The sequence below is a fragment of the Zosterops lateralis genome (genome assembly GCF_965231275.1).
Source record: "Zosterops lateralis genome assembly, chromosome: W".
Taxonomy (NCBI): Eukaryota; Metazoa; Chordata; class Aves; order Passeriformes; family Zosteropidae; genus Zosterops; species Zosterops lateralis.
The window spans coordinates 6599740-6671828 of NC_139801.1; positions in this window are offsets into that span (position 1 = coordinate 6599740).

Below are 72089 nucleotides of genomic sequence, written 5' to 3' on the forward strand. Positions count from 1 at the left end.
TTTTATATGTTTTATTTGACTAATATCATATTCTACATCTGCAGTTACATTTGTGATGTGGACGCAGCAGTGGTCAATTTGTCCTTTTAAATATCCACACACTCCATGCTCTTAAAAGCAGCATGTCCAGAGCCAATCGATTTTGTCAGGTCTTTTTGGTAGTGGCTTGTAATTGCATATTGAGTTCTCTGAATCCTTCTCTTGTAACTCTGGCTAGTCTATCTACCTGACCTGTGAGCCTATATAGCATTTCCCTATTTTGATAGTTTGCAATAGGACCAAACAAAGACTCCAGGGCCCACCCAAGCTTTACTCCACTAGAGGGTTCCTGCCAGGTATCCTCTTGATCCTCACTATCTGGGACATCCCACTTTGTTCTGATTTGCAGGAGCTCATGGCTCCCATTAAATGGGGACTTTTTCCAAATGGGACATAAAGTGGGGAGACCCATGGTAATTTCATTTACTTCCCCGTCTACCGGCAGGTGTGTCATCCATGTACAATCACTTGTTGCTCATACAATTTGCCCCAGACTCCAGATTGTACTCCTGCTACATCCCACTACAATCCTAGATTCTATCTTACCTTGCTTATGTCTGATCCCTCTGCAACCACAACCAATTCGTAAGGCTACTGCCAATAGTGATCATTGTTTTATCTCCAGGTCATCAGAAGTGCAGTCATAAATCTTATCACATGCCCACCAATCTACTTTATTTGCTTCCCTTCTACTGCTAGTTTCAGTATTCGTTACTGCTGGGTCTGTGTCATTCTCGGGGCCTTTCCATTTAATGCACCAGGGAGTGTCTGTCATATATTGGAATTTCTGGAGTATACTCACAGACCATGCACTGTCCCAGGGCTCTAGACCTTTCCATTCTTTTTCTTCACACCTCCACACCACAGTGCTCTCTGTAGCATTCTCTTTAACCTTTTGATAGTGTGGTAACCAGCATTCCCACTTTGCAAGGTCTTCATCCTTAACCCACCATTCTACAAGTTTTCCCACCTGTCCATGACTTAAATTACAGTCCTTTTTTCCCAAGGTTTTCATATAAGCTCTTTCTGTTATCTTCCAGTATTTTTTAACCACAATCCTTGACTCTGGCACTTGTTTACATCTAACTGTTTTGTTCCCTTTTATATCAGGTAATTTTGATGTTATGATTCCCCAACTTATTGGGTGCCCTGCTGCCATTGGTATTGGCAGACAGGCTGTTATTCTACTGGTATTTTGCATTTTGGCAAAGTCTTTGACCAATCCAATCATCACATTTTCAGCCCAAATTGTATTAGGAGCTTCTATTACTTGTATCTCTGTTTCCACTTCTCTCTTCATCCTAGAATGAAGAGCAGTTGACCGACCTTGTTGCATTCCATATCCCAAAGCAACAGCATTCCCTACTGGTGACATTAGAATCCATAGAATTAACATTAACCACAATATAAGCATGAGTATAGTTACTGATACCATTAAAAACAGTTACAGACATTTTATCCTCAGCTTTGTTGGTCCCACAGCTTGCACAGCCTATGATTGAACTCCTCAAAGGACCTTCTTCCCTTGAGTGTAGTGTATCCAGGGTTCCACTCCAGCCACTTTGACTGCTGTAAAGGTGGTTAGCAGTACCTGATGAGGGCCAGTCCACCTCTCTTTCAATGGTTCTTCCTTCCAGGCTCTGGTATACACCTCATCTCCTGGTTTCGATATCATGGACTGGATTCTCGAGAGTCAGTGGCCTATTCCACACAAGGACACTTCGGAGCCGAGCTAAAGCTCTCCCGAGAGACCGAACATAATTATACACATTATGATATGTACATTTGGATTAGGGTTAGGAGATTCATATGGTGTGTGGAAGTCTCAAAATATTCCCAATAATTCTCAGGTTTAATCTGGTTGTTTCTCACCCGAGATTCCAAGGCTGGTTGGTTCATGTGGGCACGAAGGGAGTGATTTTCCCTCTTGATCTCTGAAGGATTTAGGGTCTGCTGTCTGACTCTGTGTCTCTGTGTTCTGTGCTGAGCTCCGTGTTCGGCGTTCGGCGCGAGAATGATGAGGAGTCTCAAGGTCTTGGTTTTCTGGTTTCTCGCGTTGTTTATTAGTTCTTATCTTACAATTCTCTGTGTCCAGCCAAGATGTTCACGGCAGCTTGGACACGATGTGACTCCCCTGTGTCCGGCCAAGGTGTTCACAGCAGCTCGGACACGAGGTGACTCCCCTCCTGTGTCCGGCCAAGGTGTTCACAGCAGCCTGGACACGAGCTGACTCCCCCCCATGATGGGAGGTCGCTACCTCTTATTCAGATAACTACGTACCCATTGTTTACAATTCTATGCCAATGTCTATCACCTATACTAACAGGGTCATTTCTACTCTGATCCAATCCACTGAAACTACTTTGTGCCCACATCACTGCAGAAGATGGATGCCAAGGGAGAAGAAGAAGAACCCAGGGCACCGCCCTAAAATCTCCATCTTGTCCCTTTGCATCTATATTCTAAAAACCCAAAACTACAAAATCTTCTACACGGTGATAACTACACTACTCTCTGTCACACATTTGTGACTTGCAATTCTTCTCTCTGTTAGATGTTTTTCACATGGACCAAAATCAAAGACTGTGTCTTCCTGGGCTCTGTGCCAGGCAAACCCCCCTGCACAGACCCCAGACCCTCTTTTTCGGGTCCCAGGCCTCTCTACCGAGATCTGTGATTTCCCAGGGCGCCCAGAGGGATGCCCTGGACTCCAACAATAATCTACTTACTTCCTGTACCACTGTAGCTACAAAATGTGAACCTCTGTCTGATGATATCCCTAGGGGCACCCCAAATCTAGGAATGATCTCCTGCAGTAACCACTTAACTGTTTCCTTTGCTTGACTGGTGCGACAGGGAAGGGCTTCTGGCCATCCAGAAAATGTGTCAACACCTACTAACAGATACTTGTATCCCTGAGTTCCGGGTAGTTCTGCAAAATTTACCTGCCAATAATTTCCTGGTTCTATTCCTATCTGAATTTTCCCTAACTGTGCCTGTCGTCTAGCCACCGGATTGTTCTTTAAACAGGTCTTACATTTTGACATTATTGATTTTGCCCTTGTTTGCATCTGTGAAGAGATCAGGTGTCATTTTATCAATGTTACCAATGCCTCTGCACCCCAGTGACACTCATTATGTTTTATTTGTAAAATTTTTGTCATTACCAAGGGAGGGACCACTATTTGCCCTTGTGCAGTTACATACCACCCTTCTGGGTTCTTCCATGCTTCCAGCAGACATGCTAGCCTGTTGTCTTCTATTGTGTACCTTGGCTGTGGTTACTGCATATCTAGTGTGTCTGATTCCATTTTCCATAAAGCTGCTTCCATCTGTGAAGAGTTCTCATTCTGGTTGTTTTAGAGGGACGTCTTTCAGGTCTGCTCTTGCTGCATAGGTGTACTCGATTACTTCCACACCGTCATGTTCTAGTGGACCTTCCTCAGCTGTGGTACCTAGAAACGAGGCTGGATTCAAAAGGTTAGTGGTTTTCAGAGTCACATCATCCTGCTCAGTCAGGGTTACCTGGAATTTCATCATCCTGCTTGGAGAGAGCCAATGGCCCCCTCTTTGCTCCAGGACCATAGTCACCATATGCGGCACGAAGACATCTGTGTCTTCCCATCGTAAGCTCCCTGGCCTCTTGTATCAGCAGCACAGTAGCTGCCACTGCCCGCAGACATGAAGGCCATCCAGCACTTATATTGTCGAGTTGTTTGGAAAAGTAACCTACCAGCCTTTTCCAGCTTCCCAATCGTTGGGTCAGGACTCCCAGTGCCAGTCGCTGCCTTTCATGTACATACAGCTGAAAGTCTTTGGACAGATCAGGTAACCCTAGAGCAGGAGCAGTTGTCAGTGCTTCCTTCAATTTCTGGAAGGCTTCTCTCTGTGGTTTTCCCCAGGTGAACGGCTGCATCTTCTGGGCCTCATACAAGGGTTTCACAATCAGTCCATAGTCCATGATCCACAGGCAACACTGTCCAGTCATCCCAAGGAAAATCCGCAGCTCATGTAGATTCTGGGGTTCTGGAATAGCACAAATAGCTTGGATATGATTAGTACCTAGTTTTCTTTGCCCTTGAGATTTTGTATCCCAGATAGATCACAGTCTGTTGGGCAATTTGTGCTTTTTCTCTGGACACCTTATATCCTCCCATTCCCAATGAATTTAAAATCTCAATTGTTACCTTTATGCAAGTTGCTTCTTCCTCAGTTGCAATCAAAATATCATCTACATACTGAAGTATTAGAAATTGATCTCTTGGCACCTGTCCTTCTTTAGTCCAGATTTCCAGTTCCTTTTCCAATTGACTCCCAAATAGGGTGGGGGAGTTCTTGTACTTCGTCGGTAATTGAGTCCAGGTGAGCTGGGTCTTCCTTCCACTTTCTGGATGTTCCCACTCAAAGGCAAATAGTTTCCTACTCTTGGTCAAGGGGTATGCAGAAAAAGGCATCTTTTAAATCAATTACAGTAAACCATTTGTATATCTCTTTTACAGATGCTAGCAATGTATAAGGATTGGCAACTACTGGATGAATGTCTTTAGTTATCTCATTTATGCCCCTTAAATCTTGTACAAGTCTATACTCACCATTAGGTTTCTTTACCAGGAATATTGGAGTATTGCATTCTGATTCACACTCTTCTAGAATTTAGTACTCTAGGAATTTATCAATGGTCTTTGCTATTCCCTGTTGTGCTTCTGTCTTGATAGGATACTGTTTAATTCATATGGCACTTGCCCCTTCCTTCAATTCTACATGTACTGGCTGTGCCAACTTAGATTTCCCTGGTATATCCGTTTCCCATTCAGAGGGAATTACTTGCCTCCTCTATTTCCTTAGGAATATTAGGAGTTGGTTTCTCTTTTACTGTTAAAATCTTTCCTGCTTTAGACTCAGGTATCCTCATTACAAGTTCACCATTCTCAAAAGTAATCACTGCCTCTAGAGCTGCCAGAAAATCACACCCTAAGAGCAGAGCTGGACACCCAGGCATATATAAAAATTCATGTGTTAAAGTTTTATTTTCAAAGCTCAGATCTAGGGGTTGCAGGAATGGCTGGATCGCCTCCTTCCCTGTGGCTCCAATAATTACAGTCGATTTCTCCCCAGTTTGCCTTTCTATATAATTCAATACGGAATGTACAGTCTCTGTGCCTATAAGAAAGGTACCTTCCTTTCTAAGCGCAGAGTGATCATCTGTTCCTTTGATCCTGGCTTCCCCTCATAGAACTATGACTCTGGCTACGCTATCCAACTGAGGCTGAACATACTGACTAAACCAGTTTGGGCACTCTCGCTTTCAATGTCCTTCTAATTTTTTATTCTTAATACTCCACAGCCTCTGCCAAAACCACCTCTATTACTGTCCTGACCGGTTCTGCCACCACATCCTCGTCACCTCTAAAAGCTTGTCCAAACTTCTTAACTTGCCGCTTTCCAGTTTCTGTAACTTCCTAATGTCCTCCTGTGATTGGTCTAGAAAAATAAAGGCAAGCTGAATCCTTGCTTGCTCACTATCTATCTGAAGATCAATATGTTTCCTGGCTGCATCTGAGCTATCCTCTTCACTATCACTGCTTTCTGTTCTGTCCCTTCTGCATCTCCTTCCCCTTCATCCCTGCCCCACAGTCAAATCCTGATCGTTGTCAGGGATAGAAGCAGTAGGAGATCCTGGCGGAGGAGGATTGGGGAGGGGGGGGTAGAGGGAACAGGAGACAGGGACATAGGCGTAGGTGGGAGAGGAGGGTCAGTAGAGGGATAAATCTGAGCAAGCGTCAGCAGGGGAGGGGGATAGTCAGGAGAAGCATTTTGGATAGGCGTAAGCAGGGGAGAGGAAACAGAATCAGGTGGAGTGAGAGTAAGTGGAGGGGAACTTAATGCTGAGGGAGCGTTGGTAGGGGCAGTGGGTCCTACTAGTAAATCGGCTTCCAAATCATCTCACCCTCCTTTTCCCAAAACCAGCTGTTCTACACAACACTTATCTTGGATGCAAACCAGACACTGATTGTTTTCAGGTATTTTAACAATCATTAACACACACTCAGCCAGCCACTCTGGCTTTTCCCGTAAATAGAAAAGAAACAAACCAACATACAACATTTCTAAAACATTTATAACTGTGAGATTATGTCAGATTGCAAAGATCCATTTTCCGGTTACGTTTTCCCATTTTGCAAGGCATATTCTGGCCACCGAGTGTTACAATAACCAATCAACTTAGTTTTATGTAACTCTTGCCCAAAATTACCCTGTTTCCAATGTGCTAATAAGCTAATAAGCACCCCAAAGGAGAAGTATACGGAATGGGGGCTGTTCTGGGTTGACGGTGCCTCCTATCCCATAACTACATTGTTATGTCTAACAGCTGCCCCCCCCCCCCCCCCCCCCCCCCTTCGGTGGGGGCTGCCACTTTGCTGCTGTCTCTGCTGGCACTCTCTCGGCTGCCTGCCTGCCGCTTGGCTGCTGCTTTTCTATCTGCTGCCGCTGCTGCCGCTGCTTCCGGTTTTTTTTCTTTCTTTTTCCCCTCCCCCCCCACCCCCCAACCCCCCCCCGAAAATTTGGACCGGCTCCGGACCTGACCTGAGAATTCTGGGGTTCTCCAGGGCCCGCGAAAGAAGCTTTTCAGCCCTCCCTTCACAGTATCTCATTTTCCCTTGTGTTGGGGAGTGTTTTTTTCTCATTTGTCAATAAACCGTTTTTTTCCACTTTTCCTCCGAGAGAAATTCCTTCCCAAACCCAGGGCTGGGAGGAGGGGTGGTGGAGGTTCGTTTGCCTTTTTAGGATATTCCTTTTGGAGGCTCTCCCCTAATTTATCCTAAACCAGCACACGGGCATTGCCGCCCAAAATCCCTTTTAACCCTTTTATTTTCTCCGTATTACAACTACATAACACCACCGATGCTGAACCTGCAATGCTTTCACAATTGACTGATGGACGGCTGCCTAGGCAATACCAGGAATTCCTTAGCCCAACCTCGCGCAGCTTTCATCGTGTCTTACAGGCAGGCACCCATATCAAACCCAGTAATAAAGCACCTTACCTCTTTCCCAGGGGACATTGTGAGCAGCGGGAGGTCCCGGTGCGATGGGCTCCCCGAGAATCCCTCGGTGCCGGCTGGAGCGTGATCGAGTCGGGAGGTCCTCAGCAGCACTCACAGGGTCCCATCTGGGTCGCCAAAATGTTAGCAGAGGAAAGAACACACAGTCGCGAAATTGTGTGCGGTGCTTTATTTCAGAGCTCTGGAAGCCAGGGGGTCTGGACAGACAATCTAAATCTCGGCTTGTCCAACATGCTGAATGAATACAATTTTATATCTTTCTTGTTACATAAGGATTCACGTTAATCATTAAACCCCATTGTTCCATTGATTCCATCCCGAGGAACAATGGTCTGTGTGATTCTTGCTCAAGATTCTGGTTGGAGAAAATAATCATATTTAATTACCAAACTAATATCAGAATCGACAATTCTGCCATGCGTCATAGTAATGATTATATCGGTACAGATCCCCCTGACCTAACTTTACTCGTTAAAGCCTGTACGTTCTACTGGTGTTCCCCCTTTTCTCCCTCTACCACCTGAACAAAGTTATATTTCATTTAAAACAATAGCATGGAATAACATCCTGGTTATAGTGGAGCTGATCCCCTGTTCTCGGGTCCTTGCTACTTTAGAAATCAATTTAACCCTATGCTATCAACCCCAGCCTCGTGCCAAGAGTGGCTGCCCTCAGACTGCCTGCAGTCCAAGCGGCAGTGCAGAGCAAAGTTGCTCTCTACAGCTTCTGTATATCTTCAGTGTCTAGGTTTGAAGCAAGAGTCAGAGAAGGCTCTCTCAGAGATCTTTTATTCTCCGAAGGGGATGGGACAGGTAGGTGATTGGCCCCAGGTTAACATAGGGCAGGGTCAGGAGAGGTGGACAAAGGGACAGGGGAGGGGAAAACCTGGGGTAAAACCAAAATAACACAAACACCGGGAGGATCACAGGAACAAACCATAACTCATCAAAACTTATCAAAAACCCATCACCACAGGTATAGGTATACATTACATCCAGCTGCTTGCTTTCCTGTTTTGCCAGTTTTGCTTACTAAATTTCCTGTCCATTGTTAGCTATTCTGGTATACTGAATTTAAAGTCTTTGTTAGGTTATACTCATGTCAATACTTTCATTCACGTGTTAATTACTGATTCCTGGTTTCAGTACCATGGGCTTGTCATGTGGTCCTGAACCCCCAGTCCTGCTCACACTCTTCTTCCCCTGCAGCCACAAAAGAATTGTCCCCCTTCTGTTTCCCTCTGTGGATCTTAAAGAGACAGTCCACTAGGGTTGATGTAGAGGAATATGGAATATGTGATTTTTCGTCACCCCTAATACTAAACTCCACCTCCTTTCCCTGTAACTAGGACAATAGCACAGTAGGACCCAGGACAGAAATGGTCGTTGAAGGCAGGACCTGTCTTTGTCACCCCTGGAGCCCTCTGTCCTGAACCAAGGCAGAGACGTGCTCAGAGCCTGGGAAAGAAGGTTGGATGATGCCTGTTGACATAACCTGTGCAAAAGTTTCAGCCAGCAGACACTGTTCTGTTCCTGGCCCATCAAAAAGCTACAGTCGTGGTATCAAAGACTGGATAAGTTTAGTGTCTTGAGACATTTTTGGGGTGCTTGGAACGCCTGTGTTTATGTCTGGTGAGAGGGACAGGCTGGGCTTTCAGCAGGTGAGTCAGCATCCTGCCCTGTCTCCAGACCACCCAAGCCCCAGCTGAGCTGTCAATCAATCAATCAATCAATCACAAAGCAGGGAGAGGTGAGGGGGTGGGAGGAGCTGTGCTAACCCAGCCCCTGATTGGCTGAGCGACCAAAAGTCCCACCTAAGGGGAGGGCCCATGGAGGCCCTGGGGCTTATAAGAGACCATGTGCTTGCTTCATGTGTTGGACCCTGCCAGTTTTTTTTGAGTTTCTATCTTATCCACATTAGAACCCCAGGAGTTGGTAGCTATATGTGTGTTTTCCTATATGTTTTTTTTTTTCTTTTCTCTCTCTCTTTCTCTCTCCTCTTCTCCTTCTCTTAATCCTCTTTCATGGAACATTTTGGGTTGTCACCAAATTTCTGAAAACCTGAATAAGACTCCTTAACTCGAATATTTTTGTATTGAAGAGGGAATAATTTATTCAGGGGCCTGGAGTGGCACGGGGGATAGCTCCTCCTAACATGCCCCCTGATTTCTACAAGTGTGTTGCTAATATACAGTCACTACATGCATATTGTAATTTGCCCATTACCATAAAACCCCTCCCCATGTTCCCCAACTCAGTCATTGTTTTGGCTGTAGCTGCATTCCTGAGCCAGATTTCTCCTCTTTATCTTCCAATGTTCTTGCTTGGATAGCAATTTCTGCATGCCTTGTTTCTCTGCTAAATGTCTGCAGACACTGTCTTCTCTGCTCAAAGTTCACAGCTACAGTGTCTTTGTACTAAAAGCTCAGTTACAGTAGAAATTGAATTAACCTTTTTTGTATCAGGGTAACATGATATCTCAAGATTTTGAAGCTTTCTAGGTTGAATGGGCTACATTTATGCTTAGTACTAAATTAATGCTAAGTAGTGCTATAATACATGTTTTATGTTAAATTTACTCCTTTGCCAAATTTCCTTTATTTTTTATTTTTTTGTCAGTAAACTTTATGTATATGTGACCTCTTGAAACTATCTGGTTAGGATTTCTCTTTGTGCCAAACTAGAGTAAAGGGACCTGTGGTTTAACCCCTGGATTTAAGTGTCTGGGGTGTAACACCTGGAACATCTACTCTTCCAGAATTCATGTCTGTAGCAACCCTTCCACATCTTCATTCTGTTATAAGTACACATTATATTATTGGCTTTTTGAAAATATTAAAATGAATACTATATGCAAAATGTTGAAAAAAAACTTTACTGTATTAATATAGTTTCTTTTACTTCTGCTATTAATGACACTTAGAAATAAGTAGTCTGATAAATATATATATATTTCTTAGGCTATAGCATGATATTAAAGACTGCTTTTCATCATATAGCATCTAAACCGGAGGATGAAAAAAAATCTCCCGCATTCTTGAAATATCTTATCCAGATGAAGATTGCGTCACCAGTGTGGGGATTCTGGAATTGTTTTATAAGTTTTAGTTATGAGTTTAGTATAGTTTTAATTGTAACTTTAGTGAAGTTTTTCAGCCACTTTAGGTGGGCCCTCCTATCCTGGAATGTTCTTATCAGAAGTTGATAAGAGTTTCCAAGACAACCCAGGTCTCTGCCCAGAGACTGTCTCCCATTGGTCCCTCCCCGGGATGAATCCCTACCCATCCTTTCCAATGTATCTTCTCCCCCCTGTCCATCAATCTCCAAGGTCCAGGACCTTCAAGGAAAGTTCGGCCAGTGGTTGGTGGATCCCCCAGGGACCCCTCCCCAATTTACCTTGATTTGTTAGTGTTTATGTAATTCAGTTGGCATTTGCCACCTTGCTTTGTTTTATTGGTTTACAACTTGTATCCACCCCTCAAATTGTTTTGGACAAAAACTCCCTGCAGCCCAGGTTCGGGGTCTCTCTCCTGAGGCACCGGGCCTGGGGTCAGGGGCTTCCCCTGTGATCCCTGAATAAAACCTTTGTTCCCCGAGCCTCGAGAGTTTCCCCTCTTTCAAACCATGGCCGTGACAGCGAAGGTAAAGGTGCTGCAGAGCCAAGAACCCACACAACGGTTCTGTTGAGGCGTATCAGAGCTAACAGGTGGTCCAGCCGAACACCGGGCGGACCAGAGAAAGATAAGCAGCCCAACAACCAGAGCTCCAGGAGAGGAATTTTTTGAACCTATGCTATCAGACGGAGTGGAGCCACTCGCAGATGGATCTACAAGATAAAATGGTTGGGAGGGAGTTGAAACTGAACAGAGAAATTCAAACTCAAAGGAATATTTGAATAATGCATTAGGGTCTTTTGAATATGTAACAAACTGGTACATTTAAAGAAGTGTTTTCTGTGTTAGGGTGTGGTTTCTTGCTGCACACCAGGCACCCGGCTGTTAACTATTTTTGTTTGTCTGTGTCCTAATTCTCTTTTTTATTTTTATTAAACTTATAAATTTTACTAAGAAAGTGAACCTCATTTTTCACAATTCATAATCCCAATGTGTGGTTTCTGTGTTCATTACTTCCTGTTCATATTGTCAGAGACTTTCTCAAGTTTCTGTTTGTTGTAGTTTGTTTGAGTTTTATTGTTAATGGACTGTTCTGCATCCCCCTGTTTTCTCTGAGTTAATGGTTTCGTCCCAAAAGTTATTTTCACCCCCTGAGCTGTCAGTTGTACCTATCCCAACCCCTTTTTCCTGAATGTTCTAAGTCAATCTTTCCCTGGACTAATCCCAGTCAAAACCTGTTCTAGGGATTCCCCTAATCCACGAGGCCCCACTGGTCCATGTAACTTCTTTTCTTTCCACTGATTTCCCATTAGTTCCTAAAGTATGAAACTCTTCCTTGTTCTACTCCCACACCCCCTCCTTATTGGTTAAAATTTGTTACCTACCCCTTGAACCTTCCTCGTTTATAAGCTGCTGCGCACTGTGCTTGGCCGTCTGTCTGTCAGTGGTTGTTCAAGAGAATAAACCCTTCTGGATTGCAAACAGAAGACCTCCCTCTCATTCCTTGCCCCCAACCTGCACCAATCTAAAGACCTTCATGCAGCAGAGCAAGGCACTCTAAGCTGTGTCTCCCGTCACCCACTCGGGACAGGCATCCCACTCACAGCACTGTGCCGCGGTGCCTGAGATAGCTGAAAGACGCAGGCCAGCGTCATCTGTTCTCTCCTGGTTGGATGATTGTGGCATTTTCAGGTGGGCGAGGGGTGATCTCCAGCTCATTTGAAAGCGATTTAAAAAGGCTCTAGGGAGCAGGAGCTATCTGGAGTGAGGCGAACAGGAGGCGGGAAACAGGGGCATGGCATGGCAGTGGGGGCATGGCACGGCAGTTTGCATGGCAGTTCATGCAGGCAGGATAAGCTGGAAGGATGCAGCAACCCTCCTGGTGGTGGGTTGTGTGTTAGGTGTCTGTGGTCTTTTGCCTGGTTGTAGGGTGTTGGGTTTTTTCCAACAGTGGTTTACAAATGATCAAAAGCCATTGCTGCTACTGCCAGCAAGAGTGTGCTAACACAGAATCCCCCAAGAAGGATGCAGCTATCCAGGCCACAGGCTGCAGGGAGTGGTTGAGCCTGGTGTTAGTACCAGAAGACAGTGCAAAAGACACTTGCATGCGGTGTGAGCACGTGAATGATCTGCTCTGTCTAGTGGCAGAGCTTAAGAAAGAAGTGGATAGGTTTAGGAGCATTAGGGAGAGCAAAAGAGAAGTAGACTGGTGGAGCTACACCCTTCCAACCCTGAGAGAAGCTCATCAGGAGTCAGAGGAGCCCCATCCCTCTTACCATTAGCCACCTAGTAGACAGGGGGAATAGAAATGGATACCTACTCAGAGAGGAAATAACATTCTCTCCTGACCCCTGTCACCTTCTGAGGTGCCCTTAGAGAATAGGTATGAGGCCTTGGATCCAGTCAGGCAAATGGCAGTAAAGAAAAAAAATTGTCTGAAGGGTCTCTGAGTTGCACTGTCTGTCAGATGAACACAATCTCAAGTATTAAGAAGAAAAGAAGGGTTGTTTTAGGTGTTCCCCTTCTGAGGGGAACTGAGGGCCCTGTATGTTGACCAGACCCATCACACAGGGAAGTCTGCTGCCACCTGGGGGCCTGGGTATGGGATATCACCAGGATGTCACCAAATCTCCAAAATATTGGAATAAGACTCCTTAACACTAATGTAGCATTAAAGAGGACATCATTTATTCAGGCCTGAGGTCACACAGGGGATACCATACGTGCACATGTTTTTACAAGTGTATTGCTTATATACAGTCACTACATGCATATTACAACTTACCCATTTCTATAACAACCATCCCAAATTCTCAGATTCAGTCCTTGTTTTGTCTATTACTACATTCTTGATCCAGATGTCGTCTTCTTATCTTCCAACCGTCCTTGCTAGGAAAGCAGTGTGTGCATGCCTTGTTTCTCTGCTTAAAGTTCACAGGTAGAGTAAAAATTGAATTAACCTTTTGGTATCGATTCCCCTCTGTCTTGGGGTGATTTTATGATGATACTCTATTCCCTGATCATCTGCCTTCTGCCCACAAACGGTTGCTGTAGCTTTAAGGTGGGTCCAGGGGGATGAAGGGGAACCTTGAGGCTCTTGCGTGGGCTCTCTTAACAGCCTCACTGTCAGGCATCCATGGTGCCATGCAGACTGTGTTATTTTGTTGCTTAGCTAGCTTGAATTTTTGTTAGCTTAGGCAAGAAGTTTTGTTGTTTTTTTTTTTTTTTCCTTTCTCTGGCCTTGGAGACTGCAACAGCAATCCTCTGGTGGTTTTTGTTTTGGGGTTTTTTTTGGGGGTTTTTTTTTTGGGTTTTTTTGGGGGGTTTTTTTGTGTTTTTGTTTTTGTTTTTTTTTTTTTTTGCTTGGACTGTTTGGTTTGGTTTGGTCCGAGGCCAGAGAGAATTACTGACAGGAGAAAAATCAGCCAGGACTGGCAGGAAGCTGAGGGGCCACTCCATCTCGGCCTCTGTGAGAAATGAAGCCCACTCCTCAGTTAAAAATTTAATAAAGGACAATAGGGGACAAAATCAATAAAGCAAAAGTAACAGTGCTGGGTGCATAGCCATAGCCAGAGGCACACCAGCTAACCATAGCAACTCTTCTTATATATCCTTTCTATTGAATCAGTCAAATACATATTCATAAACTATTATACATATTCAAACATTTCTTTGAAATTGTTTACATGTTCCAGAAACTTTTTAGCTTGGCCTCTCCTGTGAACCACCTTTTTAGAGCATGTGCAGTAATCTTGGATGTGGTTTTGAGGGTCATGTGTCACCTCCTCACAATGGCCCCCTGTTCCGTGGTTTCAGCAGGTGACAGTTGATGATAGTTGAAGTGTCAGTAGCAGGGGTCCTCATCATGCCTGTTTCTCAAATGTTATCTGATGGTGCAGATGGTTTTAGCTATTTCAGTTATTGCAAATTAACCACAAGTACTCTAAATCAACATCAGATACTTCACAAATGTGTCTGAGTTATTTTAATTATTGTCAGTTAGTTTAAAAAATAAAAGCATTAGTTATTATTTCACAACTACAGCTACTTCTGCAAAAGTTAACATTATATTATAATGCACAGCACATAGCATCCACTTTAATATTTGTGAAAGCCAAAACCATGTGTTTATCACAGCCTCAGACCTCAGAAAAGCCAACCTAGCAAAAGAAAGGACACTAAACCCACCAGCTTCATCTGCTATGAAGAGGAGACCAACATCAGAGATTCACCAGGTTCCCATCTGTTTTTGCCCAAGCTGCTGCGTGAACCCTTTGAGTTTATTGATTCCCTGAGACAGAAGCCAGCACCATTTTGTTTCTCCCTGCTATGTGGCCAGCCATTATTATTTTTTTTTCTCTCCCTGGCATTTTGAGGTGTTTTTTTGTTCCAGTATGGGGGTATGTGTGTGAGGGGTAAGGTTCTGACAATGCAATATCTAGCATTCATTCATTTTTTTTCTGTGCTGTGTGGGCACTCTGTCAATAAAAAGTTGGTTCTTTTCACTTTCATCCATTAATATTCATTTTGTATGGGCAGGAAGGGATTACTGAAACCCTTTTAATTTAGAGGAAATACTCATTCTAGAGTGGTTTTGTCCTAAACTTTTCTCTAAACTGAGACACCCCCTTTGAAACTTATCAAATGACCTTAAGGAATTTAAGAAGTTTCAACTCAGTTTCTATTTATAGTCTCATACATTCTCACAAGATCATGATTGATTATTCTATGAACACAACTAAAAGCAGGACCGACAATTACTACAATTGCAATTGCAATTATGATTATGTTGGTTTCCAGCATTCCAGCCAACCATCCTCTCAGGGACCATCCCTCTATTCCTTGAAGAGTTTTATTAAGCCAATTAGTTCCAGAGGCATTTTGGATACATTGCTACCCTCGGCAACTTGCTGCATTTTGTTGTTTTTGGAGATCTTCTATTACATTTGGGATGTGTACGCAACAGTGATCTCTATCCAATTTTTAATACCCACAAAGTCCTTTTTCTTTGGCCAGGAATAGATCTCAGGCCAGTCTTATTAATTTAGTATTTGCCTGTATTTGCCTATTCATAATTTGAAATTCCCTTTGTGGCAGGACTTTCTCCCTTACCACAGAAGAGCTTATCTGTTCTGTCTATCAGCTGGTGTGATAGCTCCAGGCATCTTCCCCCTCGCATGAATTGGTGACATAACACAGGCCAGACATCTGTCCTGTTGGGAGTTATCTCTGGTGTCAGAGAGATGGGATCTCCAGCTGACAATAAACATCTTGCCTTGAGAGCAAGTTGCTGGAATTTCTAACTGATAGACACTTCACTTTACAAACTATTCAAGGTACACACAAACTTCCACAAAATCAGAAGTCTCCTACACACACCCTGGAAACATATAGGGCTTCTCCCTGAAGTTTGGATGCAAACTCCATGGTTACTTTTCCGAAAATTGAGTGAAAGGACTCTGTGTACTCCATCATCAATTTGATGGTAAGCTACATTGACTCCTAACCTATATTATTTCTTTGTTAGCTGTAATATAGGTACCCTTTATCGTGCACTGTAGTTTATTTGCTAGTAGTTATTTTGGTTTGTCCTGTGTAGTAAGTAGTCTGTTTAAAGTCTTCTGTCTGTTAATCTTGTGTCTATTCAATAAATGATTCATTTTATAATATACCTAATCAGTCATTCTTAAGACCTTGTGAGTGAGAACCATTTGGGGTGCAGACTGCCTCAAACAGAGCTACTGCCAGAATTCTGAGTCAAAGGCAGGACTTGTCTAAGCTCTCACTCCATTTGTAACACCCTTTCTGAGGCTTCACATAGTTTCCTTACTTGCAAAGTTAGATTACCTAACAAAATTCTGTTTTCTAGAGCATTGGCTCCTGGTAAGAGAAAACTCTGTAGGGCCCATTCAAACTGTGTGGAAACTGAAGACCCTGTCCATTAATTCTCAGTATCTTGTTTTACCTTATTCCAGTATTGGGCTTTTATGGGGCTTCTTTTCCAAGTTGGGCATAAGGTTAATAACCTTAAGGTAACTTGCCGGGTGGTTGGTTCAAGCAGGAGTCAGGTGGTCCAATATCCATCTGAAGTAGCCCAAACAGTGTAACCTGGGGAAGGAACTTCCAGAGATTTAACACAATTTAAAGGTATGTTATTACAATTTAGAACTAATTTGGCAATCTATCTTTGGTGCTGGAGCAACTTCCATGGTTTTCTTTTTCTTAACACCTCCATTGACTCTTATTTAGGTTATACATAGGTGTGATTCCCCAATCCACAGAATCGCAGAATCACTAGGTTGGAAGGGACCTTCAAGATCATTGAGTCCAACCCATGCCCTAACACCTCAACTAAACCATGGCACCGAGTATGGTCCTACTGAGCTTGTCTCTCTGTCTAGCTTGCTCTTCAGATACCATATAAACGAGTTATTCCTTTGGGTCCAGATTTTAGACAGAGACATGACTTTGCTTGGAAGAAAGGATCGGCTCACACTTGATGGTAATTAGGAAGGTGTTTATTCAGGGCGAAGGCCCAGGTTGTCCGAGCCTGAGAGTGTGAGTTTTTTCTCTTACCCCTTAAGTACAGGGGCATTACTGATGGAAATGAGGGGGAGTGATTTAGGTACAGGGGGGATTGACATGGCCATTTTGGGGTAAAAGGGGTGTGGAGATACCTGAAGCCTTGGCTGAGCCACCTGGCTCAGCCAGGGCCATCAAATACCAGGGAGTGTCCATAGATAAGATACAATAGGCGATACAATACACTGGGAAAGGGCTATTAAGGAGGTACAATGGAGAGGGGGAGACCTATTGAGAAGTTTAACGACAGAGATTAACAAAAGGGGGGTGGGGGTGGATGAACTATTACAGAGATTCAACAACAAAAATCATACAGAATTTTAGAAAACCCAAAATGCACATTGCAACAACCGAGTGCCACATCTAGTCTTTTTTTAAACACCTCCAGGGATGGTGACTCCACCACCTCCCCAGGCAGACCATTCCAGTATTTTATCATCCTTTCTGTAAAAGAACTTTTTCCTAATATCCAACCTATATTTTACTTGGCACAGCTTGAGTGTCGCTCTAATTAGGAACGGTGGTAGAAAACAACACAAGACTCAGGCTTGTTAGCAAATGACAGCGATCTTTACTCTTTGAAATCCTCTTTTATAGACAGTTCCAAGAGGATAAAGTTTAATTGGTCAGCAAACCAACACATCACCATCATTGAACAGTTAGGAACAACACCCCTCAATTGTTTCTTGCAAGTAAACAACAGGGAGACAAAAAACACCTGCAAGGGTTGTTTTACTTTCTCCAAGGACTTTTTGAATTCTTCTTCACAATTTCTCAGGCCACGATTTCTCAGGCCAGTGTGAGAAATTTGTGTAACTTAGTTTCACACAGACACTGTGCTGCTGCCTGATTTCTCGCATTCACCATCCATAGTTCCCCCTTTTTGTTTTAAAGGCGGAAAGGCAGCGTTTGTAATCTGCAGGTTACCAAATGGAACCTCAATTAGACACTGATTTAGAGTGATCAGGGATTATTCCTAGCACATGCTATCAAATCCTTTCATGCACCACCACTGAGTCTTCTTGTTTGTTCTTGCAAGAAGCCAATTACTAATTCTAAGACAATCAGTTACTAATTCTAATACAGTAGACAAAACATTGTCAGTCTTCTCAAAAATGGCAGTCTAACTTGTCAACATTCGCTACTCTAAAAACAAAAAGGATAGAATACTCATTTTCTACTTGTAGAAAAATTGTCTGAATGACCATCGGCATCCTGATCATCACTGGAATGTTGCCTGTTGGCCACATTCAGGTTTTGATGCCACAAATCAGGGCAAAAACACCTTGCAGGTATCCACCGTACCCAGTGTCTCTGGAAATGGAGGCATACCTGCAACCACAAGCGATAAGCTCACACGAGCCCTCCCACTTATAGTGCTTAGATCCCATACCCAGACTTTCACTTGAGGCAGGTGCATCTTGATTGATGACTGCAATGAAAGGGAAGTAATTTAGAATGACAAGATTGTTTGCATTTTTGTGACACCGCAAGGTGATCAATTGCATATAGAACCGTTTCCAATTGACTGTGCTGAGTTTCTCCAGGCGTTCCCCTTTTTTGTTATGTCAGAACACGCCTTAGGATGCCATGAGTGCATTCAACAACGGCTTGATCAGTTAAATTACACATGCACATATTTGAGTTGGCCAAATTCAGCAATATGAATGACGTCTGTTTGCCAAAGCTGCAAGGCTTTCAGGCCTCTGGGGTTTACTCGTTTACTCCTGCTGGTAAAGATGCAGCAAGGCCATGACAGTCAGCACAAGAACTGACAGTGTCATGACCCTCAGTTGGCATTGACTGGAACTGCTTCTGCAGAATATGTGCACTTTGATGGAAAAATGGAAAATCATGCAACACTTCGACTTGCACAATTTTGTCAGGCTGAAGTACTACCCATGTAGGATTAGCTAACTTGTCAGCCCTGGGATTGCCTTCCATTATGAAATGTTGTAAGTTGGAGTGACTCCGAATGTGCAGAATAGATAAATTTAGACTTGAATTGCACACCACAAAGTTTCAATAATTGAAACAATGTTGCATTATTGACCTCCTTCGGAAGTGAACAATCCAAACATTTGTTTATGTCTGCTGCATTAGCAGATTCTATGACGAAATTCAGGGAGACCTAAAGAAATTGTCAGAATGCCATGGTAACAGCCCTCAATTCCACCAACTGGGCTGAGCCTGATTCATGACCATCCAGCATTTGCCAGTCAGATTCATCCTTCCAGGTAACAATGGCTTTTCCTGTTTTTCTGAACTGTCAGTAAAAGACGGTGGTCCTTGCACCAGCACTCGCAATGACAAATTGATTGATTTTATCTATGTCAGTAATTTTTGGCTGGGCAGGTGATAAACATTCTGCCCTGCAAATTTGTAGCCCATTTTGCAAAGGAGCACTGTTCGCTGTTAACAAAGCTCCATTAAAGATCTTCCTGCTGTGTTGGAAGAACAGTTTTTACAGGATCTGCTGCCATTAATTGCAAACACCTTTAACAGAGTTTAATTATCAAATGAGCAATTAATTCAGACAATATGGGTGCTAGGTTTTTTTTGTTGTTTGCTTTTTTTTTTTTTTTTATGCAAAGGCATGTGAAGATGCGTGTCAGGGCCAAAACAACAGCCCATGGCCATGCTAGCAGCTGACAAGATGACCTACTTCCCCAAGGAGCAGAAAGTCTAGTCTGATAAAGACTGCAAGACTGTACAGGCCAAGTCTTGTATTTCTACTTTGAATCTCCAAAGCACTTTCAGAGCTTTTGGAAATCTGTGTATTTGCACTTACACTTTTTTACTGTTGTAGGAAGTATGGTGAAAATACCTGAGTGAGCTATATAGGCTTTGTAACTTGTATATTTTTTGATGGGGCAGAGAGACTCAATGCAGGATGTACAGGATCAGACCATTGTTCACCCAATTGGCCAATGATATCTGTAGGATGTAAACCTGAATTAGTGATGAAAACAGCAATGTCAGTGGAGAGATTTGCTTGATGGACCTAATTCCCAAAGATCTACATGATCCAAATTACCACAAAGTCAAACCACAGCATTTGGTAACTGCAAAGCACACCAAAGGCATGTGAGATATTACATGATGTTAGCAAGTACATCCTTTTAGGAAAATTAAGATGAATAATTTTGCTTTAAAGTCCAAATAATTAAAACTCAGGGAAAAGTCCATCAGCGCCAGGATGTTGATCTTTAGCATCACTAGATGTCTTCTTCAATCCTGAAACAGAGAATAACTTGAAGAGAGTTAGTGGAAGCACAGTACCATGATGCTGACACAGGGCTTTTTTTGTCAAATTGTCTGTATAATTTCCAGATACATGATTGTCTCTTTTGCAGTCACTCTTCTGTTTGTTCTTCTAGCCACAAAGGCTACGCTATGTGTCCCTTTTCACTCCTCGAAGGTGATAGGTGTCTGATGTGACTGCTCAAACCTGCTGATGATAAAACACAGGCATATCTTCTCCTTAAATTGATAAATTGTCAGACTTTACTGTTGTTGGTAAATCAAAATTTCTGATTTAATAATTAATTTTCTAAATTTCTGATATAAATGTTACATTGTTCAAATTTATGTGTTGTCCATAAAGTCCATGAACCCAGAAACTGCAAACAGCTAATAAACCTCATTCAGGGAGGACCTGGACACCCCTCGCAGGCGAGGCCCTCAGGTTCCTCCAAAGATTGATTCAGTTGTCATATTTACAGATCAAATTGCTGAGTCAAATAACTGGTATGTAATTTTGCTGCAGAAACATCTGGGTGACACAAATTTTTCCCATTCAGGAAGAGCTTAAGGCATGGCCAGTGCCTAGGCTCTGCCTGAGAGAGAAAAAGGTTCCTAAGAATCTTGGGGTAAATTTAATCAAATCAACTAATAACTGGTTCCCTGCTGAGGTGTCTTTTTCTGCCTCCGCTAGCCCTGACACCTCAGCAGTAAAGGGGGCGGCTCGGTAGCAGGGTGAACCTCACCGACCCTGTGAGTTCTTGCTTGGTTGAAGGAGTGAAGCAACGACGGCAGGAAAAAAGAGGAGGCTGTTCTGGGTTAACTGCTGGCTTTATTCATCAGGGTATCTGCCCCAGCAGACACTCCTCAGCAGAAGCAGCGGGGGAAAAATGAGGGAAAAGAATCTCTTTGAACCCTCCCAATGCAGCACCTTTTATTAGGGGGAGGAACTCAGGGATGGGTCTAACTGGGGACAAATCTGGGGCCAAAGGGGCAAGGCTCTCTGGATAAATGACATACATGGTAACAAATCAATAACTCAGTTGGGGAGACAGCTGAAGTCTTGTCCAATCACTTGGGGTTTTTTATGGAACTTTCCAGACTTTTGGGAGAGACCCCAAAGTGACAGACAAGACCCAGGGGCTGGATAACTTATGATTGACATAAAACTGGGGTTGGGATGAAACCAATGAGGGTGGAACATGGGTGCATGGGGAAAACCATTATAACTTATAAAAATGAACTTAATACAAGGAACAAATACATACATAAACTGATAAAACCAAACCCACACCACTACAGTTCCCTGTCACCCCTGATTTTCTTGCTTTCGAGTGTTTGAACCTTTGCAGCAGCTTTCCCACACTGCTTCACATAAACAATATTATATTCTCAGAACTTATCTGTATGTTTTGCATAGTTGTTCTCTGAGAGGAGAACTTGATTGAAAGTAAGAGTGATCAATCAGGTCAGGAGGTTGTAACCTCCTTGGGCCAATCTTGGCCCTCTGTACAAAATGTATATAAGTAGATTGGAGTCAGACAATAAAGGGCCTTCCATGTTTGACCATGCTGCTGCCTGCTGTCCTCTGTGAGGGTCCACATCCCTGTCGCAACATGTTACCCCCCTTCGTGTCTGGATCACAGCTCCCTCTGAAATTCTGTCAGAATAAGGATTCTTTAGATTCAGCAAACTGTTGAAATGGTTCTGTAACCAGAACTGGAACTGCATCCCAATCGTTCAGAGCAGAGGAAATCTTCAAATTTCAGATAACATTTCTTGGAAGTCTGAAAAATACTTAATCATGAGACACACTCAATCAAACCAATGAAGGGAGTCTCAAGGCCTTGGTTGTTGGGAAAGATGAATCAGGGAAACCTTATAAATATGATTGCTTAGCAAAAGATTCTGAAAATATGAAACCTGTAATTGAAATGAAAGCATACTTTGAGTTGTAGGATACCAAGTCTTAGTTGCTGTATAACCTGAAGACAATAGCCTAGCCAGCTGAAAAAGAATCCCTTTTGATTGAACAAGACCTTTCTGCTGGCTAAGGGATCCAAAGGTCAATGTAGCAAAACAGAAAAGTCTAAAGAGTAGTTTTTAGAGTTTAAAATATAACACATGGTAATGTAGTAGTTCTTATAGGCTGTATGTAGATTCTATAGGATTTTGTGTCTTGTATTGGTTGGTCACTGTAAATTAGAATATTCATCACAAAAGGAGATATAATGTATTGTAACCTGGACCTCGCTCTCTTGGTTTTCCCCCTCTCTTCCCTCTTCACTCTCTTGGTTTTCCTCTTCGCCCTGCTCTCTCTTCTCTTCTCTCTTCCCCCTGCACTCTGACCCCTGCCACGTCTCTTTAGCTCTCTCCCCTCTTCTTGCCAGCTTACCCTCTTGCTCTCTCTCTCGTTCTCTCTCTGGGACTTCCCTTCAGCCGAGGCTGGTGGCTGAAGGGAAGGCCCTTTCTACCCACGACCCTTGCAATAAAACCACGTATTCTAGAATATCTCAGGTTTGCAGAATACCTTGTCCCTGTAAGTCACGGATGCTTCTACACTTGGTTTTCTTGGTTTGTCACGTTGTTTATTAATCCTTATCTTACAATTCTCTGTGTCCAGCCTAGATGTTCACAGCAGCTCGGACATAATGTGACTCCCCGCGTGATGGGATGTCACTCTGCTTTTATACAGATAACTACATGGCTATTATTTACCATTTCATACCAATGCCCAGTAACTATACTAGAAGGGTCATTTCTACTTTGACCCAATCCTATCAAACTACTTTGTGCCCATGTCACTGCAGAAGATGGATGCCAAGGAAGAAGGAGAAGGACTCAGGGTTCCACCCTAATTCCACCATCTTGTCTCCTTGCACCTACATTCTAAAACCCCAAAACTACAAAACTTTCTACCTCATGATAACTACACTACTCTCTGTTACACATTTGTGACTTGCAATTCTTCTCTGCTTGGAAGTTTTTCACATGAACCAAAATCAAAGATTGTGTCTTCCTGGGCTCTGTGCCAGGCTGTGGGGGTGCTGAAATGGTATCATAGGTTTCTTAGTTGTAGGTTTGATGTGATTTGGACTTTAACCCTAGCCAGGTAAAGTTCCTGTCTTGGATTGTGCTTATCAGAGGTTGATAAGAGTTGCCAAGACAACTCTAATCCTCTGCCCTGGGTTTCGATCATCCTATTGTATTTTCCCCCATCCCATTGTATTTCTCCCCCACATGTCCATCATACCCCAGACCCCAAAACCTTCAGGAGAGGTGTCTGACAGGGACTGGTGGGTCTCCCGGGGCCACATCCCAAATTCACCTGATTTGTTAATGTTGTGTATTGCATTTTGACCTTACCCACCTGGCTTTGTGTGATTGGTCTTGTAACTTGTATCCACTCCTGAGATTTTGGGGGAACAAAAACCCCCTGCAAGACAGGCCGGGGGTCACTCCCCAGAGGCACAGGCCTGGAACCAGGGGCTGCCCCTGAGTTACCCGAATAAAACCTTTCTCCCTGAGCCTCCGGAGTGTCCCCTCTTTCGAACCACGGCCGAGACAGCTAAGGCAAAAGCACTGCGGAGCCAAAGACCCACGCAAAGGTACTGTTGGACGTATCAGAGCTAGCAGGGTGGCCCAGCCGACGCTGAGCTGACCTGAGAGACAGATACGCGAAGCAACAGATTGGCGCGCCAACGCGGGGCCTGCAGACGCCTTTTGACCGGCTGTGCCGTGGGGGCTGACACGGAGGCCCGAGGAAGACTCGGACCCTGTGACCCAGAGACCTTCTGAGAGGACGTCGCCTTGTCGTGTCCTGAGGTTTTCAGCATTTCACGGAGCCACTGGGGTTGCTAAATAAGCACCCCTGGTGGAAGAAGGGAACAGCTCCTGCCCAGAGGAGTCCCCTTCCGGCTTGTGGTTGCCCTAGCAACGCCTCCAACGTCCCGAGGGCTTGGTGAGTATTGTTCCCCGAAGGGAAGGGAGAATACCCACCACAGAGGCTTGTGGAAGCCTCAGGGAACCCTAGGAGGGACGGGACAGGGGGGGACCGGGGGTCCGCCCTTGAGGAAGCCCTTACCCCTAGGAAAGGACGCCCACAGGGATTTGGGGGGTGGTTTTGCTGGGAAGGGGTGGTGGAAAAGGAGAACAGCTAGTCGGAATGGGAAACGGACTAAACACCACCCAGAAAGAGGTTTTTGAAAGTTTAATTGGAGTTTTAATTGTTGCCAAAGTTAAATACTCAAAAAAGGAACTGAAAAAATTTATTAGGTATTTGTTTTTGCATTTTCCGAATGTTAATTCGGACCAAGTGAACAGCATTTGGTTCTGGGAAAATGCTTCTAAAAAGTTGGAAAAATTAGGGAAGTCAGGAGATGTCCTAGCTGCAAAATTTGCATTCTGGCCGTGGCAAATAAAAGCTGCTTTAAAAGAGATCACAGGAATGCAAGATAACAAAGTTGCATTCTCTCAGAGCATTCCCTCAGTCCCTTCCCCCCATCGCCCTCTCCCTGCCTCTCCCGAGTCCCCCCAGCCCCCCCGGTCCCATCCCCCTGCCTCCCCGAAATCTCCCAAACCCCCCAGGTCTCCCCTTTTCCCCTCCTCCAGGTCACCCAAGCCCCCCAAGTCCCCTAAAACCCCCAAAACCCCCCCAGGTATTTTAAAAAATGCTCCGGCGCCCCAGGGGTCCCCTTCGCCGAGCATCTTGAGAATTCCTGGGTCCCCCGCCCCCCGCAGCCACAGCCGGGCTGCTCGGGGTTCCCGGGGCAGTCTGGCTGGCCAGAACGCCCAAACCCCCCCGACTACCCCCCCGATTTCCCCAGCCAACAAACCCAGAGTCCGTTTCTCATTCGCCGAGGAAGACCACCAGTCCCCAACCCCCCCGGTTGGGACCGGCAGCGAAAACGGCTGTGGGAAACCCCCAAAGGGAGACACGGAGGCCCCCCCCTCCCCAGAGAACAAAGGAAAATGCCCCCGTAATGGCGGCAGCCACGAGGTGCAGCCATCACCTCTTTGTGCCCTTCCCCCCTCGTCTTCTGGTTCCCAGAATCCCTTTCAGCCCCCTCCCACTGGCCCTTCCCTGTACCCGCCACCTTTTTCCTCACAAGGCTTGCCCCCGCCCCTTCCCCCGCCCCTTCCCCCGCCCCTTCCCACGCCCCCACAGAGCCAGGGGTGGGGTTTACCCAACTCCTACTGTGAGGGCACGGCCCCGACTCCGCCCAGAACCTTCCCCCTGCCCGCCCCGCCCCCGAAGTGGGCGGTTCCTTCCTCCGGGAAGACTCCTTACCCTCTCCACCCCCTTTTTCCCCAGCCATCTTTCCCGGAACAGAGCTATCCCGAGCCATGTGGTCCCGGGGAAGCCCCGCACCCCCCACCACCCCTCCCTAACCCGATCCCGCTCCTGGGACCGGGAGATCACGGCACAGCCCCAACAGCGTGGGGCTCGCCGCTGCCCCCGGCGCTGCCGGCTGCCCCTCCCCCGCCGGCGCTGCCGGCGCCGCCACCAGAGCTGGGACCGCCCACTGCCTGGGCTGCTGCCCTCCCCCCCCTGGAGCCGCGGCCGCCCGCTCCCCCCCCGCACCCGAATGCCGGCGCTGCCGCCGCTTTTGCCGGGTTCCCGGGACAGTGGCTGAGCGGACCGGACCCCGTGGCCCCCCCTCCCCCTCCCCCCTCGTGGCACCCACCGACAGCGCCGTGGAGCTCCTTCCCCGCCCCCCGCGGCGCGAGCGAGGCGCCGCCCCTGCCTCAGCCCACGTTCCCGCCGCCCCCCCACGGCGCGGCCGGGGCGCCCCTGCCCCAGCCCGCCCCCCCGCAGCCCCCGCGCGGCGTGGACGGAGCTTCTCTCCCCCTCTCACTGCCGTGCGGCGGAGCCCCACCGGCACCGCCCCCGCCCTACCCCCCACTCGGGAACACGGTGTCCCCGACTGCACCTCCTTTGGGGAATGCTTTTCCAAGCTTTCAACGGCCACAGCCGCCCGTGCCACAGGCAGGCTGGGAGCCACCCCCAGCTTACAACTGGGAACCTGAGACATGCGGCAAAGCGGCAGCTGTCCTAGGACCCGCAGCTGAGGCTGCGGCGGGGGTCCCAGAGGGAGCAAAGCAGGAGCCCGGGGGTGCAAACACATATGGGGTACCCACAGTTACTCCGGTGACATACCGAAGGAGCAGGGGGCAGGGGACCACGGTAGCCACCTGGAAAGCGTTGTCACAGACGCTTGTTAAAGACCTCATGAAGGCATTAAAGGAGTATGGGCGAGATAGCCCTTACTTCGAAGGCTTGTTGTTTACTTCCTTTGGTGGAATCACAGTTGTACCTTTTGATTTGAAGCAGATTTTCAAGTGCCTCTCAAGCAAAATGGAATTTGAGCTATGGGAGGTCACTTGGGGAAAACTGCTGAAAGCTGCACTGCCAGGTTTGCTGGAGGATCCAACCACAGCAACTGATAATGCAGGCAATCCTATTACCCTAAACCACCTGTTAGGTGAAGGTGATTGGAAAGCAGCCTCAGATCAGGCCACCAACATTCCCCAAAATGTCCTTGAGTTTGTAGCTAATCAAGCATGCAAAGCCTTTCTGAAAATGCGGCCAGATGGCCCCTCACAATATTACTTAGACATTTTTCAGGAACCACAAGAACCCTATGTCAAGTTTGTGGAGCGACTTGCTTCAGCTGTGGAACAGCAATTTGCTGGAGAAGAGGGACAGAAACAAGTGATTCAGCAGTTGGCTTTCTCTCATGCGAACGAGGAGTGCACTGCTGTAATAAATCTGATACCCAGAGAACCAGGCTCGACACCTCCTCTCAAGGAGATGCTGCAAGCCGTGAGTGCTGTCGTCCCACGCTGCAGAAAACCAGCTCTTAGAGAGGGAAAAACGCGCCAGAAAATCACCGCTGCTGCTGTGGAAACACCTAAAACACCAGAACCACACAAGAAGAACGCTCCTGCACGAGCTAACAGCCAGTGTTTTCTGTGTGGAAAAAGCGGTCACTGGATCAATCAGTGTCCAATGAAGGGACAATTTGACAATTTCTTAAAACAGGAAAGGGAATATGAGGGGAGGGAGAACAAAAAGAACACCAGGGTGTCAAAAAACTGATTCGGGAGCGCGGAACTGCCCAGCGTGAGGACCCCAATCGGGCAGCCCAAATAACCCAAAAAGAAAAAAGGTCACCTAAATCAGATTTGTCTCTCTCTTCACAGGACCTGACAAAACAAGGGAAACCGAGGCACATAGTATTGCCTGAGCCATCAGGATCATTGACAACAACGGACAGGTATGAGCCCTTTAGGCTGCAGTTGGCTGAGCCTCTTCACCTGCGGGACAGTCAGTGGCAAACAGCCATGGTCTCAAAGGAACCCGGCATGTGGCACATGGTGGAGACAAAATTTGTGGTCATTGGGGACTGTAAGTTCACCCCCTCAGACATACAGGTCGCCCCTGGGACAATCACAACTGACCCAGAGCGATTTGTTGTGTGGCTCCGCAGTGAAAACCCACCCACCTTCCTACCAAAAGGGCAAATTATTGCCCAGGCCATCCCAGCAGTGCAAGGACTTGTAGTAAAAGCAAGTGCAGAGGACAGTGCCACAGAGAGTGGCAAAGGAGAAAGCGACAAAGACACCACTGTCGCTGTGATAAAAAAGATAGGCTCAAACAGGCCAAAAGATTTCTGTAAGCTTTCTATGGGTGGGGAATCCAAACTCCTTAAAGGAGCTTGGGACACAGCCGCTGATGTGACGGTCGTCCCAGAAAGGATGTGGCCATCACATTGGGAACTGCAGGACATTGCCAAACATGTAAATGGTATTGGAGGCTTGCAATTAGCCAAGCAGTCAAAAAAGGCAGTGACAATTGAAGGGCCAAACGGGCAAATGGCCACGCTACGCCCATTTGTTTTGGATTTTGATGAACCTCTGTGGGGAAGAGATTTGATGTCCCAATGGGGGGTCACAATTAACATTCCTGACCCTCCAAAGGTTTTTCGGGCAGTGGTCACTGAGGAGCGCCCTATACAGAAACTGAATTGGCTGTCAGATGAACCAGTCTGGATAGAGCAGTGGCCACTTTCTAAACAAAAGTTAAAGGCGCTCAATGAGCTTGTGGAAGAACAGCTGAAAAAGGGCCACATTGAAGAGACCACTTCACCGTGGAACTCTCCAGTGTTTGTCATTCAGAAAGCAGATAAGACCAGGTGGAGGCTCCTCCATGACCTCCGCAAAATTAATGAGGTAATTGAGGACATGGGATCCCTGCAACCAGGGATGCCCGCCCCAAGCATGCTCCCCGAAAACTGGAGTTTGACTGTAATTGACATAAAGGACTGTTTCTTTCACATTCCCCTCCATCCTGATGATGCCCCAAGGTTTGCATTCTCGGTGCCCACCTTGAACCGAGAGGCTCCACGAAAGAGGTATCAGTGGAAAGTTCTTCCGCAGGGTTTAAAAAATTCACCGGTGATCTGTCAAAGGTATGTTGCTTCCCTGCTCGCACCTGTGCGTGCAGCGGTGCCCCAAGTGATAATCCATCATTACATCGACGATGTGTTGATTTCTGCACCAACAGACGACCTGTTGGAACATGCCCTTGACCTCACAGTGGCTGCACTGGTTTCTGCAGGTTTTGAGCTGCAAGGATCCAAAATTCAAAGGATGCCACCCTGGAAATACCTAGGGCTGGAAATTGGGAAGAGGACTATTGTTCCTCAAAAATTGGAAATCAAAACCCAAATTCAGACCCTTGCAGATGTCCATCAGCTGTGTGGAGCTCTGAATTGGGTGAGACCTTGGCTGGGTCTTTCTACCGAAGACCTGGCCCCCCTCTTCAATTTGTTAAAAGGGGGAGCTGAACTAAATTCACCCAGGGCCCTCACCCCAGAGGCAAAGATTGCACTGGGTAACATTCAACACGCATTGTCCACCAGACAGGCCAACAGATGTAAACCTGACCTGCCTTTTCGTTTCATCATCTTAGGAAAGCTGCCACATCTCCATGGGATGATTTTCCAGTGGAACAACAAAACCCTCAAAAAATCAAGGGAGGTCCAAGGCAAAGAAGATCCTCTCTCTATTATAGAGTGGGTCTTTCTGAGCCACCACAGGACCAAAAGGATGACAAAGCCACAAGAATTGATGGCTGACCTGATCCGGAAAGCCAGAGTGCGCCTTCGGGAACTGGCTGGTTGTGACTTTGAGTGCATTCATATGCCAATCAAATTGAAATCGGGTCAAATTACAAAAGCTATGTTAGAGCATCTGCTTCAAGAGAACGAAGCGCTGCAGTTTGCCCTAGATAACTACCCTGGTCAAATTTCTATTCATCGGCCTGCCCACAAAATTTTCAATTCGGATGCCCAATTTCGATTGGAATTAAAAAGTGTCCAAAGCAAGGAGCCTCTTAAGGCTATAACCGTCTTCACTGACGCGTCCAGAAAGTCCCACAAATCAGTTATGACTTGGCGGGACCCTCTCACCCAGAGGTGGGAATCAGAGGTGGTTGAGGTGGAAGGATCACCTCAGGTTGCCGAGCTGGCCGCAGTCGTTAGAGCATTTGAGACGTTCCCTGGACCTTTCAATTTGGTAACAGATTCAAGTTATGTTGCAGGGATAGTTTCTAGAGCAGAACATTCTGTGCTGCAGGAGGTTTCCAACGTCACTCTGTTTAAGTTGCTTTCCAAGCTGGTCAAACTGATTTCCCACAGGAAGCAACCCTTTTATGTGATGCACACCAGGTCGCATACAGAGCTCCCAGGTTTCATAGCAGAGGGAAACAGGAGAGCCGATGCTCTCGCTGCCCCTGTGGAGGTAGCCCCTCTGCCAAACCGTTTTGAGCAAGCCAGAATCAGTCATCAGCTTCACCATCAAAACGCGCCAGGTTTGGTCAGGCAGTTTAACTTAACCCGTGACCAGGCCAAAGCGATTGTGACTGGCTGTCCGCAATGTCACAGGTATGCCATCCCATCCATGCCCACAGGCGTGAATCCCCGTGGTTTGTCCAGCTGTGAAGTGTGGCAGACAGACGTCACGCACTTTGCCCCCTTTGGGAGGCAGAAATACGTGCACGTCTCTGTGGACACGTTCTCAGGAGCTGTTTTTGCTTCTGCCCACACAGGGGAGAAGGCTGGGGATGCTACCAAGCATCTCATCCAGGCTTTCTCTGTCCTGGGCATCCCAAAGTCCCTGAAAACAGACAATGGTCCAGCATACAGGTCCAAAGAATTCTGCAGTTTTCTGCAGCAATGGGGAGTGGAACACAAAACTGGGATCCCCCACTCTCCGACAGGCCAGGCGATTGTAGAAAGGACTCATCAGAACCTCAAAAGAGTCCTCAGCCAGCAGCAACCGATTCTCAAGATTGAGCCACCGTCTGTAAGACTAGCCCGTGCCTTGTTCACGTTGAATTTTCTTAACTGTTCCTTTGAAACCATGAACCCGCCGGTGACAAGGCACTTCCGTGGGAGCTCACAGTTGGAGCCCCGGAAAAGGCCAAAGGTCCTTGTCAAGGATCCAGAAACTTTGAGAATACAGGGTCCCCATGATTTGGTCACCTGGGGGCGCGGTTACGCCTGCGTCTCCACTCCCACCGGTTTGCGGTGGATCCCCTCCAGAAATGTGAGACCCTATGTTCCCAAGGCTTCAGAAATGAAAGTACCCCAGGTCACTGTGGCCTCCTGGAGAAGGAGGAAAAAGGAGGAAGAGGAAGCGGGCCCAGAGGCAAGTCGTCCTAGCCCAATTACTCTTCCCTCCTGGGTTTTCTGTCATGAAGAGGAAGCAGAAGAGCTGTTTCCCCCAGAGGAGTGTTTTCGATGGTTGTTTAACTGACCCCTTTCTTCTAAGTTACAGAACCGCAGTCCAGGTGATCAGCATGGAGGTCCGCAGCACAGCAGTTTGTGCCCTTGAAGTGCTGCTCAGCTTCCCGTCGATAACCACCCCCTGGATTGTTCCACAGCCCAAAACCAATGTAAGGAAAACCCTCGCAAAGAGTCTAGGTCAAGATCACATCTGCCTAGCCTCAGCAGCAGCCCAAGATCTCATGTCATCCTGCCTGGTAGGAATCCCTGTGAAAGAGGAGGAGTTTCCATTCTCACTCCTCCAGATACAACAAAAATACAACCGAAAACCTGTTGAAGCTAGCCACTTTACAGAAATTGGTGATGCCCCTTCTGCTTTTGTTATAAATCCCCTTGCTTTTTGGAAAGAGTGGTTGCAGACACTCCCGCGTGCCCCCCAAGAGCCCCAAGAATTAGACCTTCTTGGGTCCTCAAAAGCTCTTTTTTGTGTCCACTTTCGTTACACCCCCCAAGACGAACACACCAGGTCATTTTATCATTTGTTGCAAATTAAGGATTCTTATATAGCAAAAAACTGGTGCACAAAAATTGCACATGTTACCACTCCTTCCACTGATGCTCACAGTCCCTTTCCCCGTTCCCTACCCAAAGGTTTTTTCCTCATTTGTGGTGACAGAGCTTTTACAGGCATTCCTGCTCGGCTGATCGGAGGCCCATGCACCTTAGGCAAGCTGAGCCTGTTTACTCCAAACATGACTCAAATCCTCAATTGGCACAGAAAAAATTCCTCTCTCCATGTACCAATCCAGAAAAGAGACCTAACAAGTCTCGACCCAGATTGTAATTCGGAAATCATCCACTGGTCCAGGGCAAAGGCCACAGCCCTGACAGTTTTTTTACCCTGGGTCTCGATAGCAAAATGCATGGGAGAATTAGGCCGTTTAGAATGTTGGGTGGCCAAACAGGCAAATTTAACAACTCAAGCTATAAGTGACCTCCTATCAGACGAACAGATTACCAGGCAGGCAACCCTTCAGAACCGCGCCGCGATTGATTATCTACTTCTACTAAACCGACATTCATGTGAGGAGTTTGAAGGACTGTGTTGCTTCAATCTGTCATCTAAGGCTGAGGACGTCAAAAAATCAATCCAGCAGCTGCAAGGAATGGTCGAGTCCATCAAGCAAGAAACAGGGGACTGGTTTGACAACCTCTTCAAAGGTGTTGGACTCTCTAACATTGCCAGCTCGTGGATCAAAACCGGACTGTTGTTTCTGTTCATCATTTTAATTGTAGCCATTGCTTCTGGTTTGGTCAAAAGCCTGATCATGAATGCAATTTTCCCCACTACTACCCCCTCAGTGCATTCAGTGACACCTGCCATCGAATTCCCACCAGACTCTGACTCCAGCAGCGAGTGTGATTCAGATATCTACACTCCAGGCCAGTGACACAAATAAAAGAAAAAGGGGGAGGTGTGGGGGTGCTGAAATGGTATCATAGGTTTCTTAGTTGTAGGTTTGATGTGATTTGGACTTTAACCCTAGCCAGGTAAAGTTCCTGTCTTGGATTGTGCTTATCAGAGGTTGATAAGAGTTGCCAAGACAACTCTAATCCTCTGCCCTGGGTTTCGATCATCCTATTGTATTTTCCCCCATCCCATTGTATTTCTCCCCCACATGTCCATCATACCCCAGACCCCAAAACCTTCAGGAGAGGTGTCTGACAGGGATTGGTGGGTCTCACAAGACCACATCCCAAATTCACCTGATTTGTTAATGTTGTGTATTGCATTTTGACCTTACCCACCTGGCTTTGTTTCATTGGTCTTGTAACTTGTGTCCACCCCCGAGATTTTGGGGGAACAAAAACCCCCTGCAAGACAGGCCGGGGGTCACTCCCCAGAGGCACAGGCCTGGAACCAGGGGCTGCCCCTGAGTTACCCGAATAAAACCTTTCTCCCTGAGCCTGGAGTGTCCCCTCTTTCGAACCACGGCCGAGACAGCTAAGGTAAAAGGACTGCGGAGCCAAAGACCCACGCAAAGGTACTGTTGGCGTATCAGAGCTAGCAGGGTGGCCCAGCCGACGCTGAGCTGACCTGAGAGACAGATACGTGAAGCAACACCAGGCAAACCCCTGCACAGACCCCAGACCCTCTTTCTCGGGTCCCAGGCCTCTCTACCGAGGTCTGTGACTTTCCGTGGCACCCAGAGGGATGCCCTGGACTCCAACAGTTGTGCTACTTCATCACTACATTGCCTCTCCACTGCTTGAGTAAGGCGATCTATGAAAGAGGTGAATGGCTCAGATACTCCTTGCTTTACTTCTGTGAATGTGCCCTCTGGGGTTCCGGCAGGTTGAATTTGCAAAATAGCTTTCCGGGCTGCATCCTTAATATCTGTAATGACTTCTCGAGGCAGATCTGTAGCTTGGTTTTCTGGTCTATCATGACGTGGACTGCCGGATAGATGGGCCAATGTAATTCACATTATGTAATCAATATATCAGTAGTAAGTATCTTAGAAATCTGAAATAACACTTGTCTGAACAGACATGCTTATAACCTTGAAATGAAACTCAGGGAAGCAGTGAAAAACTTGCAACCAATAACAACTATAATATAGAATTATCACTAATTCTTCTGTTGTTATCTGCTAAAGTATAAACTTTGCATCCTTGCATTTACAAACAGGCATTTAAAACTCCAATTCTATTATGTAGAAATGTCCTAAGAAGAAAAGGGGGGGTGGGGGGGAAAACCAGGCAAAAAACCAAACTGCTGTCCCCTCTGAAAAGTTCCCTCCTCCGCTCCCCTGGGGGAGGGGGGGGGCTGCTCCGAGTTGACATGCCTGACATGCCCAGCTCAGTCCTTTCAGTCTCTGCAGGCGCTGCAGCAGGAGGGCCCTGCCTGCATTGCCCACAACTCCACACCAGAGAGGAGGGAGGGGAGGCTTGAACTGAGAAACCCGAGACTTCCCTCGACCCCTCCCCTGCAGGTGCCTGCCCACAGCCTCTTTTTCTCAAGCAGAACTGGGCAGCCCCTGCCTCCTGCTGCTTCCAGAAGGGAATTGGGGAACGGCGGGAGCCGTGCCAGGCCTGCATGCCCAGTGATTTATTATTGATTATTCAGGATGTAAAAGCCTAGTTTGACAGGTTCCATGATTCATCAGTTCTTTCAATCCGGCTTCTGTTAACAAAAGGGAAGCTTAGCTACCTTACCTCAGCAATATCGATTTTGACTAAAGTCTTTAATTCTTCTAAATCAATGCTTCAACACTACCCCACTTCTTCTTTAAAGTGAATAAATTCTTTCATTCAATATAGAGTGTCTTCCTCATCAATCCAATCTGTACAGCTAGTGTCTCTCAAGACCAAGCCATATACCTTTGAAAGTGAAGTTAAGGCTGCTACTCATTGTAGCATCCTCCAATTCCAAACAAGGATCACAACAGATAAAACTAAACTTATACCAATCAAAATAAGGAACACAACTATAGGGTGGACTAAGGCATGCAGTATACCGGTTGCTGTTGGAGACCACCCAAAAAGCACATCCCACCAATGATGGGACAAATGTTCCTCAAGCCTCTTAAATACTCCTTTGATGGTCTCTGTGTCATGATGTATTGTAATAAATGTCCTTTCCCCTCCTTCTCTAATTTCTTTTAGTATTCCTCTCAATCCGGGATGTTTCATCAATTAAGCAACTAAAGTCAAATTCATTCCTATGGGCACAGGCAGTATCTTGATATTAGAGGTGCCCGATAGGAAAAATCACATCCCTTAATTCTAACAAAATTGCAAACACATAAATTTAATTGAGTCTCATTTACAATTTGGTTGTCTATTCTTATGATGGGGCATGCTGTCTTTAGACAGACACAACCTTGTCCTGTATACACCAGTGAAGTTTTCTGTTTGCCTGGATGACTTTAAGCATTTGTCACAGCATTCAGGACTAATCTGAATGGGTCTCATGGGCGGGTGGTAAGCCTTGTGGAACCCGTCCTGTACGAATGCATACTTACATCCCCAAACATTTCTTCCTTCCCACAAGCTTGCATTCATAACTCTTACCATCTTATTTAAAGCCTTACAAGAGTAAGCATCATAAGCTTTTCCTTGACACCTGTTTACCTCAGTCACATTGTACCTATGTGGTATTGTGTTGACCCGTGCTATGGTTAAGGTTATTATTGCAATAATTGCAACTTTCCACATAATATCCATAATAACTATTAGTCCATCTATTTGTGGTTCCGAGTGAGCTTCAGTTTCAGTTCATCATCGCCTGGTGTGATCTTCCAGATTCCTTCTGGGGCTTTCTTCACTCGGGAGTGATGGATCCAGGCCTTCTGTTCTTTGATCTTGATTGCAGTAAAAGTAGTAAGAAGCATCTGGAATGCTCCTTATCACTGTGGTTCCAAGAACTTTTCTGCAAAAGACTTAATCTCTAGGTTGTATATCATGTACTGGACCATCTAATTTTTTTTTGTTTTGAGCTCCAGCCACATATATCTCAATTTCTCAAAGTTGTCTATTTAGGGCCACCATATACTTATATAGGGTTTCTTCCCCTACTTGCATGGGTGCTGTTCCTTCTTGAACTGCATACAGCCTTCCATACAATATTTCAAAAGGACTTAGGTGGTTTTTTTGTGGTGGTTTTTTTTGTTTTTTTTTTTTTTTTTTTTTTTTTTTTTTCTTTTTTTTTTTTTTTCTTTTTTTAATACTGCCAATGAGAGAGCTTAGGGCCAGGGCAAATTTACTTTTTGCCCCAATCTCCACTTGGCCACTAGATTGAGGGTGGTATGGGGTACAATTTTGGAATAAAGTGTGGCCCTCTATCTGGGGATATGGTGGCTGGAACTCCAAACCCCGGTATTATTTCTTGCAACAGTGCTTTGGTTACTCCTCGGGCTTTAGCCATCCTGGCAGGAAAGGCTTCTGGCCATCCTGAAAAGGTATCAGTTAACACCAATAGATAACGATATTCTCCCTTCCTGGGCAGCTCTTTAAAATTAATCTGCCATCGTTGCCCAGGTCCACAGCCTTTTCCAATTTGTCCCATTTTAGGCTTTGGGGTATTTTTGGGATTAGTTTGGTGGCAAAGACTACACTGACGGGTTACTTGTATCACTGTACCTTGTAACTTCCTGGCTATAATTCTTTCCTTCAAATAGCTATACAAGGCGTCTATTCCCCAGTGTGTTTTCTCATGTTCCCTTTGCACTAATGACCATAACAAATAGGAGGTTACTACAAGCTTCTCTTTCTCTGTCACGGCCCACCCTTTCTGATTATAATTTGCTTTCTCTGCTTTAATAAGTTTCTTATCCTTCTTATTGTATACTGGCTTACCTTCAATTGAAATTTTTCCATCTGGGATAAGTGTTGCCTCAATTGTCTCATCGGGTACCTCACCTTTAGCTGCGTCTTTTGCCTCTCTGTCCACCAGCATATTCCCTTCTTCCAATTAGAGCTCACCTTTTAATGCGAACTGATGTGCATGATTGCTACCCTCTTAGGTAGCTGCACAGCATCTAGCAGCTTTAGGATTTCTTGTGAATGTTTAATGCTTTTCTCTTGAGAATTTAGTAGTCCTCTCTCTTTCCAAATGGCTCTGTGTGCATGGACTACCTCAAAGGTGTACCTTGAGTCTGTATAGATGTTCAGCTTTCTGCACAGAGGTGTTGGTGGGCAATGGTTCAGACTCTATTACCTCTCTGCTGGTGGTAACTGCATACCCAGCATGCCGCTTTCCACTGACAACGTAGCTGCTTCTGTCAGTAAACCAGGTCTCAGCATCCTCAATCGGAGTGTCCTTCAGATCTGGGCGACTGGAGTAGGTGGTTTCGATGGTCTCCAGGCAGTCGTGGATCACTGGTTCTCCCATAGTCCCGCTGAGGAAGGAAGCTGGGTTCACAATGTTAGTTACCACAATCTCAACATCATCTTGTTCTACCAGTATAGCTTGGTAATTCAGGAATCTCTGTCCCCCTTTTGCCTCAAAGACTGCAAATGCCGTGTGGGACACTAGCGCAGACATCTTCTGGCCTAGGGTGAATTTGTGTGCTTCCTGGATGTTCACAGTCACTGCTGCAACATCTCTGAGGCATCCTGGCTCTCGGGGTTTTGATCCGGTTGTTTTCTCACCCGAGATTCCAAAGCTGGCTGGTGGTTCGTGTGGGCACGAAGGGAGTGATTTTCCCTCTGGACCTCTGAAGGATTTAGGGTCTGTTGTCTGACTCTGTGTCTCTGTGTTCTGTGCTGAGCTCGGTGCTCGGTGTTCGGCGCGAGAATGATGAGGAGTCTCAAGGTCTTGCTTTTCTGGTTTCTCGTGTTGTTTATTAGTTCTTATCTTACAATTCTCTGTGTCCGGCCATGGTGTTCACAGCAGCTCGGACACAAGGCGACTCCCCTGTGTCCGGCCATGGTGTTCTCAGCAGCTCGGACACAAGGCGACTCCCCTTCCCCTGTGTCCGGCCATGGTGTTCTCAGCAGCTCGGACACAAGGCGACTCCCCCGTGTCCGGCCATGGTGTTCTCAGCAGCTCGGACACAAGGCGACTCCCCTTCCCCTGTGTCCGGCCATGGTGTTCTCAGCAGCTCGGACACAGGGCGACTCCCCTGTGTCCGGCCATGGTGTTCTCAGCAGCTCGGACACAAGGCGACTCCCCCCTGTGATGGGAGGTCGCTACCTCTTATACAGATAACTACGTACCCATTGTTTACAATTCTATGCCAATGTCTATCACCTATACTAACAGGGTCATGTCTACTCTGACCCAATCCACTGAAACTACTTTGTGCCCACGTCACTGCAGAAGATGGATGCCAAGGGAGAAGATGAAGAACCCAGGGCACCGCCCTAAAACCACCATCTTGTCCCTTTGCATCTACATTCTAAAAATCCATAACTACAAAATCTTCTGCACAGTGATAACTACACTACTCTCAGTAACACCTTTGTGACTTGCAATTCTTCTCTCTGTTGGATGTTTTTCTCATGGACCAAAATCAAAGCCTGTGTCTTCCTGTGCTCTGTGCCAGGCAAACCCCCCTGCACAGACCCCAGACCCTCTTTTTTGGGTCCCAGGCCTCTCTACCGAGGTCTGTGACTTCCCAGGGCGCCCAGAGGGATGCCCTGGACTCCAACATCTCCCCCCTTTGTTTTCACAAAAAACACCTCTTTGGCTGTTTTGCCATATGCATTAAAGCAAACACGACTTGATCATGAGAAGAATTACAAGTCTCAATAAAATACATACAATTTTTTTCAAAATTTTCTTCCACAACCGTGAAAGGTTGAAGAAATCAAACGTGCCATTCATCCGTGATCTGGTTTCTTCTCTGAGTTTGTTCACTCCATTTCCCAACCTCTCTGTGCTCTCGTGAATTGATTCTGAACCATCTGACAAATTCATGCAATACAGAATGAAAAGAAAACCCAAGCCATAAGTCCTTGCACGCAGAATGAAAGATGTCTGCAGTCTTGACACTGGTTCACATTGGCCTGCTTTCCTCTCCACTCTTGAAGCCGTCAGAGCTTCTGTGCTTGACATGATTTCCACACTCTTTGCAGGAATTCACTTGTGTTCTGTATCTGCAGAAACAAAAGCTACTTCTTTGCCATAGGTCAGTTAAAACTGTACTTTGATGGAAAATGCACAACTCTTGTTCAAACCTGAAATCCATCAGGAAAAGTTTCACATGCAACATCTGTGCTTGTTGATGGACACATCTCTCCTCTAGTTAAAGTCAAGGTGTGGCCAAAACCCTGACCTTACCTAGAGTAATATCCTTTAATACATTTTCAGAACAAAGCTCTTAGCAACAACAATTATGAAATGCTTAAGCAACTAAAGAACATAAAGAAGAATTTTGAAATGTATCATGATACAATTCACAGTACTTATTACTTAAAACTTATTATCTTAAACTTATCTTATTTTACCAACTTATCTTACTTATTACCTTATTATTTTAACTTATTTCTTATCTTAACTTTAACCTACTTAACTTAAAACTTAACTTATTATCTTAAAACTCTTTCTCTTAACTTATTTATCTTATCTTAGAACTTAATATACTCAACTTATTTAACTTATCTATCTTATCTTAAAACTTATTTAGCTTAATATAAAATATATTTAAAATCTACATACAATAAAACTTTAAATTTATAGAATATAAATCTATCACTTAAACTTTATCAATCCTTATCTTAAATTCAACTTTACTTACTTAACAAATCTTAAAACCACATAGAAATCCCTTCTAATGTCAATACAATACTAAAACACAAATCAACTTGGATCCAAATACATCAACACTATAATCAAAAATCCTTTTCCATGTCATGACAATAGATCTTTTGCTCCTGATCATGCAGCTGCTTTGCAAACATCCAATGATTTCCAGATCTCTGCTTCTGAATTCAGAAAACCTGTAACTTTAATTGAATTATTATTATTTTGCCTGAATGCAGCCCCTCCTAAACCCGAGGGTTTCTGTCATCTCAGGCGTCCCTCCCTGTCCTGGATGAGGAGTGGAGACCTTAAAACTCTTGTGCAGCACATGATCCCAGTGCAGCCCTGCCTAAGAAAAGCCCTCCCTCTCCTGGATGAGGAGTGGAGACCTTAAAACTCTAAGAAAAGGGTAAAGCCAGCATGTAGCCGAAGGATAAATGAAGAAAGGGTGTGTGCAGTGAATTTAAGGGAAACCTGGCTACCTTTTGCTGAAAGGAAAACTTGAGGGAACTGGACTGACAATGTCAAAGTGCCGCTTGTGGGCGGGGTCAGGCTCTGCAGCACTTGCTCTGAGGGGGTGGCGCCTTGGAGAAACTCTCCGCCCTGGCCACGCCTCCTCCCTGCTTGCTCTGCCTTTGCCTGCCCCGGTCCTGCCTGCGCTGGCACCACCTGCCTCGGCACTGCCTGTGCCGCCCCGGCGCTGCCCGCGTCTCGCTCTCTGTCGGGGTTTGTCCCGCCTGGAGCGATCCCACTGCTCCAGCTGCATCCCACTCGCTCTCTGCCTGCCGCAAGGCTTTCTGGGATTTGTAGTTTCTAGCTTTGCACTTGCGCCGTCCATCTTGGCTCTGTCACTGCGCATGCACCAACCGCAAGGCTTTCTGGGGTTTGTAGTTTCCAACTCTGCCTGTCCCGGCTCCTCACTCGCGCTCCGCGACACAGGCCCTGCTCCGCCCGCGCCGCCCCCGCGCTGTCCCGACACGGGGCACTCCCCGGCCGCCCCCAGTCGCGATCGCTTTCGCGCGCACACGCCGCAGTGTTATCTCTCACCACTGACGCGATCTGGGCTTGTTTTCCCTGTTTTCCTGGTGTCTCCTCCACTCCCCCTTCCCCCCTCTCTCTGTCTGTCCCTGCGCTGAAGGGGAAAGGGCAGTGGAAAACTTTCAGGCTGTGTCTGAACGCGCTGTGTCTGAGGGGGGGTGAAAAAACTCCTGGATGCACTTTGTCTCACTTCTCCCTCCCCCACTGCTGCGGCAAGTGTCCCGTGCTCACGGAACACGCCTCGAAAACAAGCATGCCCTTATCTTGGAATGGATTAGAAGTTTTGACTTTCCCGAGACGAATTTCTGGGACTGAATTCCTGAGGACTGTGGCGAACCCAGGGAAAGTTGATGACTTTTCTGTGCTAAACTCAAGGAGACCTGCTGACTCCCCTGTCTCGAGGGTTTTTTGACCTATCTGCGGTAATCCTGAGGGTGCTGGTATCTCTCCTTTCCTATTAAAACTCAGAGGAGGCTGATGGCTCTCCCCTTCCCCACCTCCTGTAAGAGGTGTATGAGACCCGTCTGCTGATAACAGACGAAAGAACCTGCTTGGCTGCCTTTAGCAGCTGTATCCAGTTGTTTGGAAAGACAGGCCACTGCCCTTTGATATGGGCCAAGGTTCTGTGCTAATATTCCTAAGGTGATCCCTTGCTTTCCGTGAGAGAACAAGAAGAATGGTTTACTCACATCTGGAAGTCCCAGGGCTGGAGCTGACATGAGGGCCTTCTTTAGCTGGTCAAAGGCTTGAGTAGCTTCCTTTGTCCACTGAAGTTCTCTAATTCCATCCATGATCAAGGCATACAGAGGTTTAACAAGCATTTCATAATTATAGATCCACAGTCTATACCACTCTGTCATGCCCAAAAAGGTTCTAAGTTCTTTCATTGTTTGAGGCTTTGGAGTCTGGCATATTGCCTCTTTGCGGTCCTGTCCCAAAATCCTTTGTCCAGGGCTCACTTCGTAACCCAGGTAAATGACTGTTTGCCTCACCAGCTGGGCTTTCTTCTGGGATACTCGATACCCCTGCAGGCCCAAGAAGTTTAGGAGGCTTACCGTCCAGTCCACACGTCTCCTGGGTCCATGTGGCTATCAGTAGGTCATCCACGTACTGGAGTAGCTGTCCTTCTCCTGGTGGGGGTTCCCAAGACTCCAAATTCTTTGCAATCTGTTCCCCAAATATGGTGGGGGAGTTTTTGTAACCTTGGGGAAGAACGCACCATGTGAGCTGAGTTCTTCGTCCAGTTTTGGGGTTTTCCAAATCAAATGCAAAAATTTTCTGGCTGGCTTCATGGAGAGGGAGGCAAAAGAAGGCATCCTTCAAATCTAAAACAGTAAACCAGGTTAACTCAGGTGTTAAGCGAGTCAGCAGTGTATAAGGATTGGCAACTACTGGATACAGATCTTCAGTTATTTTATTAACAGTCCTTAAGTCCTGTACTAGCCTGTATGACCTGTCAGGCTTCTTCAATGGCAAGATAGGAGTGTTGAAATCAGACTGACACTCCCTCAATAGTCTTACAGTCAAAAAATTTTCAATAATTGGACTAATCCCTCTCCTATCTTCTTTCTTTAGGGGATATTGTTTAACCCTTACTGGCTGTCTTCTTTTCTTAAGTTTGATCTGTACTGGTAGTGCATTCTTTGCCCGGCCTGGTATGTCAGAAGCCCACACTCCAGGAAACACCTGATATATTATTTTCCTGAAATTCTCTTCTTCATTTGCAACTTCAATTTCTTTGGTTATCATCATTAAACTTAATAGTTCTACATATTGTTGATCCTTTACCTCCAAAATAATTTCCCCATTCTTAAATATTATTTTTGCCTCCAGCTGATCTAGCAGATCTCTGCCCAGAAGTGCAGATGGAGCATTAGGCATATATAAAAATCGATGAATTCCCTATTGTTTCCCCAATTTAAACTTCAATGGTTTGCAAAAGTAAGCCCTCTCAGATTGGCCAGTCGCTCCTTTTACCATAACATAGTCATTGGTTACAGGTATTAGGGCCTTATTCAGCACTGAAAATGTTGCCCCTGTGTCTATTAAGAACTCTACCTCTTTTTCTCTGTTCCCTAGTTTGACTATAACCAGAGGGTCACCTAGGGTGGGGCCCTCCGGTCCTCCTCAGTCCTCTTTGACATGAGCAACCACCTTTTCCCCTTTTTGACCACCTTTTCTATGTTCATCACCCTTTCCTAATTCTGGGCACTGGTTCTCCCAGTGCCCAGTTTTCCTGCAGAAGATGCACTGGTCCTTTCCCAGTCGGGGTAGTCCCTGTTTCGGTGGACCTTGCCCACATTTTTCTTTTTCCCTCTCTTTTGCTTCTGCTACTAATTTCTTCATCCCTTGTTTATATCCTTCTTCCCGGTTACTAAAAAACTCTCCAGGCCTCATCCAGTAAAGCTTCTAAATTCCGGCTGTCTGGACCCCGGATCTTCTGGAGTTTCCGCCTGATGTCTCCTGTAGACTGTCCTAAAAATAAATTTATTAATTGCTGTGTCCCTTCATTAGATCCAGGATCCAGGGTGGTGTGTCGGCACATTGCGTCTCACAGGTGATCCAGAAATTCAGAAGGTGTTTGGGAGGGCCCTTGTTTGACAGCATATAGGGCTGACCAATTTATGGTTTTGGAGATGGCCCTTTCTAGCCCTTTTACTATCAATTCCTGGTATCTCCTTAACCGTCCCAGCCCCTCATCCTTATTAGGATCTCAGCCTGGGTCTTGCAGGGGAAATACATCTTTGACATCTTCCTGTGTTATTCTACAATCATCCTCGTCTAGATCCTTAGCTACTTTCAAAACTAATTGCTTTTCAGTCTCTGTTAAGGCATCAAGCAGCAGTTGGAGGTCTGCCCAATCAGGTAAATGCTGCTTGATTATAAACTTCATTCTCTAAGCAACCCCTATTGGATCACTTTGATAGCCCTTAGCACCCTTTTCCCAAATCTCTAAATCAATTGAGGAAAAGGGGACCTTAATCAGTTTTGTCTCTCCATCAGAGGTCATTGCTTGTCTTAGAGGTGCTTGTATGACCTCTGTGGTTTGTTTTCGGGTCCTTGATGCTATAGGCCCTTGTGGGGGAGGTTTGGGGGCTGATAGGGGAGGTTCAGGTTCATCCCACTCACTGTCACTGCTAGGTAGTGGTGGATATAGTTCCTCAGTTGCTGTCCTTCTAATGGAAGATGAAGTGGGGGAGGTTGGAGTTAATGTTGGTTCTGAATCTGCATTTTCCACCACCGTCCTCCTTTCCTGTCTTTTTGGGGGTGGTTTAAGTATGTCTGCTGTCTCTTGTTCCAAAGCCTCTACTTGGTATACCTTGTCAGGATGTGTGCACCTCTGATTTATCGAGCAGGTGCTGCAACACCATTTGGGCTTCCCTTTAGTAGCTTTATTGTCCTTTTCAAGGGCCAGTACCAAAGGATCAGATGGTGGTCTCATTCCACAATCCCTTTGCCACTCAGGGTGATTACGGAGGCTGAAAAACATATCTGCATATGTCACCTCTGACCACCTTTGTTCCCGCCGGAGGAAAAGCATTAACTGTAATAGTGTCTCATAGTCCAGTGTACCATTTGCTGGCCACTTTACTCTCTCATCAAGTTTATAGAGTGGCCACCACTGTGTACATAACTTAATCAGCTCCCTCTTGGTTTCTGTACCATCATAGCCCACCAGCTCTTTCCAGTGTGTTAAAATGCACCCCAAAGGGCTCCCCTTAGGGATCTCTCTACTCTCATTTACTCCCATGCTTGGAGTGATTTTTTTTTTTTAACTGGTTTCTTTAAGGTTCCTGAAATTCTGTCCCTGGGCAGGGGGAATTCTTCTGAACCAGCTTTTCAATTCTTGTGCCTCCTATTCCTGTGCATATAGTTTAACCAGCAAAAGGGAAAAACAGCTTGTTTAATCTTAAAAAAGAAAAAAAAGTTAGCAGTATGTATTTTTCAAAACAAGGCTCGAAGCATCAGCTGTTGAGGAAAGAATTTATGGTTACATAAAAAGAAAGAAAAACCCCTTTTCATTCAAAGAGAAAAAAAAAACCAAAGCAAAACAAAAAAAAATTTCACACAATTACCCAGACACTTTACCCAAATTGCTGGTTATTATTCACTCATTAAACGAAATTTTTTTCATGTTTTGCTCTGGGTATATTACTACCAAAATACGTTTGAAAATTGCAATTAACTTCTTATAGATTGTAGCAAGTGTGCAGCCAAGAACTAGTCGTATTTCTCGCTGTGTTGTAACTAAGGGACAAATGGAAATTTTGCAAAAAAGCTGTGTAAACTGCAGTTACAACTTGTCTTAAAGCTTTTCGAATTATTGGACAGGTCTCTGCTACTCTACTCAGAATGTTACAGAACGCAGTGTGAACTATTTTGCCTGCGTATCTCAGCACTAAAAATCCTTCAGCCACTTCTGCCGGCATTAGGCATAAGTTCTGGGTTCTCTGCTTTTCTTGCACAAAACCACCAGACCAGGTCTTTTTGTCCCTCACCAAAACCTGTTTGTGTACTAGCAATTTTCAAGCTCACAAAACAACGGGTTTTTGACAACTTCAAACTCACTCAGTTAAAGATCTTAACACAACGTGTCCGAGCGAAACACTCCACAAATCCTCCCGCACTGAGGAAAAGGGGGGAGGGGTCCGGATCTCAGGCAGTTCTGGCTCTTTTTACAATTAAAACTGCATTCCACAAACAAACAACAGTTAAAACAAACACATCAGGCTTTTTCAGAATTTCAAAGACACAGCCTGAGGCTACAAATCCTGGCTCCTTGCCGGTTACCGGGACAACTCAGATTCCTGCCCGATCACTGTGGTATGTTGGGAATAGACTTGCAAAAAGCAAAAAAGAACACCGAAAACTCTTTACCCTTGCTTGCTTTTCTTATAAACAATAAACAGTTTATTCACCCACTGATGTTTTTCTACTGCACAACACACTGTTTAAAATCACACTATCAGTTATGCAGTCAGAAATTACAGCGCTCTCCGTGACACCCTCCAGTCACGGCGTAAGCGCTCCGAATCCCTCCGCTTTTTCAGACAGAGATATCCTTCCGCGGATCGGCGGGGGTTTTAAAATCTCTTACAACTTTAAATTTACAACCCTTACAAGGGTTAGTAATACACTTTAAAATCACACAAACCAAAACGCCTACAACACAAACTTTCACAATCCACAACACATACGGTACAGACATGATTCTTTTCGTCACTTAAGCACACAATCACAAAAAACCCTAAACAGACACGAATTCATCCACAATACACACACACATCTGGCGCGCACAACGCAACCCAGAACGGGACCCTGTTTATCTCAAAATTCAGGCTAGCCTCTGAGATTATGGATTACCAAGGTGCACCTTTAAATTACAAACCAAAATTGTAGCCACTACGCTCCAAAAACCAAGACCAACGGCTCTGTGCTGCCGCGGAGATTCCAAAACCCAGTCAGGCCTCTGCTTTGCATAAGACGTCTCTTATGACTTATAAGCTGCCTCTATTCAAAGGTACCTGTATTCAATATTTTTCCTTTAAACATACCTTTTGTCCGTAGTTCCAGGAGGTTCTGGTCTTTCCCCGGGTGGACAGCAGGGTCGTAGGAGCCCTCTCCCCAAAAACTCCGGGTGGGCGCCCTGAGGGGTCCCAGGCCCCACGGCCAGAGAGAGCAGTTCTCCTACCTGGCTCGCCAAACGATTTATTAAAAAAATATGGATATTGATCTAATAGCAATATCCAGCTATGACGGACAAAGACTCTCTAACAGTTTAAAGTTAGAAAGTGTATGTTTATTACGACGCTGGGCAGCGTGCGGGATCACTCCCAAATACACACGTGCAATTTACAGATCATCACAGGGTCTTTTATGTACAGGAGTATTGAATACCCAAAACACAAATGCATATTCATAACTCTGGTACATCCCATTCTCCGCTTCGTATGGTAATTAGTCCAAAAAGCCATTAAGCATGTGTAGTTTGTTCTTTGAAATGGGTCGGTGGTCTTTTTTATGGGGTGGGGTCCCAAAATGATGAAGAAAGATTGTCTTCCTCAGCTCTGACTTTTTAGCCTTTAGTGTTACGTGACAACTGAATCCTGTTTTTCCAGGACTGTTTGATTTATGATTGTATTGTGTTCTTGGAGTCTACTGATAGTTTGACAGGTCCCATGATTTATCAGTTCCTTCAATCCGGCTTCTGTTAACAAAAGGGAAGCTTAGCTATCTTAGCAATATCTATTTTAACTAAAGTCCTTAATTCTTCTAAATCAATGCTTCACCGACCCGGGCACCCCGCCATCCATGAACCTTGCGCGCCGGGGGAGAAGTCTCCACCTGCAGCTTGCAGCACTGCGTGGGGCGGCGAAGGAAGGCAGCAGAGCCATGGCCCTGCCCGTGCCCCTGGTGCCCGCACAACCACGGGGGGGGGGGGGGGGGGGATGGCGGAGGGAGCTAGGAACGGAAAAGAGAGTCCGATCACCATCCCACAGCTGCCGCACGGAGAATGAAGGGGGCTGGGCATGGAGAAAAAAAGAGAAAGAGAGCAGAGGACAGCCTGGCCACCATTGGTGTGGTCCTCACAGCACTGCGGGATTAGCACACAGAAAAATTCCAGCCACAGCCACTGCCACCGTGGAGGGGCTGTACACAGCCTCTTTGGGCTGAAACACCATCTTCTCCTGCCCTCCAGGGTTTGCATGCCCTGCTGCCACTGCGCTGGTCGTGAACACTGCACGCGGGCAAGGGAACCTCCACCCGTGTCACTCATGGCACCTCAGGGGGGTGAAGGTGGGGGGCTATGGAGAGAGGAAAGGAGAGACACTCCAGCCGCCACTTGCAGCCCGATACAGAGCCCAAAAGCAGCAGGGTTAACCCTGGCAATCTGGTCCCAGGTTGGCCACTCCGCCATTCGCCACCCAAGCCATTCGCTTGGGAGGAGCCAAGCACAGAGAGAGACAGAAAAACAGAGACAGCCTCTCTCTCTGGGGGTTGCATTTCCGTGTCTCCCCGCCCTCAAAGTCCCGCAGAGGGAAGGAACAAAAGAAAACACAGCAAACAAGCTCTAAGCTCACACACAGACAACATTAAAATAAATATAAGGAAAATTAAAAGGCCTAGGGCACTCATAAGTTGGACCCCCGGTCTCCGTAGCCCTCTCGAGCCAGCGGCACCTCCGCTCCTGCCCAGGCTGTCAGGACATCCTGGCCCCAGAAGGTGACTGGAACTGCTGCAACCCGGGGCCAGAGCACCGCCGTCCATCCCTCTGCATTTCTGACCAACACAGACTGTGGGCGTACAAAGGTCTCTATTCTGCCTCTCGACCCTTTGATGGCTGTAATAAATAGATTAGCCAATTTAATCAATAAAAGGAATTTATTGAAAAATTGAAGTATAAGTTTTGAGAAAGCCACAAGCAAAAACAGTGCCGAGCCCAGAGTCGGCACTGGGTGAACTTTAGATTCGGTCTCTATCGTCCCGAACCTCCCTTGGTTCACGAATTCTGCCTTCGTAGGTGAGAGGAATAAAGTTAAAAAGACTCCTGGTTATATGTTGAAAATTTAAAGTGTTAAGATCCTCTTAATTGTTGTGTAGTAAGTGTATCAATGTTATGAATAGTTTGTAATTGTAAGTCCCTGTGGTGTGGCAGTGGGGAGCCACCTCTGGGGTCTCCCTGCAGAGGCAAAAAGCACGTTTGCTTTTTGGGCACCGACGGCCCCGCTCCCCACAGAAGGGAGGCAGCGGTGGCACCGCCCGAGTCACTGCTGCCACCTCGGAGGGGGGCGAGGGGTCTTGTTCTCCACGCCCGAGCTCCCCGGAGGGGGCCGGGGCACGGCCGCTTCGCTCTTCGCCCTTCGACACCGCGACAAGCCTGTGTTCTCGGCGGCGCGGGTCCTCTACCACTGCTGGCGCCACACGCCCTGCTGCCGCCGGCACGGCCGCCCGCGTGTGCCCTGTCTGCATTTCCTGCTGCCGTCTCCTATGGAAATCAGTGAAACACCCATGAAGCCCCGCTGTGAGCCAGAACGTAATTAGCACCAGAAGTCCCCAGCCGAGACAAACCGATGCAAGATCCGGACCCACAAAAGACAGTACTGAACTGGCTATGCCCTAAAGTGTTGGCAGACAGTATTTGTATCTCGCTGTAACTTAAAAGGTGCCCGAGAACGGGGGGATACCCCTGGATCGGGCCGGCCTGAGTTCTGGGAACACCTGCGAGGGCGGACTCCCGGCTCTGCAGTGACAGAAGCTGCAAAGCCGAATTGCCCCTCCTCCTCAATGGTGGACCAGGAAGAGCAGTGACAGCTCAGACTATCCCTCGAGCTACCTCCTTGAGAGCTGAACAATAAAGGCATTTTAAGGAGAAAACATTGTCTCCTGACCATTTTTAACAGTAGGTTCCGTTTGTATAGTTTTTCAGCTGGGCAGGGGTTTTCTGATTCTTTTTGTCCCTCTTGTTCTTCTAACGTAATCATCTTCTTCTTCTTGCTGCCGGTCTTTTCCGGTCTGTCGAAAAGTTTTCCGGGAAGGGATGAATACTTGATTCTTTTTATGGGAATCTGGCACTGGGATGCATGCTCCTGATGAAGCAGATTATCTTATCATAGATGCATATCTGGTGCTGATCACCAGGGTGTTGTCGGGCCCATCCCTGGAGGAGGCTCAACTTCGATTGAAGTGACCCTTTTCTATTGCAAATTGGCTTCTTCCTTGTCACCGCCTGTGGTTTTCCAATTGCTGAAATCTTTAATTCTTAAGCACAAATTATTTTATACCATACATCAAAATGGCCAATCCTGCCATAGCCAAGGGCCACGCAGGGGGCCATGCAGAGAAGGATACAACTGAGAATTCAGCCAAAAGTTCACAGTCACAGTGTATCTCTGCTAAAAGCTCACAGTCACAGTAAAAATTTAATTACCTTTTTGGTATCACCACAAATGCATTTTGCAGAAGCCTTCAATTTGGAAGCCATGAAGTAAGCCAATCCCACCAAGAAAAAGTTTCTTCTTTCTGCCACTCTTCTGCTCTTTCTATCAAGGTGATTCCTGATTGTTGGACTTCAAATGCATCACTGATATAAGTGCAATATCCCTGTCCTATAATAGCACATATTCCTCCTTGGCTAGCAAGCAGATAATCTAAGGCCATGCAGTTCTGTAGAGTCACAATTTGTGTTTGCTGGAGCTTATAGGATGTGCTATTTGATATTTTAATAGTATTATTAGCTACTTCTAATAATCTATTTAGCTTGTTAGTGTAAACTCCATAGGATGAGGCAGTGCACATTGGACATAGGGTGAACCATAATTTTTTTCTTTCTGAAATCGAAGGCCCTCTTTGGGTAGAAAATGTTCTCTTAGCCCTAACTCTTCCTTGTGATTGTTGCCAAAATACCCTAAAGGGAGGCGTTAATATTGCTTGGAAACAGGAACCAAAACATCCTTTAGGAAGCCATTTTTAGGCAGTGTCTCTGCATACCCAATAGGTCCCATTCCCAGTACCAAAGGTCTGGTTTCCTATTTCCCACTGTTGAGCTACTGATGGATCTAGGGCTCCTACATGTTCTGTTGTGCCCTCAGTGCCATTAGGCTAATGGAGTTTCATAGTGACATTGCATCTGGGAGTAGTGTAATACTGACACTGACTAGTTCCAGCACTCCAAGTTCTATTTACATTTTGAGTAATGTTAAAGCATATGAATCCTTTCACATTGTGACCTCTAACTATAATAGGGTTAGGTTTCTCCTGAAGGAAAATCTTATTGAATCCTGTAAAATTGATAATTCTATTCCTTTGTTCCTGTCCGAGGGTGACTTTATGATGCTGAATTGTATCCCCATCTGTCAGTTTAGCCTAGAAATAAGTTCTGCGCCTTTAAGACTGGTTCCGAGAGCAAAGGGGGGAAGAAGTGTGCAGTTTGTTTACAGAAACTGCATTTGCTCACCCATATTCTTTTTTATGGACTGTGCTGTCAAGCTTGGATAGTGAGAGAGAGAGAAGGCTCAGTGCTCTCAGAGTTCCTGGCTTTTGCAGAGAGAAAGAGAAATGGGAATTTTTTTGTTGCTTTTTTTTTTTTTCCGGGTTTTCCTCTCTAGCTATGGCAAGAAAAGTTTTTCCCAGGACTGTGTTTTTTTTTTTTTTTTTTTTTCTGGAACTCTTCAGCCCTGCTCTGGACTGAAAACTAAGAAAAACACCGGGAGCTCATGTCTATGGCCCACTGGGGCCCAGGACACATAATTCTCCAGCCCAGGAGGGACTAATAAGAGACTGTAGGAACTGAGCTACACTCCATGAAAAGGACTGTCTCTGAATTTGCCATCTCTTCAGAACAACGAGGGGTTCCATTGTTTAATATTATTCATTTTTCCATGTTTGTGAGTACTTTGCTTGTTAAATAAACAGCTTTTTCCACTTTTCTCAAGTGAGATTTATGTCTCCCAAACCAGTGAGGGGAGGGGCTGCTTGAATTTGCTTTCTAGAGGGACCCCATTTGGAGGTTTCTTCCCTGTGAGAAATGAACCTCACTCTTTAAAATTTTTTCAAAGTTTAATAAGGGATAATAAGGGACAAATCAATAAAGCAAAAGTAACAGTGCTGGGTGCTTGGTGATGGCCAGAGGCACACCGGCTAGCCATAGCAACTCTTCTTATATACTTTTCCCATTGCATTTGTCAAACACATATTCATAAAGATTATTGTCTTCATTTGAAAGACAAGTGTCTGCTAGGGAGGGGCAGGGCCTCCCTTGGAATGGAGAATTCAAACCCCCACCCTCCGAATTATTATAATATTGAAAATTAAGTGGGCTCTCAAGCAAAGATATGGGGATAGGAATAACAATTCTTTACTAATATGTATAACAAGGCAAACCAACAACAACTACAGCATTAATAACAAAACAGAACCAGGAACCTCAAGGGGCTTTGCTCCACAAAGCCCGGGGCAGTCTGATCTCAGTGCCCCTGCAGGACTCTGAGAGCACCAAGCTGGAATGCTGGAAAATCCTGGGCTGGTGGATGAGATCAGAAGCTCCACGGTGGTAGCTGGAATGTCAGGGATGTCCCAGCAGGCCAGGGGGGTGCGGGCCCACAGCACAGCAAAAAGCCTCAAAGCAGTGCCAAAGAAGTGGTGGCAGTGGGACAGGGCTGACCCAGCTCTAGCAAGGCAGGAGGAGGCGAGCTCAGAATTCCTGGGTACATGAGCAGATGATGGTAGATTTCCCAGGACTAGACTTGGTGGTGACAGTGAACTCCTGCAGCAAGCAACAGTCTGGCTACCCCCAGCCCTCTCCTTTACCTGCCCCCAAAACTCATGTTATCTTCCCCCTCTGAGGGAAATTCCCAGAGACAAAAGAAGTGTAGGTCAATGCCACACTCCTCTCCCGACTTTTGGCCACCTGTTTGTTTTGGTCAAGCACCCACAAGAACCCAGCAGTTAGTGTCCTAGCAACTTATGGGAAAAATTCTATAAGTGAAAAAGAAACAAATTAACCCTCAACAATTATACATCCTCAAAAATTTCTTTGAACTCGTTTACATGTTCCGGGAATTCTTTAGCTTGGTTCGACCCCTGATCTGCCTTTTTCGTGTACATGCAGTAATCATGGATTGTTGTTTTGAGGGTCGTGTGTCACTTCCTCACAACAGCCCCCTGTTCCATGGTTTCAGCGGGTGTCAGTTATTGATAGTCAAAGGGTCAGTAGCAGGAGTTCTCATCACATCCGTTCCTTAATTGCTATCTGACCATGCAGACGGTTTTAGCTATTTCCACAAGTACTTTAAATCAACATCAGCTATTTCACAAATATATCTGAGTTATTTTCATTATTGTCATTTATTTACAAAAGTAAAAGCATTAGTTATTATTTCACAGCTACAGCTACTTCTGCAAAAGTTAACATTATAATGCAAAACACAACATCCACTTTAATATTTTGCGAAAGCCAAAACTATATGTTTATCATACTGTCCACAAACTAAAATATCATCCACAAATGATGATATGAGGACATGAGCTACACAGGGGCCAGGGCATTGGCCATAAAAAGCTGCCAAATTATACTATATCAAAAGTAGTTTAAAATTATTACAAACTGTATTATAAAAATTGTTGTGATTAATATTAATTTGGAAAATCCAATACAAAATAGTGAAAGCCAAAAACTGCATAGTTTTTTATAACACTCTCAAATTTGCCCTAAACCAGTACGAATACTTTTTGGTGCCCAGTGTGTTGCTCGAAAAAGTGGAAAAAATCTATACTGATTGGATTTTGGTTGTACTTACTCTGTATTGGGGTGAAGCAGTCAGTAGCCATGCTGCTTGAATTTACACTATCTCTCTGGGTTGAGTTCATGTTTCTCTGGTCCCTAGGCCTGTTTGAGGTTTTAATACCTTTCTGGTCCCTAGGCTTATTTTCTTCTCCAGACACAGCTCCAGTATTTTCCCTGGCATGTAGCTTTTACAGTAGAGGGGCATGGATTAGAATAGTTATTTTGCTGGGCATGGTGATAATGATTTATAGGGAGTTTACAGAGGTACTGAGGTTTGTTCAAGATATGTTTGGTTTATGGTTTCTTCATCCTACCCTGTGTCCTAGTTCCAGTAGCATGTTTTTTAGTAATTGCACCCAGTTTGCTGAAGGAAGAGCAGGGGATGAGGATTTTCAGCCTTTCCTTCCCTTCTTCTCCTTTGAATCTGTTACATCACTTTTTGATAATGTTCAGTTTCCCCTGAATGTTAGAGACCACTTTCCTGATATTTTATCTGATAAGCTTCCTCTACATGGTCTGCAGCTTCTCTAGAATGAGGGTTGAGATGTCCAGAGGGGCTGATGAGACCCCTGATCCAGTAGACCCAGGTGTGGAAAATCCTGAGTGGTGTGGAAAATGGGAGAGAATGGGCCAAACCCTGTAGGAATTTTCTGAACCTCCAGCCTGGGAATTTTCACGTGAACAAATTCAGAACCCAGATGAGGTGGGGAAATACCTGGAAGAGAAGTGCCATGATGACTCTAAGGAGAAAAAGCTCACTGCAATAAGCTGGGCCCTGGCATATCCTTATCACACCCTGCTAGATACTATAGGGCAGCAGATAGAGGCAGGGGACAGGGAGATAAATCAGCAGCTACTCCAGTTACTCAGCAGCTAAACCAGACAGTGAGCCTAAGCCAACAGCTAAACTAGATGGTGAGCCTAAGCTGACAGCTAAACCAGTGAGCCTAAGCCAGCAGCTAAACCAGACACTGAGCCTCAACCAATGGCTGTTGCTCCTACCGCGAGAGGTGGGACACATACAACCGAAACCAGTTGGCCAGTGGATGATTGATGATGATGATGATGATGATGTGGGGGAGAGACCCTCAAAGCCAGCAACTGACTCAAAATCACAAGTCACTATTGAGTCCTTTTCCCTGAAGGGCCTTCAGGGCTTAAGAAAGGATTACACTCGACAATCTGATGAATCTATAATTAGTTGGTTGGTCTGTCTTTGGGATGCTGCAGGCGAGGCTACAATTCTGGATGGCACTGAAGCGAGGCATTTGGGATCCCTGTCACATGTTCTGGTTATCGACCAAGGAATGATGAGAGGGGCTAACCCTCACAGTCTCTGGGAACAGATCTTGGGAAGTGTGGGACAAAGATATCTGTATGCAGATGATCTCTACATGCAGCAAACCCAGTGGAAGACCATAGAACAAGGCATTCAATGCTTGAGAGAAATGGCAGTGGCAGAGATTGTCTTCTCAGATGACCTAAATGCTAGGAATCCAGACTTGGTACCATGTACACCCATGATGTGGGGAAAACTTTTACGACTTGGGCCACAAGAATACTCTTCTGCTTTAGCAATAATGAGGTGGGATGACAAGGAGGAGACTGTGCTTGATATGGCAAAGAAGCTCCGCGCATATGTAGATGTCATGCATAGCCCAACACATGGAAGAATCACAGCTGTGGAAACATATATGGAGAAATTAGAAGACAAGATAGAGGAATAGAGGAGAATCACAAGAAACTCAGAGAGGAGATTAAAGAGGACCTTCTCCAAATCTCAGCAATACAGATCAGAGGTTCTGGTACCAAACAGACATCCCTCAGATAGGGACAGAAGGTACACCCCATAAGGTGAGCTGTGGTTCTTCCTGCATTTATGTGGGAAAAATATGAGGAGGTGGGATGGAAGACCCACTGCTGCTCTGGCGCAATGGGTGTACGAATTGAAGTAGAGCAAGACTCAGAGAGGAAGTTCCACCAAAAAGGAAGCAGCTCCAGTAGCCTGTAGCTGAACTGCCAGGTATGATGATGTCATGTCCGATCTCCTTGAAGGAACCTCTAAAAGGTACACTCAGGACTGTGATATGGAGGACATTTATAAATATAAAAATACAGGATTTTAGAAACAGCTTTTGATAGTTTTGTAAAAGTAAAAAACCAACTTGTACTGAGAACACATTGAAGATTAGCTATTAAGCTTGGTTGTTAGATAGTTACTTAGTAGGTGTCATATAGGTAAGATGTATAATGTCGAAACTCACCATAGCAGGACCTAGGTATTTGTCAAAAATCGATAAAGCAGAACTTTGTGGCTTGAATCCAGCAAAATCAAGTTCCTAATCTTTGGCAAGAGCAAAGTGACCTGAAAAATAGTCAAACCTCCACTGCACCTGCCCAGAAGTAAAGATCAACCTGAGGAAGATGTCGGCCTTCCTCCCAAGACCCCAACTCACGACCACCAGGAGGCATGACAGCTAATTAGAATATGAAGCGAGAGAAGGCAGGGAATGGGCGGGTGGAGAGGTGTGGGTTTGTGGGATCAATGTGTATTTAAACCTGGATCTTGTTTTGACCAGGTACACATGGTTTGGAGGAGATATCCCCCCGTGTGTCCCAGCTGGAAATAAAACATTCCTGCTTTGCAATTTCTAATTGTAAAGTCCTTATTCTAAGCTTCATTTGGAGACCATGGCAGGACTTCTTCATGTGGCTGCAGAAGTGCCCGGGGGGGTGGACACCCCAAGGCGCGCCCCGGGTTTTTTCCAGAGGGGACTCCACTCCCCGGCTGCTCCTGCAAGGGTGAACAAGGACCTTCCACACAGTGAAGAAGGTATGTTTTATTGACTATTAAGGGAGGGTGCCCAAGGTAAGCCTATAAGACACTGGCTAGGTATTTGTCAGAGATGTCTGACATAGTATGCTGATTTTTTGGAAAAGGTATTTGGAAAAGCTAGCAAAGGGAGGTTTCTGTTTACCACAGTGAGTGGCCACTAGTAGATTTCAGGGTAATCTGAGCAGAAACCAAGGTACTAAATATTTTATATAAATTGTGTTTGTTGTAAGATTTTGTTAATGAAGTGGTGTAAAAGGCCTTTATGTGAAATAATTTATGTAAGATAATTTATGTGAAATGAAAAGCCAGTGATATATGTTGTGTGGAATGTGTGGTTCTGATGTAGTGCCTTTTGAAAGAATTTTTGGAGTTTTTGCAATAACTGTAATAATTTGTGTGGAAACACTGCCCTTTTGTGACAACCAACTATAACTGTAATTGAGTTATTGCTATTATATTTGTGTGATTGTGTGATTGTTACAGAGTGGGTGCACAAGAAAGTGTGCAGTGTTTGAGTGTACTGTGCCTGAGAGTGTGGTAATTATTGTGTGTTTTATTGTGTGTTTTAACCATAGCTAGATGAGTGGAGGGGAGTCCTCTCCTGCAGTAGTTTAGACTTGACCTGTGGGAATATGTGAATTGAGCATATTGCCGGGTAGAAAGACTAGGTGTGAACAAGAACAACACCTTAGACAAGTGGATTTTGAATCCAAGATTTTAAAGCTTGCGTGTGGAAAGTCACATTTAGTATCTGAAACCTGAATTTACCCTAGCAGATCCACTGGTTATAAAAATGAAGCTGGGGAAAGAGGGGGAGGAAGTGAAACTTACAGTGGATATGGGAGCAACATATTCAGTTTTAAATAAAGTCTTAGTGCCAGTAGAGAATGACTATGTTATAATAAAGGGGGCAACTGGCCGATTTGAAAGGGCATATTTTTGTAAACCATTGAACATTGATGCTGTACCTGCTGGTGATATTGCAACTGGGGACAGTGTTTAAAATGTTCTTTACAGTCCAGGCATGCAGATCAGTGACAGTCAGTGGAGAAGTGTTTCTGCGATAAGTCTTTATTACATTCCACCTTAAGGTAGCCCAGTTTACCACACTTGAAGCATCTCATATTTTGTTTATTTTATGCTATGAAGGCTTCAGCTACCCCTTTACTGACTGTCAAGTCTACCATATGTTCTGTAGTTGAGACGGGTACAGGCTCCTACCATTTGCTGTAGGGTAGGTTCAGGTTCTAAGGGCAGTGCTCTGATAATTTTCTTACACTCAGCATTTGCATTGGAAACTGCTAGCTTGTTGAGCAGTTCGTCTCTAGCCTGAGGACTATCAACTTGTTTATCAATAGTGTCCTTTATCAATAAATTTGACAAATGTCTCATCTGCCCCTTGGAAAATATCAGAATTTTTTTTTTTTTTTTTGTGGCGTAGTGCCATCCAGTGTTTGGAATAAAGCACTTAGAGCAGCATTTTTAATGTCCTCTAAAACAGCTCTGAGTAGATTTTGGGCTTGCTCCTGTGGTTTTTCAAATTGTCCTTCCCTGCTCAGGTGCTCCACTGTAAAATGAGCTCACCCATCCTCACTTTTGTAATTTTTCAATAGTGCTTTTAGTTGTTTTTGCCAAATTGATTCCCACTGAAGGAGCTCTGTGAGTGATAGGAGGAGGGACATAATGTGCCGAAGATCGTGAGGGACGAGCATGTGAGCTGAGAAAGTTACTTGGAATAGATTTCTAAAATATGGAGATTTTTGTCCATACTCTTTAGATGCTTTGAATAATTCCTTAAGTTCACCATATGGAATAGATTCCCATTTAGGGTTTCTTCCTCTTTTATATATAACTAGGGCTGCTAGGATTTGTAATTTTTTAGCAAAATCCCAATTACTATCCAGAATTGCTTCCCTTTGAACTTTAGCCCAGTGATCTTGGGATTCACTGTCTGAATCTGAGGAATCACTGTCCTCCTCTGGATTAAGTGGGTTAAAATCCCTTAAAGGATTAAGTGAAAGAATCTGTGTACATTATTGTTGTTTTGGTTGTAAGTTACATTTGACTCCTAATCAAAACTATTTATTTTGCTAGCTTTAATATAGGTACCTTGATATAGTATGTAGTGGTGTGGGTTTGGTTTTATCAGTTTATGTATGTATTTGTTCCTTGTATTAAGTTAATTTTTATAAGTTATAATGGTTTGCCCCATGCACCCATGTTCCACCCTCATTGGTTTCATCCCAACCACAGTTCTATGTCAATCAGAAGTTATCCAGCCCCTGGGCCTTGTCTGTCACTTTGGGGTCTCTCCCAAAAGTCTGGAAAGTTCCAGGAAAAACCCCAAGTGATTGGACAAGACTTCAGCTGTCTCCCCACCTGAGTTATTGATTTGTTACTATGTATGTCATTTATGCAGAGAGCCATGCCCCTTTGGCCCCTGATTTGTCCCCAGTTAGACCCATCCCTGAGTTCCTCCCCCCAATAAAAGGTGCTGCATTAGGAGGTTCAAAGAGATTCTTTTCCCTCGTTTTTCCCCCGCTGCTTCTGCTGAGGGGTGTCTGCTGGGGCAGATACCCTGATGAATAAAGCCAGCAGTTAACCCAGAACAGCCTCCTCTTTTTTCCTGCCATCGTTGCTTCACTCCTTCAAGCAAGACAAGAACTCACAGGGTCAGTGAGGTTCACCCTGCTACCGAGCCGCCCCCTTTACTGTTGAGGTGTCAGGGCTAGCCGAGGCAGAGAAAGACACCTCAGCAATAGTACACTGTTTTATGTTACACTATAATCTACTAGTAATTATTTTACTTTCATATTATGTAGTAAGTAATTCTGATTAAGATCTTTTGTCTGTTATCTTTTGTCTACTTGTCTTAATAAATAATTCATTTTTATATAAATATATATGATTTGCCATCATTAGAACCTCTGGGACAAAGTGATTCAATTATAACTCTATAACTTTCCTAAATTTAAACTGTTGCCAAAATCTGAGTCTAAGAAGGATTTACCTTCATTTAAACTTCGTTATGTGAAGGAGTTTAAATACACCAAGGAGTTCTTTGTGCCCCTCAGACTCAGGGCTTCTTTAGTAAACTTTGTCTGAAGTTCCCATTTCACCTCCAACATCCTCCATGGGCTCTGGGCTAAGATTATCATTTTATTGTACTTTGTAGTAGTGGCTTCTGATATGATAGTGTAGCTGGTATGTGTACTCAGCACTGCAGTCGCCTCTGTACTTCAGGAGTCATCTACTGGGATCTTTAAATAATTACACCTTTTGTCTTTTCTCCTCCAAGAGCCAACATATGGAGGAGACCTCTTACTACACCTTCCTCCCTCCCTCCCTCCCCCTCCCTTCTCCTCCAGGCTGATTACAGTAGCATTTGAGAATTTGATTTTGAATATTCGTTAAATACCCTTGAAACCAACCTGGACCTTTTGCTTGGAACCAACATGTTGCTGCATAAGGTTCAGATCTTGTTTAGGGTTAAGCAACTATTTAAGAACATCACCCAGATATCTGCCTTTAGGCTGGATAGTTATGAGTGGCAGGGCATGTGGGGTAATATGGGCAAGTACCTAGGACAGTTGGCATCGCCAAAGTTTTTGAACCTCACCTCTGAAGAAGTGCAGAATCCAGAAAAACTAGTAAAAGATTTGGAAAAAGTATGCTGTCACCCTGGCAATTCCAGAGAGACACAAATCACTGCAATGTGTTTGGGACTGGCCCAGGCCTATCAAGCCCTGTTCAACACTGCTCAGCACCCTCAGGTGGTAAAAGAAGGTGTCTGGATCTGACAACAAACCAACAGGCATTATGTCTATTCCAACCCCCAGGACAGATACTGTGGATATTCCAACCCTATCAACAGGCCCTGCAGCTACTCTAACTCTGGCAAGAGGCACTGCAGTGGAGCCAGAGAACCAACCTGTACTTTTATCAGTCTCCCCTATACACAAGAAGAAATGGACATGAAAGATATCTTGTTTAGTAAAGGAGGACAAAGGAGGGCCATTACAGGAACAGGAAGAAGAAGCAGAACAAGCCCAAGACATAAGCACTTGATCTTTATTCATGAGTGAGCTGCAGGAGATAGAAAAAGATTTGGAAGAGGGACACAAGTCCTTAGCCTCTGGAGGCAACTCCTGTCAAGTATGAAAGAAAGGTATCCCTACAAAGATTATATATGTTGCCCAGACAAGTGGACCACAGTAGAAAAAGGTATCCAGTACCTGGGGGAATTAGCCATGATAGAGATTATCTATTTTGACTTGAACAATGCACAGTTACCCATAGATCCAGATGAAGTCCATTGCACATAGCCCACAGAGTAGAAATTTGTACAGAGTGTACCATTGTTGCATGCCAACCCACTGGCAACAATAATCTGGAAAGATGATGCAGCACCAGTAGTGGATTATTTGGTTTGTGTGTTGGTTGTTGGTTTTGCACGGCCTGGTTTTTGGTAGCAGGGGAGCCACAGAGGTGGCTTCTGTAAGAAGCTGCTGGAAGCTTCCCACCATGTCCAGCAGAGCCAATGCCTGATGACTCTAAAGATGGACATGCTGCTGGCCAAAGCTGGGCCAATTAGAGAGGTTGGTAACATCTTTGTGATGACATATTCAAGAAGAAAATCAAAACCATGGGGGCACAGGTTTTTTTCTACTCAGAGAAGAGGAGGAGGTGAGAACATGTGAGGGAAAACAACATGGAGACACCAAGGTCAGTGGAGAAGGAGAGGCAGGAGGTGCTCCAGGTGCCAGAGCCAAGATTTCTCTGCAGGCCGCGGTGAAGACCATGGTGAAGCAGGTTGTCCCTCTACAGCCCATGGGTCCATCAGGGATGCAGAGATCCACCCGCAGCCCGTGGGGCAGGTGCCCGTGGAGGACCCAGTGACTGCCTGGAGGAGGCTGTGATCCAGTGGGAGACCTGGTGGAAAGAGGGGCCCCTTGCTTCCAGGCTGGAGCACCCTGTCCCCCTGGAAGACTGCACCCTGTGGAAGAGAGACCTGTGCCACAGCAGTTTTGTGAGGACTGCTGCTTGTGAGAGTGGACCCATGCTGGAGAAGTTCACGGAGAACTGTCTCCTGTGGGAAGGGACCCCACGATCTCACAGGGGAATGACTGCTCTCCCTGAGCAGTGAAAAATCTTGGGTGATGAACTGACCAAATCCACCATTCCCTGTTTCCCTGCCCTGTCAGTGGGAAGGAGGGAGGCGTTGGGGGGAAAAAGGTGGTTTTAAGGGCTTATTTTACTTCTCATTGTCCTCCTCTGATTTTGTTAGTAATAAATTCACTTTGTACTTCTAAGTTGATCCTGTTTTGCCCTTGGAGTGTTTTCTCCCGGTCCTTATCTCAACTCATGAAGCCTTTGCTAATTTTTTTCTCTCCTCTGCTCAGCTGTGGCAGGGAAGGGTGAGTGAGCAGCTTTCATGGGTGCCTGGCATTTGGCCCGTGTCAAACCACGGCAGTTTGCCAACTCCATAAATATTAAAACAATATCTTTTCCTCAAACAAAAGTACTTTTCAGTTTCCCATGCTCTCCCAGTGAGCAGGTGCTCAAGCAGCTGTGAGGGAGCATGGCCAGGACAACTGACTTTAACTGGCTGTCATAGGTTAACACAGTTTGGTTTTTGGTTAATGGAATATTGCCCTGCTAGGACCTGGGACTTTATTTTGGAAAGGACAGGGACCTATCAGGAGGCAGTTCTTTCTATTGGCAGGTAGTTTGACTACTAAGAGAGTTGAAGGCAACTTTTGGTAATACTCATATAAAACTGAGTGTGCTTAAGCTAAGCCCTTTTTTACTTTTGGCCAGAGAAGGCAACACAGCTCTGAGGGGAGGCCCAGGCTGGGCCCTGCTGCTCCCCTGTGGGGGGGAGCCGGTCTTGGTCTAGCCGTGGCTCCGGGCCTTTTATTGGCTGCTGAGGGTGGGGGTAGAGGCTGCAGCTGAGATCCCTGACTGCTCGAGCTGCTCCGATCGGTGTGAGTTTTTACCCCCTGCTTTCCCCATCGGCGGCCTTGAAGTCAGCTGCAGCCCAGAAAAAAGAAAACCTGGCAAAATTTAACTCCTTCTGGGCACAAATAAAATTTTCAAAGCCCTAATTTTTTCCTTAGTAAGAGAGATGACCAAATTGAAGGCATGTAAAGGGACAATATGGAGATGTCAAAGTCAGTAAAGGAAGAGTGACCTCTTAGGTGGAAGAGATGACAAGTTGCCTTGGTTCTAAACTGAAAAATCTCCTATAAATTATGGTAACAGACTGTAATATGAATATGCTAGAATAATCCTTTAAACTGTAGACAATAAGAACTGGGGAGATGATTTGTGGATATTTTTTTTTTTTGAGCAAAGGTATCTGTGATTAACTGAGTGAATATTGAATTAGAAGGTGTGATTTGGTGATCCTATAAGAGATTTGAACAGAGAGAGATGAGAAAAAGCCCCCTGTGCCTGTGAAAGAAGAGAGAAAACATCTCTGTTCCCTGAGTTGAAGAATCCTTTGCCTTTTAAGTTGCTTATCTTTAAAAGGTAAAACACCCCAAGATGTATGAATCTACGGCCCAGACATAGTCACAAGAACGGCTACGTGATATGGAAAGTTCCACAACTGCAAAAGTTCCCCTAGGAGGGCTGCATTTGTGTGAGTTAGAAGCCACAAGCAGACTGTTTGTCTTGTGGAAAGTTACCAAACAACAGGAAAAAACTTCTTTCTCTCAAAGACTGAATGAAAGACTGTTTTATAAGTAGTACTGACCTGGAGTTCTGAGTTTTGCCTCTTTACATTGTTTGTAGAAAATGGACAGTTTGTGGTAGCAGAAAGGGTTGGTTTAGAAATTTCATTTGTGTTTCTTTTCTTTTCTGATTTTCTGCTTCTTAGTGTGTGTTAATAAACTATCTGTTTACCTTAAACTGGGGCCTGTTTTGCCTTTTTCTCCCAAATCCTATCTCCCAGAAGTAAAAAAGAGCCAACACTAAATTTGGTGAATGTAAAACCACTACACTGGCCAAAGGATTATCCACAGCACAGAACATCATGCCCCATTTGTAAATTGGGGGGAGTTAGGTGGAAGAGGCCAATCACTGCTTCGAGGCTGGCTGGACATCTGTCAGCAGGTAGTGAACAATTGTATTGTGAATAATTTATTTTTCTTGGGCTTTATTCCCCTCCTTCTCCCCTTTTCATTACTATTATTGTTGTTATTATTATAGCAACAATTATAATAATAACAGGTGTCTTGGTTTTGCATTAACTGAATTTTTGGTGAAGAGGAATAAATCAGCTACAGAAGTAATTCTCTGAAAGAAGCTGCCCAACAGCTTCCTCTGTGCCTGGAACAAGCCAATTGCTGTCTAGTTCTGAGAATTAGCACACTGCTAAGCCAATTAGAGAAGCTAGAAACGCCTCTATGAGATCATATCTAAGAAAGGAAAAACCACAGGATGTTCCTTTCTTCCTTTCTGCCTTTGAAGGACTGGCTGGTGGGTTCTGCTGTGCCCTGAGCCAGGCCCAGCACTGCCCCGCCACTGGGCCCTGGGCTGGACTGGGCCGGGCTGCAGCACGACTGCTGAGATCCTGTCACTGCTGAGCCTCGACCGTAGCTGCCAGGCCAGGCTGGGCCATCCTGGCAAAAACTGGCAAAACTGCTAAAATTCTGCCTGGCCTCTCCTGCTGCCGCTAGTGGGGGGGAGGGGGCGCTGGGCCCCAGCGCAACCTCCCCAGCATGGCCGCTGAGATTTCTGCTGCCGGGAAGCCATCCCAGTAATTATGCAGTCGAAATCAACACCAAGAGCAGCTCTGCAGCTGCTGGTCCCTGGCAAAGATCATGTGACCAACTGCGAGAGGCAATTCCCTGATGCAGAGCCTGGATGAGATTAATCTTTTAAGCGCTGCAGAACTCTGTTTGAGAACAGCTAAACCTACAGACACCAATATTCTCCCAAGTCAGAGAAAAAGGAAAAGTGAGGACATGTAAAGAGAACAACATGGTGATACCAGGTCGCTTCAGAAGGGGGAAGGACAGGAGGAGGTTCTCCAAGCGTCGGAACTGAAAAACCTTCTGCAAGCCATTAGGAAGACTATAATATAACAGACTGTTTCCCTGTAATTCATAAAGTTTATGGGGGATGCAACGTTCATCCACAGCTCATGAGAACTGAAAAATTTAGATGTTGAAAAGTTGTGATCTGACTTGAACAGAGAGACAGAGAGAACTTCTAATTTCAGAGATAGAAGAGGACCCTTTGCTTTTAGATTAGAACAGCTCATCCTTAAAAACTGTACTCTATAAGCTGAAATGGCCCACAAAAGCAGTTGTGGGAAGACTGCCAAGACGTGGGAGGGACCTAAGGATTTCAGATTTCCAGGCGGGCTGCTATTCATGAAAATTAAACCCACGGTGAAAAGTTCAGAGAGACTCCTCTCCCTAAGTGAACTGAAGAAAGATTATTTTTGATATGCGGAAAAAAAGACTCTACAACTAATAAGAGTTAGTTGGAGAGTAGGTATGTGTTTTATCGGCGCTGAGTGCAATGTGGGATATCTCCTAAAGGCATGCGCAACTCCAAAGAGTCACCTTTCTCTACTTATTCTCTAAAATATTTCATATGTATTAAGCTGTCTATACATATTTATTACCTAGCTCCGCCCTGGTTTAGGGCAAATTTGGGAGGAAACCTCCGAATGGGGTTCCTCAGGAGGGCAAACCCAAATGGCCCCTCCCCCCCACCAGCTGGTCCAGGAAAAGAACTTCCTCAGAGAAAAGTGGAAAAAACTATTTATTTAACAAACAAACTGCCCACAAGCATAAGAAAATAATAATATGAAACAATAAAACCTCTCGCTGCTCTGAAAAGAGATGGCAAAACTGAGAGTCCTTGCCGTGAGTTAACTCAGCTCTCTCAGTCTCTTATCAGTCCCAGTCCCTTTGGCGCTGGAAAATGCCGAGGTCCAGGCCCCGGTGGGCATCAGGTGCAGCTCCTGGTGCTCCTCTGGGTTTTTTCAGTCCAGAGCAGATTTAAACAGTCCCAAGAAAAAGGGAAAAAACAGTCTAGGAAGCTTTTTTGCCCCAGCTAGCTAGACTAACTTAAAGGAAAAAAAAAACTCTGGCCACTGTCCATGCATTCAATGAACACACAGTCCAAGGACGAAGAAGTGCAGAGGAGTGAATAGTTTTTCAAAACAAACTGCGGGCTTCTTCTTTCTCTGCTCGCTTCCAGAACCAGTCTTAAAGGTACAGAACACACAGAACAGACGATTGGCAATACAAGCATCATAGTCACCCTAGGACACCTTGCTTCATATTAAAATGGACTTATTAGTCCTTTCGTGCTTGTGCAGTGTCCTCTGGTGGTTGTTGGTGGTCTTTATGATGAAGTAAGACAAGTCTTCCTCGGGTTTGAACTTTTCACCTCGTCCTTTTGCACATGCTCACTGGCTTCTTAGTCGCAGTTCAAGCCGCAAGGCTAGCCTTAGTCCTAACAGTCTTTCTTATCACTGCCTCACGCAGGCAGTTTCTTTCTTATCCGCTAGTCTTTAATTCTTTTCATCTTGCTTTTGCAAGTAATGGCCTTGCCTGCCTTTGCAAGCATAGCAAATATTAAGCGAGATACTTCTTCTAGACTGTTACCCCTAATTAATCATCCTTTGACTTTTAACCCCCTTGCTCCATTTTTTAGAATTGATAAGCTGAGAATCTCAGGTTTTGTCTCTTTACTTTGTCGGTGGGAAGGAAAGAGGGGCTGGGGGGAGGAAACATGTTCTAAAGGTTTATTTTAATTCTTATCATTCTTATTTCAACTTTGTTAAAAAAGTTTTCTTTATACCTTTTAAAGTTTTGAGCCTGTCTTACCTTTAAAGCATTTTCTCCTAATCATCTGTACCCCATGAGCTTTATTTTAACTGTTTTTTTTTCCCTTCCTCTGCTCCAATTATAGCAGAGGAAGATGAGTGGATTATATTTGTAAATGCACTGGCTTTTGGCCAGCAGTTAACCCACTACAAAATGTCAGTCAGCAAGTGTCTTGGGGTAATTTTATGATGATCCTCAATTCCCTAATTGTCTGCTCTATGCTCAGAAATGGTTCCTGTAACTTTAAGGGGGGTCCGGCAAGGGGGGAGCCTTGGGGCTCTTGGGCAGGCTTTTTCAAAGCCTCACTCCCCAGGTATCCAAGGTTATGTGCGGATGGGCATTACTTTGTTCCTTAGCTTGCTTGGTCTTTGTTAGCTTAGGCAAGAAGGTTTTTTTCCTTTCCCTGGCCTTGGAGACTGTGACAGCAATACTTTGGCCTTTTTTTTTTTTTTCCTTCTGAATAGTTCGGTTTGGTTTTGGTCTGAGACCAGAGAAGCGGGGGACTGGTTGGGAGCCAAGACACACAGAGAACACACAGAATGACTAGGTTGGAAGAGACCTCCAAGATCAATGAGTCCAACCCATGCCCTAACACCTCAACTAGACTATGGCACTGAGTGCTACATCCAGTCTTGTTTTAAACACATCCCGCGATGGTGACTCCACCACCTCCCCAGGCAGACCATTCCAGTACTTTATTATTGTTTCCATGAAAAACTTTTTCCTAATATACAACCTAAATTTCCTTTTGTGCAGCTTGAGACTGTGTCCTCTCAATCTGTCAGTTGCTGCCTGGAGAGAGACCAACCCCCACCTGACTACAACCACCTTTCAGGAAGTTGTAGAGAGTGATAAGGTCACCTCCGAGTCTCCTTTTCTCCAGGCTAAACACCCCCAGCTCCCTCAGTCATTCCTCATAGGGCTTGTGTTCCAAGCCCCTCACCAGCCTTGTTGCCCTCCTCTGGACATGCTCAAGCATCTCAACGTCCTTCCTAAACTGAGGGGCCCAGAACTGGACACAATACTCAAGGTGCAGCCTCACCAATGCTGAGTACAGGGGAAGAATGACATCCATGCTCCTGCTGGCCACACTATTCCTGATACAGGCCAGGATGCCATTGGTCTTTTTGACCACCAGGGCACACTGCTGGCTCACACTCAGCCAGCTGTTGACCAGTACCCCCAGGTCCCTTTCCTCCTGGGCACTGTCCAGCCACACTGTCCCCATCCTATAATGTTGCAGGGGGTTATTGTGGCCAAAATGCAGGACTGGGCACTTGGACTCATTAAACTTCATCTTATTGGACTCTGCCCATCTATCCAACTGTTCCAGCTCTCTCTGCAGAGCCCTCCTACCTTCCAATAGATCATCACATGCTCCCAGCTTAGTGTCGTCTGCAAATTTACTAATGAAAGACTCAATACTCTCATCCATGTCATCAATAGAAATATTAAACAGAACTGGCCCTAGCAGACCTCTGAGGAACACCACAAGTGACTGACAGCCAGCTGGATGCAGCATGGTTCACCACCACTCTCTGGGCCCGGCCATCCAGCCAGTTCATAACCCCGCAACGAGTGCTCCTGTCAAAGCCATGGGCTGCCAGCTTTCCAGGATTATGCTGTGGGAGACAGTGTCAAAGGCCTTACTGAAGTCCAAATAGACAAAGTCCACAGATTTTCCTGCATCCACCAGATGGGTCACCTGGTCATAAAAGGAGATCAGGTTTGTCAAGCAGAACCTACCTTTCCTAAACCCGTGCTGCCTGGATCTGATACTCTGGTCATCCTGTAAGTGCAGCATGATGACACTCAGTATAAACTGTTCCATTACCTTACTGGGTACTGAGGTCAGGCTAACTGGCCTATAATTACTGGGATCCTCCTTCCTACTATTTTTGTGAATGGGCGTCATCTGGAACCTCACTAGTGAGCCAGGACTATTGGCAAATGATGGAGAGCGGCTTCGCAAGCTCATCTGCCAGCTCCCTCATCACCCTGGGATGGATCCCATCTGGGGCCATAGATTTATGAACATCCAAGCAGCTCAGCAGTTCTCTGACTGCCTCCTCTTGGATAACAGGGGGCCCATTCTGCTCCCTGATACCATCTACCAGCCCAGGAGGACAGTTGTCCTGAGGACAAGCCGTCTTCCCACTAAAGACTGTGGGGGTGCTGAAATGTTATCATAAGTTTCTTAGTTGTAGGTTTGATGTGATTTGGACTTTAACCCTAGCCTGGTAAAGTTCCTGTCTTGGATTGTGCTTATCAAAGGTTTATAAGAGTTGCCAAGACAACTCTAATCCTCTGCCCTGGGTTTCGATCATCCTATTGTATTTTCCCCCATCCCATTGTATTTCTCCCCCACATGTCCACCATCCCCCAGACCCCAAAACCTTCAGGAGAGGTGTCTGACAGGGATTGGTGGGTCTCACAAGACCACATCCCAAATTCACCTGATTTGTTAATGTTGTGTATTGCATTTTGACCTTACCCACCTGGCTTTGTGTGATTGGTCTTGTAACTTGTATCCACTCCTGAGATTTTGGGGGAACAAAAACCCCCTGTAACCGAGGCCAGGGGTCACTCCCCAGAGGCACAGGCCTGGAACCAGGGGCTGCCCCTGAGTTACCCGAATAAAACCTTTCTCCCTGAGCCTCCGGAGTGTCCCCTCTTTCGAACCACGGCCGAGACAGCTAAGGCAAAAGCACTGCGGAGCCAAAGACCCACGCAAAGGTACTGTTGGGCGTATCACAGCTAGCAGGGTGGCCCAGCTGACGCTGAGCTGACCTGAGAGACAGATACGCGAAGCAACAGATTGGCGCCCATCCGTGGGGCCTGCAGACGCCTTTTGACCCGCTGTACCGTGGGGGCTGACACGGAGGCCCGAGGAAGTATCGGACCCTGTGACCCAGAGACCTTCTGAGAGGACGTCGCCTTGTCGTGTCCCGAGGCCTTCAGCATTTCACGGAGCCACTGGGGTTGCTAAAAAGCACCCCTGGTGGAAGAAGGGAACAGCTCCTGCCCAGAGGAGTCCCCTTCCGGCTTGTGGTTGCCCCAGCAACGTCTCCAGTGTCCCGAGGGCTTGGTGAGTATTGTTCCTCTAAGGGAGGGGAGAATACCCACCACAGAGGCTTGGGAAGCCTCAGGGAACCCTAGGAGGGACGGGACAGGGGGGGACCGGGGGTCCACCCGAAGGAAGCCCTTACCCCTAGGAAAGGACGCCCACAGGGATTTGGGGGGTGGTTTTGCTGGGAAGGGGTGGTGGTAAAGGTAACAGCTAGTCAGAATGGGAAACGGACTAAACACCACCCAGAAAGAGGTTTTTGAAAGTTTAATTGGAGTTTTAATTGTTGCCAAAGTTAAATACTCAAAAAAGGAACTGAAAAAGTTTATTAGGTATTTGTTTTTGCATTTTCCGAATGTTAATTCGGACCAAGTGAACAGCATTTGGTTCTGGGAAAATGCTTCTAAAAAGTTGGAAAAATTAGGGAAGTCAGGAGACGTCCTAGCTGCAAAATTTGCATTCTGGCCGTGGCAAATAAAAAGTGCCTTAAAAGAGATCACAGGAATGCAAGATAACAAAGTTGCATTCTCTCAGAGCATTCCCTCAGTCCCTTCCCCCCATACCCCTCCCCCTGCCTCTCCCGAGTCCCCCCAGCCCCCCCGGTCCCATTCCCCGGCCTCCCCGAAATCCCCCAAACCCCCCAGGTCTCCCCTTTTCCCCTCCCCCAGAGAACCCAAGCCCCCTAAGTCCCCTAAAACCCCCAAAACCCCCCCAGGTATTTTAAAAAATGCTCCGGCACCCCACGGTTCCCCCTCGCCAAGCATTTCGAGAATTCCTGGGTCCCCCGCCCCCCGCAGCCACGGCCGGGCTGCTCGGGCTTCCCGGGGCAGTCTGGCTGGCCAGAACGCCCAAACCCCCCCCACGACCCCCCCGATTTCCCCAGCCAACAAACCCAGAGTCCGTTTCTCATTCGCCGAGGAAGACCACCAGTCCCCAACCCGCCCAGTGGGGACCGGCAGCGAGAACGGCTGTGAGGAACCCCCAAAGGGAGACACGGAGACCCCCCCCTCCCCAGAGAACAAAGGAAAATGCCCCCGTAATGGCGGCAGCCACGAGGTGCAGCCTCTTTGTGCCCTTCCCCCTTCTTCTTGTTCCCAGAATCCCTTTCAGCCCCCTCCTACTGGCCCTTCCCTCTACCCGCCCCCTTTTTCCTCACAAGGCTTGCCCCCACCCCTTCCCCCGCCCCTTCCCCCGCCCCTTCCCACGCCCCCGCAGAGCCAGGGGTGGGGTTTACCAGACTCCTACTGTGAGGGCACCGCCCCGACTCCGCCCAGAACCTTCCCCCTGCCCGCCCCGCGCCCGAAGTGAGCGGTTCCTTCCCCCGGGAAGGCTCCTTACCCTCTCCACCCCCTTTTTCCCCAGCCATGCTTCCCGGATCCGAGCTTTCCCGAGCCACGTGGGCCCGGGGAAGCCCCGCACCCCCCATCTCCCCTGCCCACCCTGGGACCGGGAGGGGATCAGGGCACAACCCCAACAGCGTGGGGCTCGCCGCTGCCCCCGGGGGTGCCGGCCCCCCCTCCCCCGCCGGGGCTGCCAGCGCCCTTCCCGGAGCTGGGACCGCCCACTGCCTGGGCTGCTGCCTTCCCCCCCCCGGAGCCGCAACTGCCCGCTCCCCTCCCCCCACCGAATGCCGGCGCTGCCGCCGCTTTTGCCGGGTTACCGGGACAGTGGCTGAGCGGACCGGACCCCGTGGCCCCCCCTCCCTCTCCCCCCTAGTGGCACCCACCGGCGGCCGGGGCGCCCCTGCCCCAGCCCGCCCCCCCGCAGCCCCCGCGTGACGTGGACGGAGCTTCTCTCCCCCTCTCACTGCCGTGCGGCGTGGCCCCTACCCCGGTACCACCCCCCCACCAGACGCTGCCGATGCCGATGGGGACATGGACCCCGCAGCTCCCTCCCACAGGGGGAGCCCCACCGGCACCGCCCCCGCCCTACCCCCCACTAGGGAACACGGTGTCCCCAACTGCACCTCCTTTGGGGAATGCTTTTCCAAGCTACCAAAGGCCACAGCCGCCCGTGCCACAGGCAGGCTGGGAGCCACCCCCAGCTTACAACTGGGAACCTGAGGCAGCGGCTGGGGTCTGAGAGGGAGAGAAGCAGGAGCCCGGGGGTGCAAACACAAATGGGGTACCCACAGTTACTCCGGTGACATACCGAAGGAGCAGGGGGCAGGGAACCACGGTAGCCACCTGGAAAGCGTTGTCACAGACGCTTGTTAAAGACCTCATGAAGGCATTAAAGGAGTATGGGCGAGATAGCCCTTACTTCGAAGGCTTGTTGTTTACTTCCTTTGGTGGAATCACAGTTGTACCTTTTGATTTGAAGCAGATTTTCAAGTGCCTCTCAAGCAAAATGGAATTTGAGCTATGGGAGGTCACTTGGAGAAAACTGCTGAAAGCTGCATTGCCAGGTTTGCTGGAGGACCCAACCACAGCAACTGATAATGCAGGCAATCCTATTACCCTAAACCACCTGTTAGGTGAAGGGGATTGGAAAGCAGCCTCAGATCAGGCCACCAACATTCCCCAAAATGTCCTAGAGTTTGTAGCTAATCAAGCATGCAAAGCCTTTCTGAAAATGCGGCCAGATGGCCCCTCACAATGTTACTTAGACATTTTTCAGGAACCACAAGAACCCTATGTCAAATTTGTGGAGCGACTTGCTTCAGCTGTGGAACAGCAATTTGATGGAGAGGAGGGACAGAAACAAGTGATTCAGCAGTTGGCTTTCTCTCATGCGAACGAGGAGTGCACTGCTGCAATAAATCTGATACCCAGAGAACCAGGCTCGACACCTCCTCTCAAGGAGATGCTACAAGCCGTCAGTGCCGTCGTCCCACGCTGCAGAAAACCAGCCCTTAGAGAGGGGAAAACGCGCCATAAAATCACCGCTGCGGCTGTGGAAACACCTAAAACGCCAGAACCACACAAAAAGAACGCTCCTGCACGAGCTAACAGCCAGTGTTTTCTGTGTGGAAAAAGCGGTCACTGGATCAATCAGTGTCCAATGAAGGGACAATTTGACAATTTCTTAAAACAGGAAAGGGAACATGAGGGGAGGGAGAACAAAAAGAACACCAGGGTGTCAAAAAACTGATTTGAGAGCGCGGAACTGCCCAGCGTGACGATCCCAATCGGGCAGCCCAAACAACCCAAAAAGAAAAAAGGTCACCTAAATCAGATTTGTCTCTCTCTTCACAGGACCTGACAAAACAAGGGAAACCGAGGCACATAGTATTGCCTGAGCCATCAGGATCATTGACAACAAAGGACAGGTATGAGCCCTTTAGGCTCCAGTTGGCGGAGCCTCTTCACCTGCGGGACAGTCAGTGGCAAACAGCCATGGTCTCAAAGGAACCCGGCATGTGGCACATGGTGGAGACAGAATTTGTGGTCATTGGGGACTGTAAGTTCACCCCCTCAGACATACAGGTCGCCCCTGGGACAATCACAACTGACCCAAAGCGATTTGTTGTGTGGCTCCGCAGTGAAAACCCACCCACCTTCCTACCAAAGGGGCAAATTATTGCCCAGGCCATCCCTGCAGTGCAAGGGCTTACAGTAAAAACTAGTCCAGAGGAAAGTGCCACAGAGAGTGGCAAAGGAGAAAGCGACAAAGACACCACTGTCGCTGTGGTAAAAAAGATAGGCTCAAACAGGCCAAAAGATTTCTGTAAGCTTTCTATGGGTGGGGAATCCAAACTCCTTAAAGGAGCTTGGGACACAGCCGCTGATGTGACGGTCGTCCCAGAAAGGATGTGGCCATCACATTGGGAACTACAGGACATTGCCAAACATGTAAATGGTATTGGAGGCTTGCAATTAGCCAAGCAGTCAAAAAAGGCAGTGACAATTGAAGGGCCAAACGGGCAAATGGCCACACTACACCCATTTGTTTTGGATTTTGATGAACCTCTGTGGGGAAGAGATT